At 40.8% G+C, this 61,516-nt stretch overlaps 3 protein-coding genes across 4 annotated transcripts; 2 read left to right on the top strand and 1 right to left on the bottom strand.

Moving 5' to 3' along the window:
- Positions 1 to 894: 894 nt before the first annotated feature.
- si:ch211-235m3.5 (BICD family-like cargo adapter 1) lies at positions 895 to 16,089 on the bottom strand. Its single transcript, XM_063493586.1, has 10 exons — positions 15,700 to 16,089; positions 14,144 to 14,359; positions 8,316 to 8,435; positions 7,400 to 7,546; positions 6,689 to 6,871; positions 4,362 to 4,526; positions 3,599 to 3,676; positions 3,260 to 3,372; positions 2,962 to 3,082; positions 895 to 1,806 (listed from the first exon to the last, which is right to left on the bottom strand). The coding sequence occupies exons 1-10, from the start codon at positions 15,946 to 15,948 to the stop codon at positions 1,567 to 1,569; spliced, it is 1,632 nt and encodes a 543-aa protein (XP_063349656.1). The 5' UTR covers positions 15,949 to 16,089; the 3' UTR covers positions 895 to 1,566.
- Positions 16,090 to 19,132: 3,043 nt separating this feature from the next.
- Positions 19,133 to 24,203, top strand: im:7138535 (uncharacterized protein LOC797998 homolog). 2 transcript variants are annotated; one of them, XM_063494069.1, is made up of 8 exons: positions 19,133 to 19,247; positions 19,411 to 19,517; positions 20,165 to 20,290; positions 20,381 to 20,637; positions 20,735 to 20,815; positions 20,904 to 21,020; positions 23,498 to 23,644; positions 23,749 to 24,203. In XM_063494069.1, the coding sequence occupies exons 1-8, from the start codon at positions 19,204 to 19,206 to the stop codon at positions 23,902 to 23,904; spliced, it is 1,035 nt and encodes a 344-aa protein (XP_063350139.1). In that variant the 5' UTR covers positions 19,133 to 19,203; the 3' UTR covers positions 23,905 to 24,203. The 2 variants fall into 2 exon arrangements, with proteins under 2 accessions (XP_063350139.1, XP_063350140.1); XM_063494070.1 differs by lacking the exon at positions 20,165 to 20,290 and having other exon boundaries at positions 20,396 to 20,637.
- Positions 24,204 to 32,633: 8,430 nt separating this feature from the next.
- LOC134640564 (coiled-coil-helix-coiled-coil-helix domain-containing protein 2-like) lies at positions 32,634 to 37,217 on the top strand. Its single transcript, XM_065471907.1, has 3 exons — positions 32,634 to 32,848; positions 35,342 to 35,408; positions 37,041 to 37,217. The coding sequence occupies exons 1-3, from the start codon at positions 32,634 to 32,636 to the stop codon at positions 37,215 to 37,217; spliced, it is 459 nt and encodes a 152-aa protein (XP_065327979.1).
- The last annotated feature ends 24,299 nt before the right edge of the window (positions 37,218 to 61,516 follow it).

The following is a 61,516-nucleotide window of genomic DNA, read 5'->3' as shown; positions in this document are numbered from 1 at the left end:
AGATCCTGTCAGCTATGATACATCTGCCTTTCACTAAAGCCTGGAGTGTTTGCTGGCCACCAGCAGAGGGCAGCAGCAGACGTATTGTTAGAAGCTCATTTCAGATTATCACACTGCTCAAAAAATTAAACACTTTCATCAGAGTATTAATCAAGTCAGTTAAACTTCTGGGATATTAATTTGATCAGTGAAGTAGCGTGGGGGTGGGGGGTGGGTTGTTAATCAGTTTCAGCGGCTTTTGTGTTAACGAAATGACCAATATATGCACTAGAGAAGCAACAGTGAGACAACCCCTAACACAGGAATGGTTTTACTGGCTAGGTTTGTTGTCTCTACTGGAAGCATGAAGCGATACCTGGTTCCTCACCTGCTAGTGAGCCCTGTGCTCACTGCCTGGCACTGTGGAGAACAATTAGCATTTGCAATAGAATGCCAGAATTGGCAGGTCCATCACCGGTGTCCTGTGCTTTTCACAGATGAGAGCAGGTTCACCCTGAGCACATGTGGCAGACATGAAAAGTGAAGAAACCATGACCGGTTTGGTGGTGGGTCAGTGATTATCTGGGGAGGCATATCCATGGAGGGACACACAGAACTCTATAGGCTAAGCAACAGTACCCTAATTGCCATTAGGTATCAGGATGAAATCCTTGGACATACTGTAAGCTGCTACATTTGACTTCAGCCCTCTGTAGGTTGATCATTTTCATTTCTTTCAATGTAGCCTCCTTTCATTCCTGACAGATTAACCCGTCCCCATATTTGTGTATTGTCTTCAATCTTGCATCTTTTCCCCTATTAAAGCCAGAATATCTTCAGTAAATAACTTTTAAACTCATCATGGAGAGTTCTGAAGACAAACAGTGGCGAAAAATGAGACCTGACTGAGGATCATTTAATGTTTTATGAAACTTTCTGTCAGTCCTTCCAGACTTGGTCAGTTTGTACAAAGCAGCTTCAATACTGAACAGTGCCTCACATAAAATAGAGTTTCTGCTGTCCACAGACGCATACCATGTCCATGTTCAGACAACATGTTTGATTTTTAACTGAAACTATGAGAACAAAATTATAAAAATAACAGATTTCTTCATGTACAAGAAAACGTACATCGTTTCTCAAACACATTTAGCAACATTGACAATAAAAAACCCCAAAAACAAACATAAGTTCTTACATCCAACATGATAAGGACAAATTTAGTACAACGAAAAATGTAGTGTTTAATCACTTACTTCTCTTTGATGTGTTAAATCTTAAATTACATGAACAAATACTTTCCATTGAGCTACTTATTCACCATTTTACAAAATAGGGCGCGATATTTACAGTTAAACCTTCAATTGTAATTCTGTAACAATGTTGTCACAGTCTTCGTCTTGAGAAGCCTCAGCCTCTCAGTGAAATGTGTTTCAGTCTTTGTTTGCAGTGGCTCCTTTTGTCTTCATGGCTTTTTTTCTCCTTCACATGATGTACAAGAAGCTCCACTAGTGAGTTCCCTTTGACCTTTTCTCTTGGTGCATCTGCTCCACAGTAGTCCAGTAGTGTTCTAGCACTTAGTGTTCACTATTTGCTGTACTGCACCCCTTTGCCCCGTCTTAACCAGTCCCTCCACGGGGATTGGTTTTTGTCCTGATCGCAGTCTGAATTCCAGGAGGAGGCCGACGACTGGCGTGACCAAGTGGAAGCCGTTCTGCTGGGTCTGCGAAAGAATGACATGCTGTTGTTGGAGGCGGGCTTCTTCTGAGGCTGCTCCAACTGCTGCTGGGACTTGAGCTGCTGGTTGATGAAGATCTGGATGTCATCCTGGGGAAAGGTGGGGAGGAAGAGGAAATGAGCAGCGAGACTTAGGAGCCGGGACTCAGTCTGGTATCCCATGATTGGCAAAGACAGCATGTTAGTACTAGAGTCGTAGTATTAAAGAGGCAAACTAGTTATCATTAAGTCCCACGAGAAAACCAACAAAGTACTGACTCTTAAAAAAAAATGGAGATGCCAGGCAGGAGGAAAAGAGGAAGACCTCAGAGAAGATTCATTGATGTGGTAAAGCAGGGGCCGGTGTCCTGCAGGTTTTAGATATCACCCTGGGTCAGCATACCTGAATCAAATGATTAGTTCATTACTAGGCCTCTGCAGAACTTCAAGACATGTTGAGGACATAATTCAGCCGGAGGAGGAGGAAAAAGAAAAACTATACTGGTTTAAAGCTATTGATCACAGTCTTGAAATCAAACCATTGGGAGATGGATTGAGACAATGTGCTTCTAGGCATATTTGTTCATAATAGTAAAAAGAGGTTATAAAACACCTTCCTTGTCAGCGTTCAGATTCATTAAATCTATGAAGTTCTGAAGGCAAAACTGGTCCAATAAATTGACCGGTCACTTTTATTTACTCAAACGGTCTGACTTCCGTTTGAGTAAATAACCTTTTCTTTGCATGACTTTTGTATTAAATAATCATTTATATTAATCTTACATTATTTTTTAATAAGAATTTATATGTTTTTACAGAAGAACATCTTGTGGTTGCTCAGAAACACAGTATTTAAAGAAGTGAATCAGTGGTTTGCTCTAAATATTATCTGCATTATCTTCACCAGAGCGTGAAGGCTCAGACACTGAGGCAGATGGCTCAGCTTGGCATAATTACTCAGCAGCAGAAGGGCTCAAAGACACATGCCGCTCTTATCCCTCCAAACTGTCAGGACATGGAGATTTATGATGGCGCTTGTCTCTGACTTTCTACTCTAGAATCTCAGACCAATACATCAATCTCAAACACAGGCAGTGCCTCTGAAAATGTGGCCTTCCCATCAGCGATGCAGGTGATTAAACGTAATAAGAATGTGCTGAAGCAGAAGGCCCTGCAAACAGGCTACGAGATGATAGGACAGTGTGACAAAGTGATGCAAGAAAGATCATTAGACTGGAGGTCTACAGAGAAAAGTGAGTGGTTTACCTGCCAGGCCTCCAGCTCCTGTGATAGCTCCAGTTTGCGTTGGATGGCTTCCAGTAACTGGTTGTTGAGAGACATCATATCGTTTTTACTTCTCACCAGCTCTTCTTCCATTCGGTTTTTCCTGCAAAGAAGTCACACAAAGATCTTTAAAGTAAGGATTTTAACACCCATAACAAGTTAAAACTTAGAGCTGAGCCATGCTCGGGAACTAGGAATTAGTGTTTTTCAGTTTTAAAAATATAACACATGTAATCTTGAACTTTCTCACTTGAATTGGATAAATAAACTCATTACTTACTTCGCAATGGCTTCATCTCGGTCTTTGATGGCCTGTTGGACAACTTCAGTTTGATCTTGAACGCTCTGCAGCTTCTGCATCAGTTCAGCATTTTCTTGCTGCAGCTGCACATTCTGCAGGAAGACAATAAGAGCTCTTTAGACCACAGTATAAAATACTACATAATGAATGTTTATATGCTTGTCAAATGCAATTCTGAGGCACACAAATATCTCTGAATTTAGATATCGCATCAAGATCAGCAGGGTCAGCACTGGTGCAACCTTTTTGTCATATAATGGTTTGCTGCCACAGGTGCTGTCCCTCCTTGACGGACGGGTCTGTTCATCCCTTGGTTACCTGATCTCTCAGCTCCTGTGTCATGCTCAGATTCCCACTCTCATCACCCGTCGTTTCGACAAAACCCTGATTCAGCTCCTGGGACAGAGGCATTAACAGAGAGATCAGGTGTCAGCGGTGTGTGCATCAGAAGGACTTTCTGTGGCGTTGGCCTACTTGTGGAGGTGTACTTGTGGAGGAAGGGGTGAGGCTGGCCCCTTTAGTTACACTGACAGACTCATGTTACTGCTCTGAATGTAAGATAAATGCCACAAGACACAACTGGACTATTGTAAATGCTCGCGCAAAGCAATCTGTCCTGTGTGTGAACACCCTGTGGTGTCTCAAACAGCCACTAGGGGGTAGATAGGTTGGATTGTTATAGTATGTGAGCAGGCTGCTTTCTGGATCTATGATTTATGCTTTTCCTGCATCTGCGTCCGACTTCTAGCAAAGAAAAAACTAAGTAAGGAAATAACAGTACAATTGTCTCTCATTGTACAACAGAAAGAGATGCACTGTTTGAGTGTTAAGCGTTGCATCTCTCACCTGTAAGTTGTGTGTTTGAAAAGCAATAAATGTGCTCTGACGTGTTGGTACAGCCCTGCGTTTCTTAGACGTCAGACCTTCAGATTGTTTTGTGTAAATTTCTTTATGATTCGAGGACATGACAAAACCTACAGTGTACTATTCCCGTCCTTCTCATGTTTCAAACAACAAGGTCAGCCTTTTGTTCGCATTTCCTCTCCCTGCCCCATTTGCTGTTCGTGTGTGCGCAGCTCACCTGTGGCCTGGATGCCTGTGAAAGAGTTTGAGTCACGCCCTTCAGCCGATGCAACATGGCCTTCAGGTCTTCCTGCTGATCAGCGACCTCTGACTGCTCTGAGCCGTTCAGCTCCTGGGTCAGCGGGAGGAGTAACTGAAGGATGGACCCCATTTCTTGCGTTAACTAAGAAAAACAGAAGAAACGTGTTGATATGTGCTTGCTGTGACTTTCAAAATAGTGTCAGCCGCATAAACACATGAACCAAAATATTAAACATGCAACAAAATTTACAGTGGCTTGGAGGATGCTGCTCGAATTCTGACCTCCATACACTCTTTCCCTTACCACACCATCACAATGGGTTTTAAATTAAGCAATCAAGATGTGATTGAAGAGCAAACTTTCAATTAACTGAATTAACTGCTTAGGAATTACAGACTTTTTCATAAAATCCTTTGCAGTCAGTGAAGTCTGACTGCAAAGGATTTTAGTCAGGCGACTGACTTGGCCATTGAAGTATATCCCATTTCTTTGCCTTGAGAAACTCTTCATTTCACATTCACCCTACTGCTTTGGACCTAACAGCATATTAAAAGGAATTTCTGTGTGTTATACAAGTTATTTCTTCTTCTCTGTTCCTGCGAGCATTCCCCATCTTCTTCTCGCATGTCTTGAATGACATGTATTTATACGACTGGAGGAGTCAGCATTACCTCATGGGCATATTTAACTTACCCGAGTCATGTGTATCACGTGACAGTGCTTATCTGATCATAACAAAAATAACTAAACAGGAACAGTTTCAGGTGATAAATAGTCACAGTTGTTTGCATAAGTTTTAACACCCCTGACTCTGAGAAAGTTCTATATAATAAAATAAAATCAGTCTGAGTAAAAAAAAATGCTTAAAAATTGAACAGTAATTGTGGCTTCCACAAAAATAATGAGCTTTATGTTTTAGTGAGGTATTGCCATCATCATATACCCCACATGTGACAACAATGTGGAAAGTCTCCGACAATGTGGTAATGACAAACAGGAAATGTGACTCACGAGTGCAGCAACACATTACTTTTTCCTGCTGCAACACAACAATAACAGCAGACACACGGACGGTGAGAAGACGTTTTCTGCTCTCTCCCAGACACAACTCCAACATGTGACTTCTGCACAAGTCCTCGTCCAGGACTTCACTCTGTACAATGAGGAGCTTCGCGCCTTCTCCTCACAAAATGTGTCCTGACAGCAAACACGCTGTCACACTGTCACCAAGAACTCGCACAACATGTTCCTGCATGGCGTCCCTCTCTGTAGAGACAGCTACCGTGCTTTTGCTACAACATTTTCAAACGCTTTCCAAAATTCAGAGTATAAATGATGTATCTCTGGTGCTATAAATGTGCGATCTCATTCTCAAGAAAGACGACTTGATAATTTCATTTCCAGTCATCACAGGAACACAGTTTCCCCTCAAAACGCACGTGGCCTGTGAATCATTGCGGGCCCACTGCAGCACCAAAAGCCAACCACAGTATGGAGATAGTGTGCAGCTGTTCCTACACAGAGCTGTTTGGGTGTTTTTCCAATTTTGTCTTGCAGTGACTCCACAGCATTCACATCAGTGCTATAAGAGGAATTTTACATTTTTTTCTAATACTTTTTTGTGTGTTTGTGCTTTACAGTACGTATAATTTTAGATCGTAACACTGATACAGGATAACACATCACGATGTTGCAAAAAATCAACATTGAAGAAAAGTCATGCTTATTGCACCCAGAGATACTAAAATACCAACAATACAAATACAGAAGAATAAATTATAAATTATTCTTGCTGCTTCGGGGGCCGGGCACAAATTAGTAAACTTGAGAACAGTTTGGGACTGCAGTTTCTACCAACTACTACTGCAGTTTTCTACCAATCATCATTCAAAGAGAATGAGAAAGAGAAAATTTAAGACGTTAACTCTTCAAAACTGTGGACTGATAGATAATCGATGCTCAAATAAGTATTAAAGGAGCAGGATTGTTTATGTGAGGCTAACACAGACAGTAAAATTGTCATGTCTCTCTCCTAGTTTTAAGATCACCTGCACTTGATTACAATGATGTTGTGCATCTACATGTGCCCCCCTGCATTCCTTTCTCCCTCATCACTCTGTCTTCTAAGTGGAGTGATGTTTATGTATAAGGTCACGAGACATCTTACCATTAGCTTTACTCTTATTCACAGTGAACTTTATATTTTTAAATTAAATTGAAATACTTCAATCAGCCACATGAGGCATGTTTTGGATGTTTTTTATAAAACAATATGCTTTGACTGTATTAACCAGTAAACCTACCTCTTCTTTGCTGACTCCAAGGCCTGTTATCTCCAGGCTACTTTCCAGCTCAGACAACAGGGAAGTGTCGCCGTAGCTCCTGGCTTCCTGCAGGGACACCTCCTCCTGAAGCTCCTCCACCTGGGCCTGAAGCTGCTGTGAATGACCCCGTGCAGCCTCCACCTCTTGCCACGCCTCGGCAAGCTGAAAAGCACAGAGAAGGAGAGGCACATGCACACATGAACGAAAACAGAAATGTGACAAGGATAATACGTCCGACAGATGAAGAAGCTACGATAAAAATCAGATTATGAATTCTGCTAGATTACACAGATCCCCGCTTTTAGCCTAAGAGTCAAATGAGCTCTGGAAGGACCTGTAATATGAGACTCGTGTAAACAGACTGTACCAACAAGAGAAAGAAATCCTGACATGCCAGATTCCAGCCTAAAGCCAAACATGAAACTAAAAGAACACGAGTGGAATCCAGAGTTGCGGGTGAGAGATACAGTGACGGGAGTGAGGTGATTGTTTAGCGGTACTTTCCACAATCCTACCGAAACCCAGGCTGGCAGAGAGGGAGCAGAAAATCTTTGTCATTGTGGTTCTTTTAGTCACGCACTAACCACATGATGCGGTTTTGCTGCCACAATGAGCTCTAATCAGATCGCTTATGTACTACAGAGATCGAATGACAGTCTTCCCTGCGCTGTACTGTATTCATGTTTGTACCTGCTGGCTGTGCTGCTCGTTGAGTTGGTCGTGCAGCGCCAAGCGTGCGTCCAAAGAGGCCAAACTCGCCCTCAGTTCTTCGTTTTCTTGACAAACGCTCTCCAATCGTTGCTCCAGCACCTGTTCCTTCTGTGAGAGACGCAACACCTGGAAAAACAAGCAGAAACACAGATAACAAAGTTATTTTTTTCCCCTCAGGGAGGAAAATTCTCACTAACTCACACCACTCCCTTGCATCACAACAAAACAATCCACTAACAGGAGGAATGAAGCTGATATTTGAACCTTTCTACTTTTACTTGGAAGGCTATCTTTCTTCTCATTTTCGGAAATGAACAATTTATCGAGAAAAGGATGATTTACCGAGAATCTCTCTGACTGTATTTATCCTATTCAGGAGTACATCCAAAAAAGAAGGTGAACTTGCTCATCACAATTTCAAAAGTCATTTCAAAACATATATTCCTTTTTAAAAACCTTTAATCAAACCATTATTACAAAATAAAGTGTTGTTTTAGTACTTTTTTTCCCAGTTTCTGCTGCTGGTTCTCCAGGACTTTTTTGTTTTATATAACCACATCCATTGCATGAAATAAAACGCATTATGTATTAGAAAAGATCAATTTTTAGACAGACTGTTTATTTGCCATTTGACTTTGTGTAAAACATTACTTAGAAGATGTTATTTTAAGAACCATGTAAACATGACCAGCAGGTATGGGCCAGACATGAAGAGATAGAAGTTCATTTACTACAAGCTTCACTGATGCCAAGTAATTATTAGAAAGGCATTTGAGAAAAAATTGATACAAAAATATGATATGCTACAAGAAGAAGACCATATTTTAGCATAAATATGAAGCTACACCTCTGTAAAGTCACAGTAACAGCCGCACATGTGCATTAGAGTACTTGCCTGCTCTCTCATGGCACTCATCAGCTCCTCGTCCTGCTGCCTGTTGTGACTTCCTTTTTGTTGCAGCTCCTGTTTCAGAGCCTGCAGCTCAGTGGACATGGCTCTCTCCACCTCCATCGCCTACACGTGCACAGAAGAAAGAGAACACGAACACAGGAGAGTCACAAAGGGAGCAAATGAAATGAGAAATATGGAGAGGGTTAAAAAGATCTCAGCCAGAGACTGGCGTCACACACGCGGATCAGTTAAAGTGAAAATCCAAAATGAAGCCTGCCTGTAGCCTGAGCTTTAAGAAAATAAAAGTCTTGGCTAAAGCCCTGCAGTGTGCAGCAAGATGAGAAGAAGCTGGGGATTAGTTGACTAAATTTAAATGTGGTTGGTTATTGGTTTTCCTGATAGCCTGCAGTGCTTCCAAAACTGGGGTCAAAAACAGGATAGATGTAAAAACTAACAGCATGAGTGATTCATTCATTTTTCCCCATTTTCAGCTTTAGCCATAAAACACTGAATATTGGAAAACTTGAAAGCTGATTCAAACACAAATTCGGCAACATTAAAAATTTGGGAAGCTGCTGTGCCTACAGGCCCTGTGAAGGCCCCCCCTTCTGCCCTCCCTTGTCCTGGACTGGGACCCTTATTTCCCCTTACTCAGCAGTTCGGTGGGGCCCTGTCAGGTCCAATCAATGCCACATAATACAAGATGAAAGGCGGGCCTCTACGGCAGATGGAGCAGAGGGCATCTTGATCTTGGGGGTGATATCATCATGCCACATTAAACAACAATGGTGAACTCGGACATCACCAGAGTAAAAGCTGGAGGGAAGAGCTTGAAAGTATGGAGGATGTGAGGCAGGTTTGTGGGACATAAGTAGAGGGAAGCGTGTGTCTGTGTGAGTGAATAAAGGACAAAAACAAAAAGCAAGCAGAGAGAAGAGAAGAAGTCTGGGTTTAAAAATGAACATTTCAGTATGGGCCTCTTCCACAATAGAGGCACCGACCCACTGAGATCCACCAAAACGAGGACGGGACGGAGGACACTCCACGCCCCCCCTCCTCCAAGCCTTCATGAGTCCACACGCTGAAGTATCCAACAGCTGGCTTCCACAGCTATAACCAAGCCCCTTGGGGGGCACAGAGAAAAGATGGCTTTCCCCTGGGATAAAGGAACATTGGTGCAACATCAAAGAACAAAATGAAAGATTTATATCTCTCTGTAATGTATATTGTGTTTTCCTTTTTTGTCTGTGAGCTTGGCGATGCTGACCGAGGTCACGGTGGCTTGTCTTAAACAATGTACACAGTGAGGGATTTGTCACAGCTGCCCAATAAAACGCTACCGGTGTGAGTGATATGTGACCCTGAGTAGGAAGCAGGAAGTGAAAAGGTAATGTGATCTGCATCGGTTAACCTGACAGAAAACAAGATATAAACAGAGTGACCAAAAAATTAGAAACACTTGTCTGCAATGGTCTTAACTCTTTTTGGATACAAGTTATTCAATATTCTGCATGTATGCACACACAGTACGTTTGAATTATATCTAAAAGGTTATATTATATTGAAACTTAAGTGAAACCAAACAATAAAAACTAAAGTGAAATGAACAGAAACCCTCTTTAAATAATAATATGTTAAAAAGTATTTTAAAAAATGTATAGCCATAACAAGTATAGATATAAATACACAAACACTTATCGCTGGCATCAGTAAGTCATCCTATTTGCCTTGGGCTATTACCAGTCATGAGGCAAATACATCCCTAACCAGTACAATCTGTCTATTATTGGCCAGTGTCTGCTCATAATATCCCCGACAGTAAGTCAGGTCTACCTGAAATAAGCTCATAGCAAAGTCCTAAACTTTCATTTGTGGATACCGAGTTTTGTTGTTTGCTTTTTTAAAAAATTGAAACAAATGACGCATGAAAACATGCAGGAAACTATCAGCGTTTCCAGCTCATCATCCAGTAATCATACTCCCATTCCAGTCTGGTATTTCTTATCCAGTAGATGTGTTTATATTCAGTTTTCTAATGCACTAAAAATGTTGCACAAGACTTCAGCCAAAATCTGCAAAACACTAAAATGTTTTTACTTTCACTATATGCAGTTATCTCGTTTCCTTACAGTCACACTTAATGTTTTTCTTCAGACGGTAAACTGTGGTTTTGATTGTAAGAGACTGCCAGGAAACTCCAGTGACAAATTAACAAACGAACATAGAGAAAGTGATTCATGTTTGACCAAAGTCTTTTCAGCCTGGTTTACAGCTGCAGCAATGATTTGTAAGAAAAACACCCTGACATCAGTCACCTCTCCCTGAGATTTTCAACACTTTGCTCCAGAGCTCCTGTTTTAACAGTCTGCACTGTGTGACAATTTGGCACGCATCAGTATTGTTTTTTAATGCAGCTGCTTCCTCATGTGCACCAGGACAGAGGTTCACAGCAAATCTTTTCATGTTGTTGGAAAATTCTTTTTCTCTCTGGTTTCAGTTTATATCCTCCTACAGATTCCTGTCATGGTCTACTTACCGTTTCATAATTACCAGATTATCTGTGAGAAACTTTCACTTCATCTTACCATTTATCAGTTATGGTTAGTGAAGCACCTAAACTGGTTATCCAGGTATTAGCTTTTAGTCGACAACTCGCTTTATGATGGCTGCTAGCCATACAGCTAATGATTTTAGCTATTTATATACATTTTTAGGTTTTATCTAACAATTTAGCAAAATCGTTTTTTCATCACATTTTAATTTTCTGAGAACTGATAACTCCAATTGCAACTTTTTATCTATATTTTTACGTTTTAGCTAGTTTTAACGGCTAGCTTTTAGCTTATACTTTCAGCTAGATTTTTATTCATGAATGCATCTGTCTTTTAAACATCATTTTTTTTTCACTTAATTTTTAACTGTTTATATAAAGTTTTAGCTAAGAGTTTATATTTTTTATCTATATTTTTCAATGACTGCCAACAATATGGCTAACAATTTTAATTCTTTATACTTTTAGCTAATAATTATTAAAAAAAAAAAAACTACACTCTTAACTAATCAGTTAACTGTGTATCTACTCTTTTAGCTACCCACTTCAAATGCTTACCCATGCTTTTGATAACAATTTTATTTATCTATACTTTGAGAAATGCTAGCCACATGGCTAACAATTTTTAACATCAACATTTTTTCATTTATAGCTAACAATTTAATTCATTTCAGGGGCTTTTTAGCTTATAGTTTCATCTAAAAATTTACATTTCTTTCTCTACACTCCCAAGTTACCATTTTAAATGTTTATCTACAATTAGAACAAACCATTTTAATTGTATAAATATGCTTTAGATTAACAACTTAAATAATTTATCTTAACTTCCAGCTAAGTTGGCCATTCTGGATGTGTGACAATCATGGTGACTGTGAATGAGACTGCTCTGCAAATATGGTGACCACCAGTCATTAGGGAAAAATTAGTATTCCCCAATCAGTTGCAAATGGTTGCTAGAAGTTGATGGTAGTCAACCGCCCCAGGTCAGCACAGGTCTCCCGACCAATTAGTGAACCTCTGGCAAGCACCTGTCACTAGACAAACATGTATTCCCCAGTTGGTTGGCAAAAAACCTCCTCGTGATTACTTTGATTGCAAGCATATTGCTGTGGAAATTTCAATACAAGTGATGGACTTGTCTGCAAACAGTTGCCAGCCATTTTCTGAGTTACACTGACACTGAAAAGCGCTTTTTGTAACATGTTGGCTGCAGTACTGCAGTACCACAACTTTTACTTTAAATGTGAATCTCCTCCATCTATGGTTTGCATCACACTTTTTCAGGTTATACAAACACTTGCCTACTTAACGAGTACTTGGAGACAAGCATAAAAACAAAAAAATAAAAACAACAGGCACTTGTGTTAATCTGCTAGCAAACAAAGCCAAAGAGGTTCTGGTGCAACACTTGCTTTGCAACAGTTTCACCCAGTGAGGACCGAGAATCTCCAAGAACCACTTTCAACCAGTCAGGGAATACATATTTTCCCTAGTGACTGGTGGTTGTACTTTTTCCCCCCTATTTCTTATCAATTTATAACATTTACTATCTATTTCTACTCAATGTTAATGGTTAACTTTTCTTCTCAAACCAGCTCAGGTCCATTCGGCTTTTAAATTAAAATGTAATTTCTGTTTTTTGCAGATTAGTTCAGCTAATCTACCCATGTACCACAGGGCTTCTTGTACTCCAACTTGGGGATTGATTAATTTAATGCAATTCTGTCTATCACACATTAAGTATATAAACTGAATACAGCAGCTACAATTGATTAGCTCAATGACATATTCAAGTTTCCTAATATCCTTGAGTTTTGTTGTTTGTTTTAAGTTAAAAGAAGAAACCTACTGTATAGCTTACTGAAGCCTGAACATGACACCATGAATAAACAGAGCTCTTCCAGTCAAAACTGTGAGAAACAAAAACTCAATGAATTACAGCCACAACTCACCCCACCAGACAGCTGTCCGACAGAAGCAGCAGTATCTTTCACCACATCAGGCAAAGACTTGTCAGACATGGAGCGTCTTAAGATTCAGTCTCTTCTCTCAGCTTTACAACTACACAGACTAGAGTTACATTTGGCTAACACTGGGCAGCCCAATAAAGTATTTCCTCCACCTCCCTCTCCCCTAAAACAGCTCAAACAGAGAGATACAAGCTTTTATCTAAATTGGCGTTTTCCTGAACTTCTAGGGAGTCTGATTTCCACACACCAAGTCCTTCAGTATAGCCACAGAGGGGGAAGGAAGCTCACAGTTCCTTATTTTGTGGACCTTGACTCCTTACAAGCTCGTGTCTGCCGTTCATTCTGCATGAGCAGCGGTTTGTCGTGTGGAACGCAGCACGTCACAACAGCAACGCTGAGCAAAACAATCCTCACTTTCTCGAAAAATACTCGAGTTTGCTCCAGCTGTGTGATCCAGTCAGCTCCACTGATAAGAAGCTGTCACCAGCCTGCTTTGCGTATAGTGTACTGCATTTCTGATCAGATAGTAAGATCATAAATAATTTACTTCAAAACTCATGAACTCCTGAAGACGTGAGTCAGCGGCATGTTGTCAGCGTCCTTATGATGTCAAGCTAGTTAAAGGTTAACTCTGTGTTATTGAATAAACCAACTTAACAGATTATAATGTTCTGATAAAAGCTTCTATAATAAGTTTAATAGATTATTTAGGGCATTTTTCTATTACATTTCACAGGTACAATGACATAAAAAAGTGGCTAAAATAATTATATGGCAATGAGTTGAATTCATTTGCCTGAACTAGAATTTGAATAAAGCTTCTTCCAGGTATTTTCCAAGCTTTCCTGCCTCTCTCTTGGATTTAAAATTAAGTCATGCTTGAAGTTTCCCTCCCCCTCTTGTTTACATGTCGTTTCCCTCCTGCTCTGCACTTGACATTGCTGATTTGCCTGAGGGAAACTGCTCAGGTTTTGATATGCAGCTCCCAGCTGACTCTAGCTCTATCGCTCTCTTTCTCGTTTATCAAAACACTTATTTGTAGTAGAAGTATTTTAGCTGTGACCTTGCTATGAGCCTTCAAATATCCTCAGAGTGTGGCATTGCTTTAGATCAAATACAGTCAGGCTGATACCGGAGTAGTTCACACGGGAACACCGAGTTTCAGTGAGTGGATTGAGTGACTTTCTAGTTTTACTCAGACGGCCTGAAGCTTTGAACCTACTGCCGGTGTTTGTTTCACTGAGGCTCGGTTACTTTTTGAGGAACAAAGATGAAAAACATGAATCTACCCATCCAGGTGTGGGACTCACAGCTTTGAGCTCCTCCTGGAGCCGCTGAGTGTTCTCGTTGTGCTCTAGCTGAGTTCGACTCTTGTCCCTCTCAGCCTCGCCGAGCGCCCGGGTAAGCTGCTCCACCTGGGCGCTCAGCTCCCTCGCATCCCGCTCCAGGTCTCCCATCTGGCTCTCCCACTGGGACTGGTGGCGCTCCAGCTTCAGTCGCACCTCATGTTTTCCCTGCTCCAGCTCCTATAGGAGGTGGAAAAGATAAATGCCTTAACAGGTGATTTTTAGGGTGGGTGTGGCAAAACAAAGATTTTAAAATGTAAAGCAGTAAATACGGTTCAGTTGTCTAGCTACGACTGCAGCAAGTGAAGCTGTTTGGCATCGTGAGAGTGTTGTTGGAAGGCATTTGAGTGAGCACAAGCACCTGTCAACCTCATTTAGTGCTCTGACGGATAACAGGAAATGTCCAACAGCTGTAATTTGAATCCATAACAATAGGGTAGCTGATATCATTAAAGCTAGAAGAGGAAAACATCCACTCTGCTTTCATCCATTCCTTTAGAGCTTAAAAGATCAGTCAGTTTGTCAGTCGACAGAAAACTCATCCAAGCATTAACTTGCCATGAAAACTGATTGATCCAGCACTATTTTAGCTCAATGAGTTGTGCAGGTGACCCATAAGGCGTAAGGTAAATAAAGAGGACTGGGTCTGAATCTTCCCCTATTCTCTCTCTTTCAAACTTTCCTGCCTTCTCTCAACTTTCTTAAGACAATAAGGGCTAAAAAATCCCCCCCAAAAAAATGACTGTTCCAGACATTTACCACACCTCTCTGGCAAATTCAATCAGAAAAGTTCACGCAGCACGTTTACATCAATTTAGACACATTAGCGCACCGTTGTCTTGTCCTTGGTGTGATTTAAGTGACTGCCATACCTGACTGGATTTAAATGCGAGCATCTGATAGAGACATCAGCATCACCCGGGGAAAGCAATGAGGTCATTATTTTCATATCACAGCCTCTCAACGTGATTTGGTGCTGGTGTAGGAAAGTTCGCACTAGTTTCCGATTTGGAACCAGCATTTCTGCCTGCTTACATTAGTCCTTTATACAGTTACAGCTTATTTAACGTAGAATATATTGCATTCATTATTTTGTAAACCAACCAGTTTATTAGGAACACCTTAGCAGTGCCTTTTTTATGCTGCTTTTTCCATTTACAATTGTAAATGTCTTTTCATGGGATGGCCAAAATATTGAGAACACGTTAATATAGTGCGGTCGGAGGTCCCAATAAATGACTCAGGTGACTCTATGTCATTAATGTTGACTATTTAAGTTGGTCACCTTAACTTAAATAGAGTTAGAAACATTTTAACGCGTTTTCGTGCGTAAAGCTGGGAGAGAAACAACAGCATACAATCTTTGGACATCAGGAAAACGTTTTACCCGCCCACTTCAAACAGCAACAACCATGACGTAATTCTAAACACTTCAACCCGAACATTTCACAGAATGTTTTAGATTATTACAAAACCTACTAGATTAATAGTTCACCTGTAGGGAATCGGATTCTCCTTACCTCCAGCTTCTCTGCGTATTGCTCATGAAGTTTTTCGCTCTGCTCCTTAAGCTGGCGGTTTTCTAGGAGCAATGCGTTTCCCAGCTGGGCTGCCAAAATAACCTCTTCCTCCTTTTGTTTTAAAGCAGCCAGAAGTTCACTGGGGTCCTGATAATCTGTCATTTCCTCCGCTCCATAGTGGAAAAAGAAATCCTCCTCTAGGTCCATTATTTTCTTGGACTTGAAGCTCCAATCATCGAGTCGATCCATAGCTAATCCAATAACACCTTATTATAGCTTCTTATATAAAGAAAACACGCGGGAACGGTGCCATAAACGCGCATCTGTGGATGCCCACTCATGACACCTGCGTGTAGCTGCTGAGTTGAGCAGAGTGTAAATGTAAGTGAAGTCGAGCCGAAGGCTGGAGCTGTCTGGTGAAAGCAGGCTGCTCCCTCCCTCTATCACCCGCAGATGGCGGTTTGTCTCCGTGGGGTGTTGGTTTCAGTCACCTGAGCAACTGTCACCACCCAGCTCGGCAACCACATCGATACCTGTCCTGCCGCAGGGCTCAGAGTGCGGTGGTAAAATGGAAAGGTACACACAAGCACCTGCATGGTGCTGTGAAACAGTGGGAACTGTTTTTCTTGAAGTTTTACCGGACTGCAGCATATTGTTTATTATAATCATTCACTGTGGAGGACATTAGTCAAACAACAGATGACGTCCCATTGCAGCATCACGAAATGCGCACACGTTATACCAACTTCAAAGACCAGTGTTTATGCTTTTTTATATATATGTTTTCGTACTTTGATAAAAGTATTTATTATTCTTATTTGATGTAATTTTATGGTACTTACAGGCTGTTTTAAATGTAATTTATTTGTTATGGTTTCATTTCATTCAATTTGGGTTTTTTATTATTATCAGTTCATCACTTTTGAAGCACTTTGAACTGGAATAAAGTGTTAAATTGTAAATAGACTGGTTCTTATATCCTGTTTTTCTATTTTACTCAAAGCTACATGTCTCTCCCTCTCTCTCTCTCTCTCTAGATAGATAGATTGATATAGATATATATGTCTCATTTATCCATTTACACAAGTCATACCTTTTTCTCTACATGCTGAATATGTTTATTAAGGTTTTGCTTTTCTTTTTTGGGGAAAATGAGCTTCTACATGCTCCTGTTTGGGTGTAGTATGCATACAGCTTGTAAAATGTAAGATTATACATCTGCATGTTTATTTTGCACTTGTTCACATGAACAGGACTGCATTGTTTTTCCATGCATCCACGTTAAGTACACATATTTACACATGGAGATTTTTTTTTATTTTATTACTACCAATTTCTTTTAGTTTAATCTTCTCAGTTATTTATAATTTGTTAGTGTAAAGTTTTGGAAATGGGTTATATCTTCATTTTTTTAAGTATGCACGTCAGTATTTCGTGGAATCAGGTGGAACTCTGTTTTTAATCAGGCAGCAAGTGGTTAACAAGTTAGCCTTATAAACAAAGGGCGTTTCTGCCTGCATTGTCTAGACGCTTTCCAGGGGTCAAGGGTCAGCCTCCACAAGGTTTCATGGAGCACGGGGCAGTGTCAGGGGAATAAAAGACAAAGCATCCTGACGCATGGCAAGGCTTTTGTAGTCAGGGAAGCCGCAGCTTCTGTACATATGGCGGCAAAAGCAGACGCACTGTACATCAGGGCCCAACACGCCTCGCTGCCATTGTTTCCATTGTTCCTGTTCAGTTTAGGGACAGCAGATGTGGTGTAAGTGTGACGAGGAGGCTCACATACCTCCTGCAGTGAAGTCCAACGAGGGACACGTGTGCTGAACAGCACACTCAGACCTTGAAGCACCTATGTTTAAGAGTGTGTGCACAGAGTCAAACATGAGAAGAGGAAACCCTGTTAAGCATTCGTTCAATGAAAGCCGAACTTGCTTATAAAATCTATTACTGAAAAGATGACTCAGGCCACAGAGGAGCATCACCCTTTACTTCAAGATTTTCTGATCTAACATTTGCTGCCTATTGAGTTCAAGCTACACTAGCAGAACCATCCACCATAAAACTCTCACTGATGTTTTAAATCAAAAAAATCCCTGACAACAGGGATACTGCATATAACACTGCAGCAAACATCAGCAAGACGCAGGATAGTGCTGAGAGCAGTAAATAGTGTTCAGCGTAAATGGTGTATTAAACAGCTGAACAGGAGACATGACTGTGATTTTTTTAGTTGAGTTCATGTTCAGCCATTGTACTTAATGATAATTTTACAAGATAACAGACATTAATTAATTAATTAAATTAGTTCATTTGCTCATAATATTCACCTCAGAGCAGAGGGAAGCTGATGTTAATGCGTCCTAATGAATGGAGCTGTGTTACGTTTCAAACATCTCTATTCTAACATGACAACTGAGATCTGATTTAAAGTTAAATTTGAGTAGCAGAAAATAATTAAAACTACACTAATTTAGACAATCAAAAGTAAAACGTCTGAACATCTTTTAAATACAGTGAATTGTTGATTTTCACTGCTGATGCTTTACTGTGTAAGGAGCCTTATAGTTTTAACAATGCTACGCAGCCCTTGTTTTATGTTTTGCATGTAAAATCTCAAAATGAAGAAAGAAAAACCCAAATGGTAAACACACGGGGAAAGGCCTTATGAATGAATGAAGCCTTTATTTGTCACTTGCAGTTGCCTGCAGTGAAAAATTAACCCCTTCCGACCATACATATATTACACAAACATCACATATCACTTATCTAATATCTGTTTAGTTGCATCCCACCTTTCAAGGTACTTAATGCCAGCAGATTTATCTTTGGTTAACACAGCAGGCTATACTAGACCTCTGGTGACCCCTAACGGGCAAACAAACACGTATTCCAATTTGTTCCCCTCAAGAAGTGAGAAAGGTGTGATGTGTGGGGGCAGAGTGAAACTTTTTTCATTATATCACGGGAGAAAGTTTGAAAAAGATGCTGTCAAACAGAGATGCATAAAGTGGGAAGTTGAGGGAGAGTAAATATTACACGAATAGTTTGAAACCTTTGAAAAGCTAAATGTACTACTTTATTCACTAATTCTGCAACAGAAAAATAACCTAAACTTATTCATACAAAATGTAATGTTTTTCTGTTCTGCTTTGCTTTTAATATTTTTTTTTTAATAATTATGTTGTTGTTGTTTAAAAAAACACGATTACTTATTTTCTTTTTTAAAATTGGGGCAAAAAAATACTGTTAACTTTTATAATTTTTCATACACTTGCTCCACAATCTTGTACTTTTGTGTTCATATTTTGTAAAATCGTTAGACATTCTGTAATTTATCCTTTATTTATTAATTCCCTCACTAGTGAATGACTTGGTTATTTATGTTGTTGTGCGCACTCCGGCCAGCAGGGGGGGTGAGCGTCCTGGATGTTAAAGGAGGAAGCACCCCTTATAAACACACTTGAACTTCGCAGAGTAAAGAATAAGCCGTGCACGCCTGTCTTCATGGAGAGGAGCGCGGGGACAGTTTCAGCCATTAAAGCTCTGGGGTGATTAACATGTTTGATTTTCGTCGTTACGAAACTTTAATTTGAGAAGAGAAACCTTATTCTCTGCCTGCTTTCTGGGCTTTTGATTTATAATGACACTTGCCAATACGCCTGACGAGTGAATAGGTAATCTCACTGTCGCCTCCACTTACTTCCTGGTCAGGTACCCGGGCAGCCGCTGCCTCTCCCGGTGCAGATGTGACGAGCTTCCCTGTCCGCTGCTCAGCTGGCTGTGCGCAGAGCTCAGGACTCTCTGCCCGGAGCTACGAGGTGAGGCTCAGGCCTGAGATTTTCATTCATAAATCTTTGAGAGAGCCTTTTTTTATGTTTAACCATTGCCTTTAATACAGAACATATTCTCTCAAGGAAGGAGGAAACCATCTCAGGATTGTGGATTTTTTACTGTCTCGCGCAGAGGGGTCACTGTGGCCTCAAGTGGGCCGACCCAGCAAAGCAACCGCTTAAGAATTGACCTTACTTTTTATGTAATGTCAAAGAAAAAAAAATGCAAGTCCTTTCTGAAAACATCCACATTAATTCACCAAACCAGTTACAGAACAGCCGATTTAGATGCCTTTAATGAATAAAAATAACAGGATATTTTTACACGTATATCGTAGTTGACAGATGTGAAGCAAAACATCTTCACATGTAGAGTAGAATTGGATTTGGAAACATTTGGATAGTGACACCATTTTGATAATTTTACCCGCAGTTAATTTAATATGAAACTACTGAGATGCACTTCACATTAGCTGTAATTTATATGCATTATATAACTACAACCAAAATATGCTTTGGTAAACAAACTGATGGTTACTATGTTACAAATATAAGCCATGAAAAAAAATCAGATCTTTCTGACTCAACTTGCAGTGAAATGTGTTAAATAAACTGGCTTAATTGTCCTTTTTTAGACTCAGGAGGGTCAGGTGATGTGCTGCTGGCGGGAGAGCTGAAAAATGTACTATCAAACATATCCTCTCCCCTCGCTGTGCTGACCTCCGAGGTGTTGGACCCATCCACTCTCAACAAAGTCGCTGGTGAGAAACAGGACTGTGGTGGATACTGTTGTAGTAAGAACAGATAATTGCAGTGCTCGTGGATTTAGTGCTCTTTTGCACATCTTGCAGAGTTCCTTGTATCAGAATTGCAAGCAGCTCGTATTATCAAGTACAAAGAGTCACATCCTGACGAGCGGGCGACAGAAGCGGACTCTGAAAAAGAGCAGCGAGTTCAAGATCTGAGCCGTGACTTTTGTGAGGAGAACGAAGGCGATGACGGTTCAGGTGAAAACAGGAGGAAGGCAGAGATGCAAGCAGAATGGATTTTACTTCTGCGTGCTCTCAACATGGACGCCTCCTCTCGGTTTGAGGACGTTTTGAACGAGGTAAGGTTGAAATAACAGAGATTGAGCCATGAATAAATTGCGAATACAGACTGAGAAGCACTGAAAGAGGAGTTTACAAACATTTGCTTTAATGCAGGTGAATGAGAGGCTTTCTCGCCTACCAAGTGGAGACATGACCAAACCTCTTCTCAGCACCAGCCTCAGCTCAGAGCAGTGGGTAAGCTGCCAGGCCTGTTTTCAGCTCACAAGACTTTAGACGTGACTCTAATGTGGCATTTACATCTTTGCCTCTTCCTGTTTCTCAGCTTCAAGTGAAAAAAATGAATGAAATTCTGTCCGAGGACTATCGGCGTCGGCGACAAATGATGGTCACGCGCTTTCAGGTTACGCTTGAATCATTTGCATGGGGAGAAAAACAAAAGGTAGGAATGTTAAATAACTCTGTTTATAAACTCCTACCGAAGGGGATCATTTGCCTGTTAGCTGGGTTATTTTCTCTGAGCCTTGGTTCATCTCTTCAGTCTATTCCCTTTTAATGAGAAAATCTTAGTTCAGCAGTGGTAGTGCATGAGGAAGCTTTGGACTGCCTATCTACCTGCAGAGGGCGTCTCCTGTCAGATGTGGGCACAATAAAAATTGTGCTCTTGTGGCTCTTGCCTGTGCTATTGTCAGTCTGTCAGCCAGCTGCAGACAAGAGAGAAGTTCTAACATGCAAAGAGCTGAAGTGAAACAGAGTGTTAAAAACAATGAAAAGTGTGCACTGTAGCCCCTTCCTCAGCTTTTCATAATGTATTTTTTCCACTTCTGGTGAACTCTGCTGTTCCTTATTCCGGCCCACTTTTCAACCAATCAGCATTTAACTGATGCACAGTGTCGTCCACATCGGGCACTGCACAGTTGAGATTTTGTTCGATTGCAATGGTGATTTAAAAACCCGTCTCCAGAGGCAAATACTGACACAACCTCGGTAGCATAAATTAAGCATAAGGCAGATTTCTTCTACTTGGGTGCCCCTCGCAAACAGAAGCTTTGAACAGGAGGTGGAGTTTTTACATCGGAAGTCAGATTTTGGAGCTGCGAGTGATTTCGTACCCAAGTAAACCCCATGGCAGGCTTCCAGGCAGTGTGTGGAGTATAACATAATGATTATTCATTTATTTACTGTGCTTAAAAATGGCACCTCAGCACAGAGAGCCTGGTCAGTACCACATGTATGGTTTATTTAGCAGTCACAAATACAGAACAGTGGTTGTACAAATTACAAGTTCTCACCGCTGCCACCTCGGATTACAAAGGTAGGGTTGGTGTGATGTCTCTGACTTTTTACGTGGGAAGTCCAACTTGATTTAGGGTTTTAGCTGAAAATTCCAGCTGCAAACTTGAAATTTCCAAATGCTCACTGAAAATGGAATACAGCACGTATCCACGAGATGACCATTTTAAGGGTGTCTTTACCGTCTGATATCAGTTGAATGCAAGAGTAGTAAAGAAGTGTTTGAAACTGAGCGTTTAGTGAAGTCTGAAGCTGTCAAGAGATTTATTCTAAAGACACTTCTTCAGCTGAGAGTCTGATAGTAGAAACACACACACACTGCGGTTTTTTACTTGCAAGCAAGCGCAGCCACAGAGCACTCGCACGAGAGTGAGGGCTCAGAGACTCGCGCTCTGCCACTGCCCTGGTCTTTATTTATACAAAGGTAATACAATAGTGAATACGTCTGTTCGTAGACAGAGGAATGTTGGTGTGTATGTAGATGTATGTGTGTGCGTGTGAGATTCTGAAGGAAGCGGCCCCTCTTCTTGTTAGGGATGGAGATAAGAGTGTTCAGCTCTCCTCTTCCTGGTAGGGAGTGAAACTGCTTCTCAGCTCTTATTATCGCTGTGGGAAGAAACTTATAAAAGAGAACAGAACAAGTCTTGTAGTGAACAACAGTCTAAGTCATCAAAAGGTCATCATGCAGTATTCTATCTTATGCAAACTTATATCATTAAAAGCTTATACTGACTACTAAGTACAATTTTCCATTGACAGAAGCCTAAATGTTTAGTTTACAGGGATTACTTGTTCATATGCTTACCTCATTTGAAACTTTGACTGTTGAAATATGAGAATTAATACAACAGAAAATATGGCACGGAATAGGTCCACTTTAATGTGACTGACAATGAAGAAAACCAGGTTAGAGTAACATTTGTGAAGACACTTAGCAGCACTCTGAAGTTTATTTAATGCACAAAATGAGTTGCGGTTCTTCATTTGCATCTGCATCAAATATCTCCAAAATGCATGAGAACCCTGCCTTCTCTAACACCTGTAACAAGTAGAGTGTATGTAATAAAGAAGGAGATGAGCAGCACATCTGAAGCCTCAATCTGAAATTTTGACTGTCATCATTTTCATCTTCAAACTGAAGGAGGGTGGATGTGTGTTCATGCAGGAGTGATTGCAAGTTAGGCATTCCCTGATTCATCATCTTTTTCTTTTTTTTAAGTCCTACTTGGTGCCGTAATTGATCAAATCAACGCCATGCTGCAGTAAATAGGATGTAAAACTGCTGACTGAGATGATAAATTCATTAGGAAGGCTCATAAATTTAGTGAGAACCCATTTGTCTAACGTCATCTTGCAAACAGAGGATTTCCCATTAGGAGAAAAAAAAATGTAGTTTTACTTCACTCTTTAGACCTATAGGCTATGTTGAATCTTTATACACAGTATATGTCTGTTACTGTCTGTAAGATCACGGTGTTATTAGGACAACACTGACATCGTGTGGTCTGACTGAACTGCAACAGACTACTTTTATGTCAGTCAGCTTTAGGCCATCGTCAGAGCATGTGCTGGTGACGCAGAAGATGAATATCAGACGTCTCCATTCAGTCCATCCTTTATTTACAGGAGCGCAGTGCTGCGCTGGCTTCGGCGCCTAATCTTGCGTCCCTCATCGGCTCTTCCCAAGTGTCTCCATCTCTGCTGCTCGCTGCCAGAGAGGATCAGTCCTTCATTGACCCGGTCAAAGCTGGAACAAGCACCTCTGTTTACAAGGTACAATCATGAACGTGTCTGTGATCCTTAATGAAGATGCCTCTGACTCCAGCTAAGTAAGCATTTTCTTTTTGTTGTTGTTGTTTTTTTTCTGGTGTCACTAGACGTTGATGGGCAGTGTGCCAGACAGAGGAGGACGACCTGGGGAAATTGAGCCTCCTATGCCAGCATGGACAGGGAGAAGCTCGAAAGGCAACAGAGGGGGACGAGGAGGCGGACAATCTCATAAACATAAGAAGAAGAAAGGGAAAAAAGATTAACTTGTCCATCTTTTTGGCCTTGCTTATCAATTTAAGAAATAAGCGATCATTTTGCTTTATTGAAATCCTTGTTGCGAGGTAAACTACGATTGGGAAGTGCTATATATAATTTTGTAGTTATAAATCTGTGTATAATTTATAGTTATAAGTCATGCACATACCAGATTGTGTACATTTCTATAAAAGCAATGAAGTACTGGTACATGACCAGATATTTTGGTAAAAGAGCAGAAAATGGAAAAAATGTTGGCTTTCCACATTTATCAGTAGGTTTTTTAAGAATAAACCTCTGAAACACACATCTATTGGTATTTTGTGCAATTTACACAAAGCATTGTTTAAGGATTATTGCATGAATATTTTATGCTCACTTCACATTTTGGAGACAAGAGTCCCCCTTGCCTTTTTTAGGTGATTTCATAAGATAGCAAACATGTTTATGTGGAATGAAAAAGCCTCACTTACATCTTGTTACGGGCTCAAATATTGAGGGTGAGCCCAAAAAACAACAATGGTCCAGAAGAGTCGGTCAAACAATGATTTTTAATGAACACACGCGTGGGGAGATGAACACTGCACACAGACAGCATTGATCTCCACCCAATAACACACAAGCAGTTGTTTTTATAACATCAGGGTTGGACGCCCACTCATGCGTCAAAGCAGATACAATACATGCATAAGTTTCAAAACAACAAATGTTCTGTTAGCAACTTTTAACACAATTAGGAAGGACATTTCTCCGTCTCGAGGCCAGGTCCTTCCTGGTAATCTTCTAACTCTCGCTTATCTCCTAGAACAAACTGTCCCTTATGCAAACATGATCTTACAGTTACGAGGTTTTGCAAACTCATTATTTGAACTTTTACCTAAACATGAGTCTAACTACTGTTTGTGTGTGCGTGTGTCTCAACCTCAAAATGCACTCGGCCTCACCCCGCCCATTGACGCTTCTGACCTTTTACCAGACAGAAGCTCTCTGTAATATGTGTAATAATCTTAACTAAGAACATATGTAATCTATTGAATAAATGCTTTACCAAAATGCCACTACTCAAAGCTTAACAAGAAGGAAATAAATGAATAAAGAAATACTAATGGATAACCTGATATGTGATTTGTAAGCGTGTTCTTTCCATAGCTCAAAGTCCCTAACACAATAGATTGTCTGGACGTAGCGCCAAACAAAGCTTATGACCCTCCACTAGTTGACTGAGCTCCCCTCTTTAGCAAGCACAAAAATGCAAAGTGTATATATAAAAGGGTTATCACTGCACCTGTAATAAAAATGTTAATGTGAGGTCCACATGTTCAATAGTCATCTTGATGCAAAATCAGTGCTGTAGATTATATTATTAATGCAAGGTTAATGCTGCAGAATATATTGTAGCTGCAAAATAAACTCTTTAATCCCACAATCTTAAAAAACTAAAAGGACCAGTTGGTGAAGGGTGACTTTGAATATCTAAGAATGTTGTTTTATTGTTACACATTAACCAAGACTCACTTCCCCCCCTGAGAGAGCTCCTTGTTACAGCATTGAGTCATCTCTCTAGTGCCAGTGTTTCCACTTCAAAGTCTAAATTGCCTAAAGAAGGAAAAGATCATCCAAATATTAATTATCTTAAATATATTTGGAATAAACTGGTTTCAATGTTTAATTTTGATCTTGCCAAACCCAAAGTTGTGCTAAGGTAAAGCTCATTTTGACCAGAAGTTCTAGTAGTCCACAGTGATGTATTGAAATAATTTCAAGATCTTGTACACCAGTTTAATAAACAACAGTTTCAATTGTTTTATTATCTGAAACTCCACCCTCAACCATCTGAAATCTGCAGATAGTTATGGATTAGATTAAGTACCTGTGAACTTTAGGAAATGTTATTTTAACATCTTCTCTGTTGATTCAGAGCCTGGACAAAAAGGCCTCTTGAGTTTTCAAACAAAAAACAAAACCCAAACAAACCATGAGAAAGTGGTTTAAGTCTGAAATTGGATGAGAAAGGACTTGTAGGAATACTGAAGTAACGGCTGATGCAAAGAACATCTTGATCAATTTAAGATTATGAATTGCTTTTAACAAGCTGGGACCACATCCTTATTTAAGTTTGATAACAGCAGATTGAGAAAGCACAAATTGAAGCTGCGGTTTGGGAACGGCCTCAGAGGGGACTGGCAGCAGATCCCAGGCCAGGCTTCTACATGCTCCTGTTTGGGTGTAGTATGCATACAGCTTGTAAAATGTAAGATTATACATCTGCATGTTTATTTTGCACTTGTTCACATGAACAGGACTGCATTGTTTTTCCATGCATCCATGTTAAGTACACATATTTACACATGGAGATTTTTTTTTTATTACTACCAATTTCTTTTAGTTTAATCTTCTCAGTTATTTATAATTTGTTAGTGTAAAGTTTTGGAAATGGGTTATATCTTCATTTTTTTAAGTATGCAAGTCAGTATTTCGTGGAATCAGGTGGAACTCTGTTTTTAATCAGGCAGCAAGTGGTTAACAAGTTAGCCTTATAAACAAAGGGAGTTTCTATGTGAATAAATAAGACACAGATATGTAATGTGAGAATGATATTGTGAAATAATGGAACACATTTTGAAAAAAAAGCTCATTATTGTGAAATATATTGCATTCTGCTATATAAATTTACTTGTGAAATATTATTTCATGGTCATTATTTTTCACAATAACAGAGATTATTCCTGAGGCATTTTATTTATTTCCAGCCGTTTTTAAATCCAAAATGTCCTTTTTTTCAAAGTCAGTCTTTATTTCAAAATCCCGTTTTTCACAATGGTCATTAGAAGAGATGCTATCTGCAGAATGAGTCATCTCTCTAGTCCCAGTGTTTCCACTTCAAAATCTAAAGCTCTAAAGGTAAAGCTCATTTTGACCAGAAGTTCTAGTAGTCCACAGTGATGTGGACTACTAAACTTGCATACATTTTTTTAAGTATGCAAGTCAGTATTTCGTGAAATCAGGTGGAACTCTGTTTTTAATCAGGCAGCAAGTGATCTAACATTTGCTGCCTATTGAGTTCAAGCTACACAAGCAGAACCATCCACCATAAAACCCTCACTGATGTTTTAAATCAAAAAAATCCCTGACAACAGGGATACTGCATATAACACTGCAGCAAACATCAGCAAGACCCAGGATAGTGCTGAGAGCAGTAAATAGTGTTCGGCGTAAATGGTGTATTAAACAGCTGAACAGGAGACATGACTGTGATTTTCTTAGTTGAGTTCAAGTTCAAATTTTATTCGCCACATGCAGTGGCAGGTTGCCCTGCAGTGGAATGATCCCGCCCCCCGACCTTACACACACAACACAGACATCACATGGGGATACAAGTCAGAGAACGGTTGCATTACAGAAAAACACTGAAATATACACTACAATGGGAAAGTGCAAGAGGAAAAAAAGAGACCTCTACTCATGCTGGGCTATAGGAGGACAGCATGAGAACAGGAAACAAAAACACTCCTCTGCACAGAAAGCACATAAATGTCCACAGTACAACATTATGGAGCACGTGACCAGCAACAGGGGTGGGTAGGGGATAAGGAGTAATCCTAGGCAAACACATCAGCCATCTTGCCACTGCGCCATCTCTCCAGCGCGGGCCCAGACCCGCCCATGTTTCCCAGGAGGATACAAGCATCGAAGCCGTTGGAAGGGGAGGGGGGATGAGTGTGTGCATATCAGTGTATGTGTATGTGTGTGCGTGTCCAGAGTTCAGCTGAGACAGTGTCCTTCGCCCTGCCAGGCTAAGTAAACAGTCTTCCAGCCAACCCAGGTGGCCTGAGTTCATTCTCAGCCACTGTACTTAATGATAATTTGACAAGATAACAGACATTAATTAATTGATTTAGTTAATTTGCTCATAATATCCACCTCAGATCAGAGGATGGAAGCTGATGTTAATGTGTCCTAATAAATGGAGCTGTGTTACGTTTCAAACATCTGTATTCTAGCATGACAACTGAGACCTGATTTAAAGTTAAATTTGAGTAGCAGAAAATAATTAAAACTACACTAATTTAGACAATCAAAAGTAAAACGTCTGAACATCTTTTAAATACAGTGAATTGTTGATTTTCACTGCTGATGCTTTACTGTGTAAGCAGCCTTATCGTTTTAACAATGCTACGCAGCCCTTGTTTTATGTTTTGCATGTAAAATCTCCAAATGAAGAAAGAAAAACTCAAATGGTAAACACACGAGGAAAGGCCTTATGAATGAATGAATGAAGCCTTTATTTGTCACTCGCAGTTGCCTGCAGTGAAAAATTGACCCCTTCCGACACAATTATATACTATATTACACAAACATCACATATCACTTATCTAATATCTGTTTAGTTGCATCCCACCTTTCAAGGTACTTAATGCCAGCAGATTTATCTTTGGTTAACACAGGAGGCTATACTAGACCTCTGGTGACCCCTAACGGGCAAACAACCACGTATTCCGTCCTCATAGGACAATTTGTTCCCCTCAAGAAGTGAGAAAGGTGTGATGTGTGGGAGCAGAGTGAAACTTTTTTCATTATATCACGGGAGAAAGTTTTAAAAAGATGCTGTCAAACAGAGACGCATAAAGTGGGAAGTTGAGGGAGAGTAAATATTACACGAATAGTTTGAAACCTTTGAAAAGCTAAATGTACTACTTTATTCACTAATCTAATTCTGCAACAGAAAAATAACCTAAACTTATTCATACAAACTGTAATGTTTTTCTGTTCTGCTTTGCTTTTAATTTTTTTAAATAATTATGTTGTTGTTGTTTAAAAAAAAAACACGATTACTTATTTTCTTTTTCAAAATTGGGGCAAATAATAACTTTTATAACTGTTAACTTTTATAATTTTTCATACACTTGCTCCACAATCTTGTACTTTTGTGTTCATATTTTGTAAAATCGTTGGACTTTCTGTACTTTATCCTTTATTTATTAATTCCCTCTCTAGTGAATGACTTGGTTATTTATGAAGTTGTTGTGCGCACTCCGGCCAGCAGGGGGCGGTGAGCGTCCTGGGTGTTAAATAGGGCTGGGTATCGTCACTGATTTCTAGAATCGATTCGTTTCCGATTCACAAGGTCCCGAATCGATTCGATCCACGATTCGATTCAATTCGATTCGATTCAATTAAATTCGATTTGAATCTGGGAAATTTTGACAGTCAGAAATATTATAATTCAGATCAGTACATTTACATATTTTTGTATCTATAAAAAGGAAGCTGACACACGCAAGACTTTATCAAAGGTGTAAGCGTCACAGCAGACGCCTTTGTGTCAAAGTAGCTGAAGATAAAACACAGAAAAACATGAAGGTGATTTTCCTGGCCTGGGATTTTATAAAAATATTCTGCAGTACATCAAAAACGAAAGAAAATCATTAATCAACATATGAACATTACCTCTGACGTTACAGCGGTTTTATTAGACACACGGCTAAGCGTTTTGCATTTTGCATAATTTTAAAAAGTTTAAATTTGTTCAGTATTGAATGGCAGAAATTAGGTTTTCTTTTCGGAAGTATGTATAACGAAAAAAAAAAACAGCGGCCGACAGCGCTGTAAACAACAGTAGACTTGTGTGTAACAAGCAAGCGAATAATGCAGAAAACAGATTTTTAGACGGGAAACTGTTCTTGAAGTACAGAGAGAGAGAGAGAGAGCTGTGCATGACGTGTGATTTTATCGTGGGTGAAGCAAAACAGTAAAAGTCAGAGTGATTTCATGACGATGTTTATGTGAAGCGTAGTTTGGATCTTCTTTTGTTGCTGGTTCGGTCAATATTGTTTGGAGAGAGATCAAACTAACAGCTTTAGAATCAGCGCAAAAAGGGCGTGAACACAAAGCGCGGACCCGCCGAAACATCAGAATCAGCGAGCTGTCGGCTTTCAGCCCCGACCGTGTCCGTGCTGCTGTTGTGCCAGAAAGTGATTGCCGTCCGCGGGAGCGCGCGCAGCCGCTTAAAGCTGCAGCGCCCGTCGGGTGAGAAAGGCGACATCTCACTGATTCTGATCCACGGGTCCGCGCTGTGTGTTTACGTCCTTGTGCAGAATCCGTGTACCTGCTCTCATTTTCTGTCTTAGCTGTTTGGTGGTTGTTGAAATTTTGTGAGGTTTCACCTGAGATTCTGGCGTTTCGGGCAAAATAAATTTATATTAAAAAATCGATTCAGGATTTTAATGAATCGATTTCACGTTATCCAAGCCAGAATCGATTTTAATCGATGAATCGATTATTAAAACCCACCCCTAGTGTTAAAGGAGGAAGCACCCCTTGTAAACACACGTGAACTTCGCAGAGTAAAGAATAAGCAGTGCACGTCTGTCTTCATGGAGAGGAGTGCCAGTGGCGTCTCTAGAAAACTTTTGTTGGGGGGGGGGGGCAGGTAGGGGCACAGATTTGGAGAAGGGTGGCAGATGTAATTGGCAGATAATGTTAAAAAAAATTCTACCAACCGTTAACCATAATTCAATAACCCTATAAACCTAATAACCGAATGCCCTTTTAACTCTTATTAGAATGACATTTTAACCACTACGGTGCAAAGTTTTTAGATACTGCGTTGATAATGTACAAGAGATACAATCAGTGCTTTGTCAGTGTTTATTCAGCATTCCAGGACAGCAATATTTGCATAGTATTTTTACTGACATATAGTGCACATATGTTTTGGGCAAAAACATTTTTGAATATTAAAATATGAACATTTTTAACATACAACTGGCAAATTAGCCAATGCCAATGCAAAACTTTATCTGCCTATTAAAAAACGAAGATAATCTTCTCACAAACTGGTGTTTGATTTTGAAACAGGAAAAAAGTGGGGAAACAAATGAAAAGACTAACATTTGAATAAAACCTGAAAGCAACCTATGCTGCCTTATGGTAAACTTTGGTAATACTGATGTATAAAGAACAACACTGACTGATGATGAAATACAGTCAGCTGGCATGGTGACACTGCCAGTATTAACCTGCAGGGCTGGACTGGGACAAAAAATCGGGCATTTTGACTAGAGACCGGCCCACCAGGTATTAAAGCCATAAAGCCTTTGAATGAAAACAAACGCTGTTGTGACAGTGATGTACACTGTCTTATTGGTATATGTATGATTTCTATACAATTTACGTCAGATAAAACTTTGTTCGCAAGATTCAGATAATTATTTAATAAAAGCTAGATATTTTAAATGAGAATAAGAAAGAAAAGTATTTCTTTGTGTCCCCCTTTCTCTGTTAATGCCCTACATGGCCCCCCTAGCAAAACTTTGCTAGACCCACCCCTGCACAGTTACCAGCTGTCAGCTACTTAGAAAAGGATCCTGGTGTTATTTGTCTCTCAGAAACAGTTCATAACTTCCCTTCAACTCATTCATGTCACCTAAAAGGTAAACCTGTTTCTCCATCACCTGTGCAGCTCTGATGATTCAGTAAGGACATCTCCTGGTTTCATCTTCATGTTTCCCTCTCACCAGATAACCAAACTGATATCATGACCAGCAGCTTTACAGCTGTGGCTCCAGCAAACATCAGCTGATACTAGAAATTAATATTAAATAAATTCTAACAACAGCTGATCAAGCTTAAACGTGCTGCTGTTGTTTAGCGCGACATCCGCTGGTTTCCTCTTTCTGGCGCAAAGTGGGCGATAAACAAACAAGAGAGAAAGGCCGATCAGCTGATCATTGATCAGTTTCATGATTGAAGTAGAAACAGGAGAGGGAGGGGAGAGAATGAGAGAAGAGGCAGCTGTGCAACAAAGACACAGAATAACTCCAGCTTTGTGTCTTTTTTTCATTATAGCTAAAGTACGGGACAAACTGCGTCTCTTCTCATCTCAATACGAAACGTGTAATATTTCTCTGAATGCGGGACGATTCCGTTTTTTACAGGACGGTTGGCAACTCTACTAACTAACCTTATGAATAAAATAAAGTTCACTATCAGTAATATCATAGCACCGACCCAGCTGTATAGAAACTCTGTCATGCTAGCTAGCACGCAGTACGAGTTATTGTAACTGACTGTAAAAAATCAGCACAACAAAAATAAACTCCACCTAAACTTGGTTTATATCTGACCCAGATAGACTGCAGGTCATAACTTCTTACCTGAAGTTTAGTTCACCTGACACTCGGACTGGCGGCTGCCTCGGGTCTCTCCTCCTGCCTCCCCTTACCTCATCCACCTGCTGGCCTCTGTGGAAGCTCCGCGATAGTCACCACCAAACTGAGTTATTTTTACACATCGGCCAGCATCTGGCCAATCCACCACCTCTCATTGTTCATGCCATTACAAAAAAAAAGAAAAGAAAAAGTCATCAGCCCACCGGGCAAATGCCCGGTATGCCCGGTGGCCAGTCCAGCTATGTTAACCTGTTAATCTTTCACCGAAAAATTGTTTTCTGCGGTGCTGTCTTTCGTGCTTGGCTCTCCTACCTTTGCTAACATGATGCTCATAGTGCAGAAGCCAATGCTGCATTCACTTACACTCGGATATCAGCGCTTCACTGTGAAAACATAATCATACATTTGATATTTCATTGAATTTTATTGTTTTAGCTTCGGGGTGGCACCTGGGGTGGCCAGTCTGGTTGGAGGGGTGGCCTGTGCCCCCCCCAGGCCACCCCACTGGACACGCCACTGAGGAGCGCGGGGACAGTTTCAGCCATTAAAGCTCTGGGGTGATTAACATGTTTGATTTTCGTCGTTACGAAACGCAGGCGCCTCCGTCCGCTGTCGGCACGCTAGCCGCAGCGCCCAGGCAGCCGGGTATGTTTGTCCAGATGGCGTCTACAGCCGCTGGGGTGGCAGTAGGCTCGGCGGTAGGCCACACAATCACCCAAGCCATGACTGGAGGTTTCAGCGGAGGACACTCAGAGCCTGCCAGGCCTGACGTCACATATAGGTAAGCCCAGGTTTAGCCAGCCACAGGACTGGAACAGTTTCAAGGAAGATTAGAGTGTATGAGACACAGTATGCAGGGACTCTGCAACATGGAGCAGGTAAAAAACAAACACCACATATTATGTAACGCATGGATGCAGTTACATGCACTGTGGTAGCTCAGTATAATAACAGCCAGATGGAAACAATATGATGAAAATTGAGACTTTTAACTAAAAGCAGTCAAGAAATCATCTTGCTTTCATTAAGACTCTTGAGTGCAATCAGTGCTGGTCGATTAGAGATGAATTACTCCCTCTGCTCAATCTGGGTTTATTTTTTTTTCTGTTTACACATGTGATAAGTTTATTTGAAAATACAGACACAGCTGCGGCTGAAGGAAAACATCAGTTATGAAAAATATTTAATTTATTTATTTAGGACAGTGCATATTAATGAACATAAATGGAAAAAACTTACATGAATGTAAATATGCCAGATTATAGCCAAGGGCTAATTTCCATCTGTTGTCCTTAAACATAAAAAATAGACATAATAATTCATACAAATTCATAATTCATTCATAATAAAAACTCCATCACCAAACTTACACATACACACCATTCTGTTCCCAAATAAAACATTAAAACTATACAATTTATACATGATCACACACTTGATTTGTCCATAACCAGTTTTTCACCTTTGCCTTAAACAAATTGAATGTGGAGCATTCTCTAATGGATTGAGGAAGACTGTTCCACAGATGGCCACCCTAGACAGAAAGGACGTTCTGCCCAAATGCTGTCCGTCTGTGGGGTATAAACAAGTCTCCTCGGATTATAGCTCGAGTGGTCCTGTCTGAGCTTTCTTTATGCCTAATGAACTGCTTTAGTTGTGGTGGAGCAAGGAAGTGTAAGACTTTATATATTAAACACACTCTTTTAAGTTTCACTAAGTTATTGAAGTTCAGTAATTTGTTTTTTTAACACATGACAGTGGTGGTGGGAAGTCGGTTTTTTGTCAAGTAGTTTTAAACTTCTTTTATAAATGTTTTCAATAGTTTTAAGTGTTGTTGGACAAGCAAGTGACCAGGACGTCAAACAATAGTCCATATGAGACATGATCATTGAGTAAAAATAAGTTTTTGCAACATTCATATTTAAATTATTACGTATATGATTAAACTTTCGATGATTAAAGTACCTGGGACACTGTATTTATGTGACTCTTAAAGGATAATGTTGGGTCTAGAATGACCCCAAGATATTTAAATTCTGGAGCTAATTCAAGCTCTACTCCATCCAAGAATATGTTTGACTCCTTCAAGTTTAAGGGGCGTTTTGAAAAATACATACAGACAGTTTTTGAGGTGTTCAACATTAGGCATGAGTCCTCCAGCCAGCTATGCATTAATGCTAAAGCAGCTGTAAGATCTTTTGCCACCTGCTGGACACTATTTGCTTGCGTATATACAGGTCCTTCTCAAAAAATTAGCATATTGTGATAAAGTTCATTATTTCCTGTAATGTACTGATAAACATTAGACTTTCATATATTTTAGATTCATGACACACAACTGAAGTAGTTCAAGCCTTTCATTGTTTTAATATTGATGATTTTGGCATACATAACTCATGAAAACCCAAAATTCCTGTCTCAAAAAATTAGCATATTTCATCCGACCAATAAAAGAAAAGTGTTTTTAATACAAAAAAAGTCAACCTTCAAATAATTATGTTCAGTTATGCACAAATTACTTGGTCGGGAATCCTTTTGCAGAAATGACTGCTTCAATGCGGCGTGGCATGGAGGCAATCAGCCTGTGGCACTGCTGAGGTGTCATGGAGGCCCAGGATGCTTCGATAGCGGCCTTAAGCTCATCCAGAGTGTTGGGTCTTGCGTCTCTCAACTTTCTCTTCACAATATCCCACAGATTCTCTATGGGGTTCAGGTCAGGAGAGTTGGCAGGCCAATTGAGCACAGTAATACCATGGTCAGTAAACCATTTATCAGTGGTTTTGGCACTGTGAGCAGGTGCCAGGTTGTGCTGAAAAATGAAATCTTCATCTCCATAAAGCTTTTCAGCAGATGGAAGCATGAAGTGCTCCAAAATCTCCTGATAGCTAGCTGCATTGACCCTGCCCTTGATAAAACACAGTGGACCAACACCGGCAGCTGACATGGCACCCCAGACCATCACTGACTGTGGGTACTTGACACTGGACTTCAGGCATTTTGGCATTTCCCTCTCCCCAGTCTTCCTCCAGACTCTGGCACCTTGATTTCTGAATGACATGCAAAAGTTGCTTTCATCCGAAAAAAGTACTTTGGACCATTGAGCAACAGTCCAGTGCTGCTTCTCTGTAGCCCAGGTCAGGCGCTTCTGCCGCTGTTTCTGGTTCAAAAGTGGCTTGACCTGGGGAATGCGGCACCTGTAGCCCATTTCCTGCACACGCCTGTACACGGTGGCTCTGGATGTTTCTACTCCAGACTCAGTCCACTTCTTCCGCAGGTCCTCCAAGATCTGGAATCGGTTCTTCTCCACAATCTTCCTCAGGGTCCGGTCACCTCTTCTCGTTGTGCGTTTTCTGCCCCACTTTTTCCTTCCCACTGAGGTGCCTTGATACAGCACTCTGGGAACAGCCTATTCGTTCAGAAATTTCTTTCTGTGTCTTACCCTCTTGCTTGAGGGTGTCAATGATGGCCTTCTGGACAGCAGTCAGGTCGGCAGTCTTACCCATGATTGCGGTTTTGAGTAATGAACCAGGCTGGGAGTTTTTAAAAGCCTCAGTAATCTTTTGCAGGTGTTTAGAGTTAATTCGTTGATTCAGATGGTTAGGTTAATAGCTCGTTTAGAGAACCTTTTCATGATATGCTAATTTTTTGAGATAGGAATTTTGGGTTTTCATGAGTTATGTATGCCAAAATCATCAATATTAAAACAATGAAAGGCTTGAACTACTTCAGTTGTGTGTAATGAATCTAAAATATATGAAAGTCTAATGTTTATCAGTACATTACAGGAAATAATGAACTTTATCACAATATGCTAATTTTTTGAGAAGGACCTGTATAACTGCATCATCCGCATACATTTGAGCAAATATATTTGGACAGACTTCAGGTAAGTTATTGATAAAAAGAGAGAACAAAAAGGGCTCAAGAACAGATCCTTGAGGAACCCCTGTATCACAGTCTAAATATGGAGATTTAACCCCATCCAACACCTCACACTGTTTCCTGTGTGAGAGATATGAGGCAAACCACTGAAGAGCCTGACTGGAGATATTAAACTGAGTCAATCTGGACAACAATATCTGATGGTTTACAGAGTCGAAAGCCTTCTTCAGATCTAAAAATACAGCTCCAACACAAGGACTCTTGTCCAGCAAGCTCTTCAAGTTCTCCACAAACATACACAGGGCAGTATCTGTGGAGTGATGTGCCCGATTTGGGGCGTTTATAACCAAAACAAAAGTCCAAAAGTCAAACGTGGTTTATTTACATTCACACAAGTGCAGGGAAATATGCATAATGATGTTTGTCTCATTAACCCTGAACCCAGTACATCACTATTATCTTTATGCAGTTACATTCATAGTAGATTTTAAGATATGAGTGATGACCAATCATTTACTCTAGCGGTCCCCAACCTTTTTTGCGCCACGGACCGGTTTATGCCCGACAATATTTTCACGGACCGGCCTTTAAGGTGTCGCGGATAAATACAACAAAATAAAACTAGTACCGGTACCGAAAAAAAAGAAGATTTATTCATAACACACGTGAAAAGACCCAGGAAAACCGAGTTAACGATAAAAACGATAACAAAATAACGCTGAAAACCGATAAAAACCCCGAAAACCATACATTTCACACCTGAGCCTCAACTCTCGCGGCCCGGTACCAAACGACTCATGGACCGGTACCGGTCCGAGGCCCGGGGGTTGGGGACCGCCGATTTACTCTGCTTTTCTTTATGACAAAAAGGACTGGGAAACCACACGCACTTGAGCAGTTTGAGGATTGCAGTTTTAGATATTTCAGCATTTTTATCGATAGATGTGTAAATATATTTACTTTGTGTCATTAATGGAAGATATTCCATCTTTGTGATACAAAACTGAAGCTCGTTCTGACATGTTAAACTCTGTTTTGATCTTTATCACACACACATGATAAAGATCAATCCTCTGTCTTGTGTGTATTAGGAGCCATACCAGGCCCAGCCTGTGTACCAGCAGGGGGCCCCTCAGCAGCAGCAGCAGCAGGCCTGCTCCTACGAGCTCAGGCAGTTTGTGGCCTGTGCCCAAAAGGAAAGCGACCTCAAGCTGTGCGAGGGCTTCAATGAGGCGCTCAAAAAGTGCATGTCTGCTAATGGTGAGTGAAACACGTCCAGGCTTTGTATAAATGGAGACTGCTGTCTTTCTGTCTTATAGTCGTTGCTTTTCATCATTATTAGTCATTTGATATATTTAAAGTGAGTGTAGTTACGAAATGCTGTAGTTACGAAATGCTATACTTTCTGTTGCATTTGCGGCTAGCTAAACATTTACTACGTAAAGTTCTTAACAAAACGTTTTTTGTTACAGCCGGGCTCCACCATCCCCATGCATCAACATCTCCGTGTTGGCCCGAGAGAGAATAGGGCGGACTCTGGCTATATTTTTTAGTAGCTAGTATCATGTCCAGAGCTACTCGATGTTGCATCACTGCAATTCGTAATCCATTGATTTCCTGATTCTGCTGTTCGTTAATCTTGCACAAGGCATTCAGGAAAAGTCCAAAACGGTAGTCCTGAGTTTCAATCCTCAGCATGTTTTTCCGGTTCCCACCCAGGGGGAAAATGTATGGAGTACTTTTTGTCCGATAGTCCATAATTTGAATTTCAGGGGACGTTGATCTTCTGTTCCGGCGTACTGTAGAAGTGGTGTTTACTGCGGTCATCCTGAAAGTGTGGTCTGGCAGGAATATGGGAGCACATGTTCCTGTCCAGCCTGGGGGCAGTATGAAATATGCCCGTTGTCCACATAGCCAGGCCATTCCTTGCACCCAGTATGTGCCATTAGATGGTCCAGTCGTGTTCACAGGGGCACCTTCTCCTTCTCCAGCGGTCCGGTTGCAGTTAGTGGTGTTTCCAAGCAGCCTGTTACCTTTGTTTTGCTTATAGCACATGGAGTGGTTCTTCCCTGGGTTTGGTCCAAGAACACTGGGAAATAGTTGGATGTACTCTGGTTTGTCACATTGAAGTTGATCCAGAAGGGTTTATCACATGTACCTTTATCAAGTACAACGTCTTCAATGGTGATTTTCTTGTGTTGTAACCCTCCTTGAAGGTTGACGTGAAGAGTGTAAAAGGTAGATGGGTTGATCTCGTCGATGGTGATTTGGCTGTGTTGGAATCCAATGCCAGCGAAGCTAGCGGCACACTTGGCTTGAGTGTTGTTCATGTATTTCCCATATAGTGTAGGGTGTGTCGACGTGCTGGGCATATAAGAACAGACATAACAGTCTGTATCTTCTGATTCTGCCCTGGTCCTGTCGTGGATATAGCGGTACCAGGCATTCTTCATCCAAGGGTGTATGTGGTCTTGTCTCATGTCTCTTAGGCGGGAGTTGTCGTGCGTCCATCGTTTCTGTCTGCCTCGTGGTTCAGCTGTTGTTGGCATCAGCTGGGGTCCTGTAAGAGTGAGCATCGTAGTCAAGGTAACCAAGAGGGTCCACCTTCCCATGGTTGCACACAGGTCCGTCACACCCTACTACTTGGTTACTCTAGAGTTGGCCAATGGCTGGAGGTTGAAGTGCGAGCAATGCTCAATCAGCACTTCCCCCTCACCACTGAAGAAACCACGCGAGGGTGAAACTTTCCTAGTTGATTTCTGTGGAGGAAGTGGAATCCTCTGGGAACAACCTTCTTGCAGTGGCTTTGGTGTATCCAGGAAAGACGCGGCCCCTCTTCTTCTCAGGGAGTGCAGATAAGAGTCCAGCTCTCCTCTTCCTGGTAGGGAGTGAAACTGCTTGTTCAGCTCTTATTATCGCTGTGGGAACAAACTTACAAAACAGAATAAGTCTTGTAGTGAACAACAGTCTAAGTCATCAAAAGATCAACATGCAGTATTCTATCTTATGCAAACTTATATCATTAAAAGCTTATACTGACTACTAAGTACAATTCGCCATTGACAGGGAGCATATACAAATTAAAAAGTACAGGGCCTAAAACTGACCCTTGGGGCACACCACATGTCATTTTATGGATCTTAGAGGAGCATGTATCCATACTCACTATAAAAGTTCTGTCTGAAAGATAGGAAGTGAACCAGTTGTGTACAGCACCAGAGAGGCCCACCATGTGTTTCAGTCTGTTTAAAAGAATAGCGTGGTCTACTGTATCAAAGGCTGCGCTTAGATCCAGTAGCACCAGGACTGAGAGCTTTTGGGAGTCCCAGTTATATCTAAGATCATTTAAAACCTTTAGGAGAGCAGTCTCTGTGCTGTGGTTCACCCTAAATCCAGACGGAAATATCTCCAGGATCTGTTTATCATTCAAAAAAATCATTAATCTGGGTAAAAATAGTTAGTTGGATACAGGTCTGTAGTTATTAAAATTATTACAATCCAAATTGCTCTTCTTCAGAAGCAGCCTCACCACCGCCGTTTTAAAGGCAGCAGGGAAGACACCCAACTGAAGAGAGCAATTCATCATGTATAAAAGCTCAGCTTCAAAAAATCCATAAAGTGTTTTTAGAAGTGATAAGAGGGGATTGGATCTAAAAGACATGTGGTGGGTCTCACTGTGGAGAAAACTTTCTTAAGGTTAACAGCATTAACCAGGACAAAACTGTCCGGTGTCTCCTCCGGTACAATCGAGCCCTCAGATGTGTTTAAAATCATATCACGAGAAAATAAAATATCACATCTGATGGTGCTGATTTTTCCCCTGAAGTGGTCTGCAAACTGATCACAGAGTGAGTCTGTGGAGGTTCTTTGGGAGCTGTTAAAATCAGGGTTAATTAAATGATCTATGGTGGAAAAGAGGACCTTGGGATTATTTTTTTTATTACTGATTATTTTGGCAAAGTATGAATTTCTTGAATTCCTTAGAGTATTATTGTACATTTTAAGTTGCTCGCAAAGTATTTGACGGTTGATTGCATTTTTATTTTACATGTTTTTTTTATTATACATGTTTTACGTTAATCTTTTTGGTGGTGAGCGGAGCAACGGAGTCGAGGCTTTTCTTCAGTTTGCTGTTAAAATGATTAAAAATAAAATTACAGGGTGCAGGTAAAATCACAGAGGGGCATTCATCTAAAACCCTGGTAAAATTTGCAGCCACTTCAGAGGTTAGATAGCGCCTCCTCACAGTTCACACCGAGGTCTCCCGCTGAATAAAAGCGGTGATGTTAAAAAACAAAAAAACAAAAAAAACAACACACAGTAGTGGTCAGAGACAGCCAAGTCAACAACAGAGGACATACTGGTGGACAGCCCATGGGTGATGACCAGGTCCAGAGTGTGTCCTCTGTTGTGAGTCGGCTGCGTGACGTGCTGGGTAAAATCCATACAGTGAAGAATGTTTAAAAATTCTTTTGATGTAGAGTCAGAAGGATTATCTATGTGGGGGTTAAAATCACCGGTTAAAATTATCATGTTATATTTTGAGTGTATGTTTGTTAAAAATTCTGAAAATTCCTTGATAAAAGCAGCACTGTCTTTAGGTGGTCTATAAATTGTGACAGATAAAACTGGAGGGCTGCTAAAAACAATAGCATGGAATTCAAAAGTGGTAAAATGGTCAAATAAAATTTGTTTGGTGGTGAGTGTGTTGTTGGTTAAAGATGCGGTCCCACCACCTCTCTTACCACTTCTAATAGAAAAAGAGAAATTAAAATTTGGTGGGGAGGCCTCAGTGAGAACAACTGGTGCATCCGAACCCAGCCATGTTTCAGTTAAAAATAAACAGTCAAGTTTATTATCTAAAATTAAATCATTAATAATAAAAGACTTGTTCAACAGAGAGCGGACATTTGAAAGTGCCATACTGATCGAGACTGGTGGATTTTTGACATTAGAGTTCAATGGATGTTGACATTTTTGAAGAGGCCGGAGGTTATTAATGTTTTTGGAGTTACTGGATTTATGATCATTCTGTTGCTCTCTGTTTGTGATTATTGTGTGAGTATTGTGTTGTCTGTGGGAGAGAGAGGTCCAAGTCCAGAGTTTTGTGTATTACTGTTAAAAGTGGAACAAATATAGGAGCTGGGACCAGGGGGACATCAGTCAGTGGCGGACAGATCAGCAGGTAATGTTGGTTTGGGGTAATGACAGGGCCGTGTGCAGGAGTGCTGTATGCCAAATTGGCGGACAGCAGACGGCGTCCACAGGCGTTGAGGTGGAGCCCGTCTGCCCCAAAGAGATGCCTCCTCTCCCAGAAGGCATCAAAATTGTTAATAAAACCCACACCGTGGGAGACACAGGCGGAGGAAAGCCAGGTGTTAAGGCTGAGCAGCCGGCTTAAACGGCCTATCCTTCTGCCGCAGGTGGGGGTGGGCCTGAACATAAAAGCACTCACCTGCAGCTGACCAAGGAGGCTGAAGAGCTGGAGGAAGTCCAGCTTCAGCAGCTCGGATTGCTGTTTGGGGATGTCATTGGTGCCCATGTGGATGATGAGCCGCTTGGCCTGTGGGTGGGACGCCAGGATGTTAGGAATTCTGTCCACTATGTCGACAACGGTGGCTCCTGGGAACGACAGCGTGAGCGCCCCCCTCATCCGCACGTTCCTGACGATGGAATCCCCGAGGACCAGCGTGGAGACAGGAGGTGCCACCAGGGGCTGCTGGCCATCTGAGACGCCCACGCCACGACACCGGGGGTGTTCAAATGGAGATGCACCAGCTATCTTGTGTGTATTAGGAGCCGTACCAGCAGGGAGCCCCTCAGCAGCAGCAGCAGCAGGCCTGCTCCTTCGAGCTCAGGCAGTTTGTGGCCTGTGCCCAAAAGGAAAGCGACCTCAAGCTGAGCGAGGGCTTCAATGAGGCGCTCAAAAAGTGCATGTCTGCTAATGGTGAGTGAATCACCTCCAGACTTTGTATAAATGGAGACTGCTGTCTTTCTGTTGTTGCTGTTGCACATTTTCAGCATGCTCCTTTCATCCCACATAAAATTCTAAAGTACTGGATCTTCCTCATGCACATCAAATAGATCGACATCAGGCTGTTGCTTTTTCAGTCTCATTTTTCTCTTTTCAAACTGAGTTTAACCCAGCAAGCATCGAGGCTTGGAATGAGCCCTTTGTCGCTCACATATCAAAGCCAAATGACTTTGCACTATTCTAAACTCCTGTAATACCCAGTGTGGCCATAAGGGGGAGCCTTAACCTAAGTATGTTAAGTCTGTTTAAAAGAATTAAAGTATTAACTGTCCTTTTTTTTTTTTTTTTTAATCTCTTTCTACAGGTCTGTCATTAGAAGACATGCTCTCTACAGAATGAGTCTTCTCTAGTCCCAGTGTTTGTGTTATTATTCTTATTTGATGTAATTTTATGTTAATTACAGGCTGTTTTTAAATGTAATTTATTTGTTATGGTTTCATTTCATTCAATTTGTTTTTTTTATTATTATCTTGAATAATGAATAACTAATAACTAATTAACTTGAATAAAGTGTTAAATTGTAAATAGACTGGTTCTTATATCCTGTTTTTCTATTTTACTCAAAGCTACATGTATATCTCTCTCTCCCTATGTCTCATTTATCCATTTACACAAGTCACACCTTTTTCTCTACATGCTGAATATGTTTATTAAGGTTTTTCTTTTCTTTTTTGGGGAAAAATGAGCTTCTACATGCTCCTGTTTGGGTGTAGTATGTATACAGCTTGTAAAATGTAAGATTATACATCTGCATGTTTATTTTGCACTGCATTGTTTTTCCATGCATCCACGTTAAGTACACATATTTACACATGGAGATTTTTTTTTTTTATTACTACCAATTTCTTTTAGTTTAATCTTCTCAGTTATTCATAATTTGTTAGTGTAAAGTTTTGGAAATGGGTTATATCTTCATTTTTTTAAGTATGCAAGTCAGTATTTCGTGAAATCAGGTGGAACTCTGTTTTTAATCAGGCAGCAAGTGGTTAACAAGTTAGCCTTATAAACAAAGGGAGTTTCTATGTGAATAAATAAGACACAGATATGTAATGTGAGAATGATATTGTGAAATAATGGAACACATTTTGAAAAAACAAGCTCATTATTGTGAAATATATTGCATTCTGCTATATAAATTTACTTATTTTTGTGAAATATTATTTCATGGTCATTATTTTTCACAATAACAGAGATTATTCCTGAGGCATTTTATTTATTTCCAGCCGTTTTTAAATCCAAAATGTCCTTTTTTTCAAAGTCAGTCTTTATTTCAAAATCCCGTTTTTCACAATGGTCATTAGAAGAGATGCTATCTGCAGAATGAGTCATCTCTCTAGTCCCAGTGTTTCCACTTCAAAATCTAAATTGCCTAAAGAAGGCAAAGATCATCCAAATATTAATTATCTTAAATATATTTGGAATAAACTGGTTTCAATGTTTAATTTTGATCTTGCCAAACCCAAAGTTGTGCTAAGGTAAAGCTCATTTTGACCAGAAGTTCTAGTAGTCCACAGTGATGTATTGAAATAATTTCAAGATCTTGTACACCAGTTTAATAAACAACAGTTTCAATTATTTTATTATCTGAAACTCCACCCTCAACCATCTGAAATCTGCAGATAGTTATGGATTAGATTAAGTACCTGAGAGCCTTAACCTAAGTATGTTAAGTCAGTTTAAACGATTTAAAGTATTAACTGTCCTGGTTTCTCCCTTTCTACAGGTCTGTCATTAGAAGAGATGCTATCTGCAGAATGAAGATCACACCGGAAGTTACTCGGGAGATAAATGATGTAACACGCGGAAGAAGAGCTGCTATCTAGAGTATGAGTGATCTCTCTAGTCTTCCTCCCTTTTGTTGAAGGACTGCAGCATATTGTTTTAATATAATCATTCATTTCATTTTATGCTACTTACAGGCTGTTTTAAATGTAATTTATTTGTTCTTGTTTCATTTCGGTGTTTTTTTTTTTTTTAATTATTATCAGTTCATCACTTTTGAACCACATACATACACACACACACACACACACACACACACACACACACATACATACATACATACAAACAAATAAAAGAAAGCATCCTGACGCATGGCAAGGCTTTTGTAGTCAGGGAAGCCGCAGCTTCTGTACATATGGCGGCAAAAGCAGACGCACTGTACATCAGGGCCTAGCACGCCTCGCTGCCTCGGTTTCCATTGTTGATGTAACACGCGGAAAGTTCCGGACTGTCCAACGGTCGTTGAATGTAAAGCGTTTTATCAGTGTTTTTTTTTTTTAAGCAAGTGATAAATATGCCAATAATCGTCCTTGTTGTGTATCCTGCACACCGGAAGTTACTCGGGAGACAAATTCTTAAATGTTAGTGGCGGTTGGCAAACTTCCAACGGTATATAGAAGTATTCTAAGGAGCTTGGAAAGAAAAGCGTCTGGACTTCTTAAAGTTGCTTGAAGACGTTTCACCTCTCATCCGAGAAGCTTCTTCAGTTCTAAGGTCAAATGGCCGAGAGTCCCAGATTTAAACCCAGTGGGAGTATCCCCCCAAAGAGGGACAAAGGACCCCCTGGTGATCCTCTAATCACATGAGCCAAGGTGTGAAAGCGGGTGTGGGACCTAATCAGCCAGGGTTTCGGGTGAGCTCATTGTTAAACCTGGCCCCACCCTATCATGTGAATTCCTGAGGTCAGATGGCCCAGAATGTGAGTGGGCGTTAAGGCGTCTGGGAAGGGATCTCAAAACTGGATTATAGATGGCAGACAATTGGTGTCGTAAACCACCGCCTCTGTTCAAAGATGGTCGCTCACAGTGGACATAGATGGCCTCTTTCACTCCTCTTTCAAACCATCTGTCCTCTCTGTCCAAAATGTGAACATTGGCATCCTCGAAAGAATGACCTTTATCCTTAAGATGCAGATGGACTGCTGAGTCTTGTCCTGTGGAGGTGGCTCTTCTATGTTGTGCCATGCGCTTGTGAAGTGGCTGTTTGGTCTCTCCAATGTAGAGGTCTGGGCATTCCTCGCTGCACTGTACAGCATACACCACGTTGTTAAGTCTGTGTTTTGGAGTTTTGTCTTTCGGGTGAACCAGTTTCTGTCTGAGTGTGCTGCTGGGTCTGAAGTACACTGGGATGTCGTGCTTGGAGAAAACTCTCCTGAGTTTCTCTGATACACCGGCTACATAGGGGATGACAACGTTGTTGCGTCTGTCTTTCTTATCCTCCCTCGCTGGTGTCTGATCTTCTTTTCTGTGCATCTTTGCTGACTTCATGAACGCCCAGTTGGGATAACCGCATGTTTTGAGTGCTTCCTTTACATGTGTGTGTTCCTTCTTTTTCCCTTCAGGCTTAGAGGGAACATGTTCTGCCCGGTGGTGTAGGGTCCTGATTACTCCAAGTTTGTGTTCCAGAGGGTGATGGGAGTCAAAGAGGAGGTACTGGTCCGTGTGTGTGGGCTTCCGGTAAACTTCAATGTTGAGGTTGCCGTTTTCTTCAATGTGCACAGCGCAGTCCAGGAAGGGCAAGCAGTTGTCCTTTGTGTCTTCCCTGGTGAACTTGATGTTTTTATCCACGGCGTTAATGTGCGCAGTGAAGGATTCCACTTCTTGTGTTTTGATTTTGACCCAGGTGTCGTCTACATATCTGTACCAGTGGCTGGGTACTCTCCCTTTAAAAGAGCCAAGAGCCTTTCTTTCCACTTCCTCCATGTAAAGGTTGGCTACAATAGGTGACACGGGGGAGCCCATGGCACAGCCATGTTTTTGTCTGTAGAAACCCTCGTTGTACTTGAAATATGTAGTGGTGAGGCAGAGGTCTAACAGTGTGCAGATCTGATCGGGTGTGAAGTTGGTCCTGTCCTCCAAGGAGTTGTCTTCTTGTAGTCGTTTTCTGACAGTCTCCACAGCCTCCGTGGTGGGTATGCAAGTGAAGAGAGAGACTACATCAAAGGACACCATGGTTTCATCTGGATCCAGGGTAAGTTTCTCGACCTTGTCGGTGAAGTCGGTGGAGTTCTTGATGTGGTGTGGGGTGTTCCCCACCAGAGGTGCAAGGATGGTAGCAAGGTGTTTTGCAATGTTATAAGTGGCTGAGTTTATGCTACTGACTATGGGTCTGAGAGGGACACCTTCCTTGTGGATCTTAGGAAGTCCATAAATGCAGGGTATGGCATCCCCTGGATAAAGGCGGTGATATGTGAGGCGGTCGATGATTTTGTCCCTTTCAAGGTCTTGAAGGCAAGCTATAACTTTCTTTTTGTAGCTGCTTGTGGGGTCTCGCTTTAAGGCTTCGTAGGTATTGTTGTCACTGAGGAGAGTAGTGATCTTTGTGTGGTAATCCGTTGTGTTTAGGACTACGGTGCACCTTCCCTTATCCGCTGGTAATATAGTGATGTTGTGGTCTTTGCTCAGGGAAGCGACGGCCTTCTTTTCTTGTAATGTGAGGTTAGACGGAGGGAATTTGGCACTGGAGAGGGTGGCTGAGACTTTCATCCTGATTTGCTCTGCTTCTGTCTGTGATAATTTGTTGATCCGTATGGCAGTTTCTGTGGCTGTGATGAGGTCCACTATGGGCAACTGTTGCGGAGCAATGGCAAAATTGAGTCCTTTGGCTAATACGTTCTTTTCAGGTTCAGTGAGCTTCCGGTCTGAAAAGTTCTTCACCCATTTTTCCTGACTGTCCTCAGGTGTATGTTCTTCTCTGAGTTGTGTAGATTCAGACTGAGGAGTGAGTGTTTTTGAAAGCAAGGTGTGGAATTTCCTGCATTGTCTTTCTTTTCCTTTAGAGTGTTGGGCCCGCTGAGCCTTGTCCACAAATTTGTAAACCTCTTCTAGGATTGGAGAGGGTGGAAGGGTTTCCAGTTCCTGCAGAGTCTGGCTGATCTTGATCTGGAGGGCATCTATAGTGAAATGGACCTGTCTTATCCTTTCACTTAGAAGGTGATTTTGTGCTCTCTGTAGAATCAAGTCTGCTCTGTGTCCCCTGACAGTGGATCCAAGGCGCAGGCTCTTAGGAACAACTCTGCTTTGTCTGCATCTCAGGTTGAAACGGAGATGGTTCCTATAATCCGCTAGTTTTCTTGATTCCCTTTCATACTCCCGCACCAGTTGAAGGGTGTTCCTCCCAAAATGTATGGCAATATGTCTGTGAAGGTTCTCAGTCATCCAGGTCATCGTAGTCTAAGGAGCTTGGAAAGAAAAGCGTCTGGACTTCTTAAAGTTGCTTGACTTCTTAAAGTTGCTCTTTTAAAGGGAGAGTACCCAGCCACTGGTACAGATATGTAGACGACACCTGGGTCAAAATCAAAACACAAGAAGTGGAATCCTTCACTGCGCACATTAACGCCGTGGATAAAAACATCAAGTTCACCAGGGAAGACACAAAGGACAACTGCTTGCCCTTCCTGGACTGCGCTGTGCACATTGAAGAAAACGGCAACCTCAACATTGAAGTTTACCGGAAGCCCACACACACGGACCAGTACCTCCTCTTTGACTCCCATCACCCTCTGGAACACAAACTTGGAGTAATCAGGACCCTACACCACCGGGCAGAACATGTTCCCTCTAAGCCTGAAGGGAAAAAGAAGGAACACACACATGTAAAGGAAGCACTCAAAACATGCGGTTATCCCAACTGGGCGTTCATGAAGTCAGCAAAGATGCACAGAAAAGAAGATCAGACACCAGCGAGGGAGGATAAGAAAGACAGACGCAACAACGTTGTCATCCCCTATGTAGCCGGTGTATCAGAGAAACTCAGGAGAGTTTTCTCCAAGCACGACATCCCAGTGTACTTCAGACCCAGCAGCACACTCAGACAGAAACTGGTTCACCCGAAAGACAAAACTCCAAAACACAGACTTAACAACGTGGTGTATGCTGTACAGTGCAGCGAGGAATGCCCAGACCTCTACATTGGAGAGACCAAACAGCCACTTCACAAGCGCATGGCACAACATAGAAGAGCCACCTCCACAGGACAAGACTCAGCAGTCCATCTGCATCTTAAGGATAAAGGTCATTCTTTCGAGGATGCCAATGTTCACATTTTGGACAGAGAGGACAGATGGTTTGAAAGAGGAGTGAAAGAGGCCATCTATGTCCACTGTGAGCGACCATCTTTGAACAGAGGCGGTGGTTTACGACACCAATTGTCTGCCATCTATAATCCAGTTTTGAGATCCCTTCCCAGACGCCTTAACGCCCACTCACATTCTGGGCCATCTGACCTCAGGAATTCACATGATAGGGTGGGGCCAGGTTTAACAATGAGCTCACCCGAAACCCTGGCTGATTAGGTCCCACACCCGCTTTCACACCTTGGCTCATGTGATTAGAGGATCACCAGGGGGTCCTTTGTCCCTCTTTGGGGGGATACTCCCACTGGGTTTAAATCTGGGACTCTCGGCCATTTGACCTTAGAACTGAAGAAGCTTCTCGGATGAGAGGTGAAACGACTTCAAGCAACTTTAAGAAGTCCAGACGCTTTTCTTTCCAAGCTCCTTAGACTACGATGACCTGGATGACTGAGAACCTTCACAGACATATATAGAAGTATATTAATCGTTTTTACTTAAGTGATGCCAATAGGAAGCAGAAGCCGGGCGTCCAGGATGCCCCCTCCAGCCAGGTAACACTTAGGGTTTAATTCCCTTTTGTTAAAGAAAGGTAGAGTAGATATTTTTAGTTAGCACAAATGCTAACGTTTAGGTAATGTCATAGTGCCGTATGTTAGCTAGGAAAGTGCAGGTCTTGCTTAATTGCCGGTTAATCTGGGAATTGTTCAGAAAGTTACTGTGTTATGAAAATGATGAAGGTCATTGTCTTTATAGCGGTTTGATTCAGACTAATAAAGCACTTGAATTAAAAAGAGACTGTGATTTTTTGTTTGTTTGTTTGTTTCACGTCGCCTCCTCCTCATATGCGCTCTGTATTATTATACTGAAGCATTTCTGTTTTCACCTGCACTTTCTTTAATTAGACTTCAGCAGCTACAAAGGGGTGTCCCGCACCCGTCCTGTCACTCTGCTCTCAGCGCAAAATTTACAAGCTGCAACTTGCGCGTGAAGTAATGTTTTGACTCTAAAAGCGTCGTGGCGAGAGCACAAGCCGCAGGGTATTATTTCATGGATAGGGTTTTTGTGAGGACTCATTCAGGGTGTCCTTCTGCGAGGACTCATTCAGGGTGTCCTTCTGCATCTGCCAAAGCAAATAGTTATTTTTGGCATAGTATTCCTGGCATAGTTTCTGGATGCTTGCCCCTTTGTTGATGTCTTTACGCTGCGTGTAATAGGTGCACTTGACTAGTTCTTTCACAACATCTGTATTGTAGTTATTCTTTTTAAACAGCTTCTTCATTTCTTCTTTTTTTTTTCAAGCTGACTCTCCACAGTCTCAGAGAGTAGCAAATGCTTTGGCTCCCAGCTAATACAGCCATATGTGTCTTGAACCCTTGCTTTTTGTTCAGCTGGTATTTCGTCTGTGTCGTTGTCGTCATCTGATATTGCTTTGCGTTTTTTACCTTTGGTGTGTCAGGTCGCTTGACGTTTTCAACTCTTGCCTGAAGTTGCTTTAGCAGGGAATGATATCCAGGTCCAATAACATCACCATCAATCACATCTTGAAGAGACTTGGGATACTTGGCCACCATCCTTTTTGCTATCTCTGTAGTATTGTGTTTGGTTGGATTCTTACAAATCTTCATCATTTCAGAAACCACAATCGTTACCATTTCTCGTCTTTGTCTTGCGTTTGGTCTTTTCTGTCTTTCCAAGTTCTGTGCCAACTCCTCAGGGAGCCTCTGCCATGGTATCTCAAATCTCTCTACCCAGTTTGGTAGTAATGGTGTACAGATTCCTGAAGGTGATGAAGTAGTCGTGGATGATGTTGGTGAAGAAGAAATTGAGGGTGGAGAAAGAAGGACATCCACTGGAGAGGAATGTACAGCGATTGGTGTCGAAGTGCCAGAGACTTTAAAAGTACATAAAAAAAGAGATGAAAGCATTAAATCATGTTTTCTGTTATGTTAAATTCTGCACTGCATAGATACATCTTGAGATATTAAGGTTACACAGTGTGGTCAAAATTTAATAATGCAATTTGTCTGATAGATTGCATTTCAAAACTCAAAATGTATTAAACTGCCCCACAAAGCATCCAAGTTTTATTTACACAGAAAGCATGGTTAAATAATGATGGTCACATCATCAGACTCAGGAACACTCATATTCTAATTATTTCCAACTTCAACAGCCCTCTGTGCGTTTGGTGTGGTGACAATGTTTTACACTTACCATTTTGGGTCCAGGCAGCCACTAGTCTTCTGGCTTGTATGGGCTTGAGCACTGGCAGCAGGTCATTTTCTGTAATGTACTTTAAACCATCTGTGGTTTCTGCACCAAGTGTTTTCAAAGTATCTTCTACTGACTTGAGAAGTTGATCAGGAAGGTCCGGAAGCACTCCTGCAATTGCATCCCCTATGTTCTTTAAGATAAGCACCTGCGATTCAGCCATATCTGTTAAGACACAAATACAAAGAGTTTGGCTCTGGCCCAATGACATCAAGGCATTCAGTCTGACAAGACGCTGTGCTTCAGTGGTGTCCCGAATTCAAAAAATATTGAGGGGAACAAAACAAGAATGGTCCAGAAGTGTTAGATCAAACGATGATTTTATTGAACACACGCGCGGGGAGATAAAGACTGCACACAATCAGCATAGATCTCCACCCAAAAATACACAAACAATTGCTTTTATAATGTCAGGGTTGACGCCCCTTCACGCGTTACAAGAACATTATTTGCATCTTTCACAGTAAATGATCAATTTTAAGAGCTAAATGCGGACACATCTTCTGTCACCTGTTACTAAGCAAACTCAAACGCAACAAGAAGCTGAATACATTCAGGCCTTTACTCAGGCCTGTTTCTCGATTATATGTATTATATGTGTTTTGTAAGCGTGTATGCCGTTTTAACCTTCCATAGCTCCAAGTCACTTACACAATAGATCGTCCGGACATCGCGCCGAACGAGGCTTACGACCTTTAATTAATTGACTGAGCTTCAACTCTTTAATAAGCACGAAATGCAATGTGTGTATACAATGATTATGGCTGCACCTGTAATAAAAGGGTTAATGTGAGGCCAGCAGGTTTTAATAAACATCTTAATGCAGTATCAATGCTGTAGATTATATTGTTAATGCAATGTTAATGATGCAGGTTATATTGCAGCTGTAAAATAATTTCTTCAATTCTACAGTGGAACAATCTGGTGTCCGTTTTTCACGTAAGATGATAACGGCCACAAGTCAATCAGTTCACTGATGAGTCTGCACTCTAATCTCCCAGTGTCATTTTTTACAGAGTACATGTGGTAGCAAGAAAGAAATTTTGCATCATAAACTCTCATGAGAAAATGAAGAGCAGACTCATCTTTAATAAGAATGAGGAGAAGTTCACCAAACTCCATTGACTGATCAAACTTAGTGACAATAAACTGACCCTTCCTGTAAGTAAGGCCATTATACTGAACAGCAACTGGAATCTTTGTATTGCTTTCAGTAAAGCCAAAATGTAGGACTGCATCTTTAACTTGCTCACTGTAAAGCTCTGAGTAAAATGGTGAGCAATCTTTTATTTGACTCCGCAGAAAGGAAGGCCTGAAACATCTGATGTCTCTCTAAAAGAGTCAAGCACAGATTTTTTACATTTTTCAGATGCCTTGCACATCTTTTGAAGTAGCTGTGTTTGCTCTCAAAGCGCATTGTCCACAGCCTGATGAGAGGGCCAGATTTTAGGATCAGCCCTGGATAATGTCGTAAGTAATGGTGTTTAGGTCTTAAGTTGATATTAGGAAACAGCACCTTTCTGGTTTCCAAATACTCTTGGATGAGAGCATCCAGATAAGTAACCTGAGCCTTGGAAATTTGCTGAGCACAAATTAGGTCAACAATGTCCTTAAGCTGCAACGTTAACTGCCACACATTATCTTGAGAGTTCTGCACTCTGTCTCCAATTATGAGAGGTAAAAGTCTCAAGGAGTTCCAATTTTGAACAGCTTGTCCACCAAGTTTCATTCATTCATTTCATTGCTTGATGCGCCTGTTCAGAATTGGGTAAGTGAACCATTTATTTGTGTTGATGAAGTACTTGAGGTAAAGAGCAAGATCGTATGAGAGGACACCCTCAAAGATGTCATGACCGAGACACGGGGGCATGCCAGGTGTGCAAACATCAAAGCTTTGTAAAGAATTAAATACAGACCTGAACTTTATCCCCTGAACTTCTGACACGTCTTCTCTTTCCAGCTGTTCAGTGGCAGATCTATACGTTTCTGGGGTCCGCTGAGGTCCACACACTGCTGGATCAGCACCCTGAAATTCAGTTCGAGTTAACAGACAATATCTGCATAAGTACACTGATGAACTGAAATTTTCTGTAAAACCCCCAATACAATGAGAGCCCAGGTTGTCTCCAGCAATGCAGTAGAGCGCTCCTTTCACAACAGGTTTGTCTGCCATTGTTATCCCATTCTCCTCTAGTACCTTCAAATAGTGCTGGGCGATATGGAAAAAATATTTATCACGATATGAATTATTTTATATCACGATAACGATATATATCACGATATACCACCTGACCTGTGGTCATCTGGAAAGCATGCAGTCTGTAAACAACGAGTGGAGAGGGTGCAGTCTTTGTTTTGAGTTACCGTAAAGCATGTTGCAAATCCAGGTGCACGTAAAGCAGCACCATGTCGCAAAACCACAAGACGGAGTTTCTTTGTGAAAAAAATCATTTTTTTATACTTTATTTTCTCTTGCATAAAGTTAAGAGTATGTATAGTGAGAAGACAACACTAATATATTTGCCACAGGCTATTTAACCCTTTAAGACGTACCATAGAACCAAGACCGCCAGAGCTTATCTTTACATTTTACATGCTGTAGTGCCATTTGTGGAGGCATTTCAAGTTGCTATACATCAATACAACCGTTATAGCCCAAATTTAATAATATGTATGCATTAAGTCCATAGTAACTACATAAATTGCAAAAAAGTGCAATAAACTACAAAAAAATTGAAAATCGTTTTTGTTTTTTTACATATATTTCTAGTTAGAAAAATTTAACAGGCCTATCCCTCAAAACTGTAAATACAAAAAAGTTGGACAAAATAGTTTCCAACCACGAGAAATTTATTTTGAGTGTCTTCATAGTTTTATTTTTGAGATACACTAATATTTATATACTGCAGGAAAAATGAAAATAAATATTATAATGCAGATTTGCAAAAACACAGCATGTGCATCAAAATAAACTATTTCCAACAGTGTAATTTGACTTCGAAGCATCCCAGAAACGATACAGAAAAGCATAAAGTCAAACATGACTTTTAAAAACACCAACATAGGCTTTGAAAGTAAAAAACTACATTTTCCGCGAAAATGACATCACTTCCGGTTTCGGACAGGTAATGGCGGACATGCGATAGTTGCGCTGACTTATATTCCAACGTAGGAAGTGTTATGAACAGCCGATCGGATTAAAGCCTGTTTCTGGAGTATTATGTTTTTGTTGCTGGAAGTGCTTTTTATGCAATTTTTGCAAAGCTATATGTGGAAGGAAACCGTGACCTAGGGCAAGCTAATGGAATAAGATGTAAGTACAACTCCTACGGTTTCATATGCAAAAAAAATTATTGCGCTACCTTACGTGGTAGCCAGTTCTACAGGGATTTAAAAATAGTTAGGCAAAACGGAGTGTGCCTGCTCCGACCGGTTGTAAAGGGTTAATGATATATTTTATGTAATAATTTATAAAATTAGGCTTAGAAACGATAGAAGACAAATGGCACGATAGAAACTTTTCTATCGTCCACACGATATATATCGTCATATCGCCCAGCACTACCTTCAAATCAGTCAGGAGTTCTGAAAAAACATTTTCATGGCCAAATTTCTTGAAATCCTTCTCCCTACACAGTAAGACTAGCTGCATATGCTAGGCATTTGACCGGGCATGGGGGGGGATGTTGAGTAGAGAGAAGTACACAGCCAAAACCTTGTGCTTCTTTTTTGCAGAACCAAGTGGGTTCACTACTTCAAATGCATCCTGGTATAGAACCAGCTTGAAGCAATGCGGATTTTCCTGAAAAAAAATTTGTTTGACACAAACACGTCACCATCACAACAGTCCCTGAGAACATCTGGTCTTGAAACATTATTAGGATCCACCGATACGAGACCTTGCCAAAAACTTGATTCCAGCATACTCTTCAAAGTATTTAGCAGAGGAACTTAGTAGGCAAATCTCTCCATCCTGTTCTCGTCCCTGCCCAAAAACACTTTTCTGGGTTCAACATACTTGAACACATCTTTAAAGCACTCAAGTCTTGAATAAGCAGTTCTCATGGGCCCTGTGTGACAAGCTGAGAACAAGTCAGATTGTTTTACTGTGTCACAGATTTTTATAATGTCTTCATCTGAAACTGACATATCTTTTAGAAGTGAGCTTAGTCTATTCAATGTATACATCTGTCCCAATTCATGTATATTTTGTATTTCTTCAACAATGGTTTGAATGGTAGATGCTGGCAGAAGATGCTGTCCCTGTAGTTTAATGTAAAACATACATACATTTCTGAGATACAGGTCACTGAAATTAGACCCATCAGGGTCTTCTGTATCTGATACGCTGGCACCTTCCTGTATGGTGGCACTTGTAGATGGACTCTCTGACTGAGTATCTTTGTTTAAACCACAAATCACATTTTCCAAACGTTTGTGTTTTCTAGACATATGGGAGGTAAATGTAGATTTTACAGAGAACACACTTTGGCATCCTCTCATTGGACGAATTACATGCCGTCCCTCTTCTATGTGTTCCTTTAAGTGAGCAATCAAAGCTTTAGTTCCCTCACATTGGCTTTCACAAAGTGAGACAGTGCAATTCAAACCCATTAAGGTAGCATTCTGAGAAACAGTTGCGGTACCAGTGTGGTGGCGGTAGAAGTGAGACTTTAAAACAGCATATCCAGAAAACTATGGAGGACCACAAGAGCCATGTGCATCGAAATAAAAAATTCTGTGCTTAATTAATGAATTGTAGAATAAAATCTGCATTTGTAAATTCACTTTTGAATTCCATATTTAATAAACTGATTTTTAAAATGCTTTTTAAGTCTTCATTTCAAGAAACATTTTCGAACTCCACTTTAATAAACTCCATTTCAAAATCCATTTCCCTTTCCTGTTCGCTCAGGGATTAACATGTGGATTAGATGTTGGATTAACAACTTCATTTTAAAAGTAAAGTAAGTAAGTAAAGTTTATTTATTAAGCGCTTTTCACAGACAAACAGTCACAAAGCGCTGTACACAAATATTAAAATAGACAATGAAATCAATAGACATTATACACAACGTAAAAGATCAAATGTAAATAGTGTAAAAAATATAAAATATGTAGATCAACAAAAGGCTTGTTTGAACAGAAAAGTTTTTAACTGTTTTTTAAAAGAATCCACGTAATTGTAGTGGTAAACTGTTCCACAGCCTTGGTGCAACAGACTGAAAGGCTCTGTCCCCTTTTGTCTTCAGTCGTGTACGGGGAACAACTAAGAGACTCTGAGTCTGTGAGCGGAGATGACGAGCAGCAGAGTATTTTATAAGAAGCTTGGATAAGTAATCTGGAGCCTGGGCATTTAGTGCTCTGTATGTTAAAACAAGAATTTTAAAGCGAATTCTAAACTCTATTGGGAGCCAATGTAAAGAATATAAGATGGGAGTGATGTGAACACGTTTGGTAGAACGAGTTAGTAGTCTGGCTGCTGCGTTTTGTATCGCCTGGAGGCGGGAGAGAGATGATTTATCCAAGCTAGTAAACAGGGCATTACAGTAATCTAAGCGTGATGACACAAATGCATGAATGAGTTTTTCCAGTTCAGCTGAAGTGACCACATGTCGCAGTTTAGATAAAAATCCTGCTGCTATTCAAATTAGCCACACCGTGGGATGTAAGGAGCTCTCTGATTGGTTGGTCAGACACAGGCCGTCTGCCAGCCTGGATGTTTCTAGCTTATTGCTTCGCCCTGCTAAGAAGCGTGTGTGCTTGTACAAAGGCCGTTCAGCCTTGGGATTTACACTCGGCTCGACACGGATATGTGAAGAATGAAGGGACCCTGCAGCGAAACGGAGAGCGCAACCTCTGACTGAGTGCCTGTTTACGCAGTCTGACCACCTGTTGAAGGTAACGTGCTAACATGGTTAACGCTAGCATCACCGCATGTAGCCCCGTTATTTTAAGGTCATCTTAGCTTATGAGAATTTTACCTCGCAGCTGTACGAGCTAGCTACGTGTTTTGTAAGCTGCTGTGCTCTTCACAAATAAAGCTGGAAGCAGCTCAGACTGTTAGAACCAGCACTGAGGCTTGTTACATTTATACAGTGTTAGAGCAATGGCTGTAACCTACAGCCTTTAAACTAGCGATTAAAATGCTGACAGTAAACTCGTCAGTCCAGATGTTACCACATTACTTTGCGATACTTAGAGTTAAAACAACTGAGACAGGCTGATTAAAATAACAGCTGTCAGTTCTCTCATTCCTTATATCAAGACTGGAGATCACACTACTGATTTCAGTTCATTTAATATGTGAGTGCACAGATTCATTCTCAACTGGACATAAATGATGATCAAAGGTTGTATATATGATGACTTCATCAAATCCCAACCTCTAACACAGTGCGCTGAATCTTAGCTTTGAATGTCCAGTATATTCTAATCAGTGCAATTTCAGCATTCACTGAACCTACAGTATCTACACCTGTGTGGTAAAGACACAGATAATGAAATTTAATTATTAATACAATATACATCATGAGAAACGAAAGCTGAAATTGATTCAGTTTAGTACTTTTCTCTCTATGCTCTGTGATTATAAAGGCCTTAAATTCTGTGATATATACTGTAAATGATTTTCACAGAGGTCTTAAAGTACTTAAATCACTGCTGATAGTCTGGTTGTTTATATTTTCACGTTTTTATGTCTGTAGGGCTGTTTGATGACGATTTGGACTCCTCTGGGAGATGAGGACACACCCACATCTGTTCCATACTGCAGCCATTGGTGGTGTTACGGCTCTGAGTCAGCTTTGGGCCATCAGACGCACACACTGGAAAACCAGCACCTGGACTTCATGCAGGAGAGACTGCCTCAGTGATTTAGGTTCATAAGCTAGTTCAAACATTTCTGGCCTCTTATCACTTAGATTCCTTAATCTTAAAAGTGAATGCATTTAAAGCAGGAACTGCACACCTAGCCATCAGAAGTTTGGCAGCATGAGTACTGTAAAGTTTTGTAGGCTTGTTTTGCTTGTTGTTAAAAATTCCACAAGCACCACACCACATTTGTCATATACAGTTCCATTTTGCACAGGACATTGTTGAAATTATAAACTATATATTCTAGTTATCCACTTGTCAGTAATTTTTGAGTAAATGGATGTCACTGATAAATCAGTGGTGATTCACCTGCAAATGTTTTTAACAAACTTTGTTTTTTATAGAATTCATCAGCAGCTGTGAAGAGATGTATTTGAATAACTTCTGGTTAACTTTTCCTTACCTGGAAGCTGAGGATGGCTGATTTCTGACAAGGACACACACCTCAGCGCTTATCATGGGTGTTACATCCTCCGTGCAGCAATTCCAGAGAAAACGAGAGAGCAACGACCACTCATTAAGACCAGTCAGAAATTGTCCCTTTCTGGCAGCTGTGGAAACTTCCAATAAGAAAGTTTGCATTCTTAGAACAATGCTGGGTCGTGTGTGATGTGTCATCATATGAGGATATTACATTTTGACTTAATTCTGCTCAATTAAGTGTTTTGATCGTTGATCCAATATGGCAGCTTTGTGTTGTGCTGCAAGTTAAAACTCATTGTCCTCATGAGTAGGGGTGGGTTTTTATAATCGATTTATCGATTAAAATCGATTCTGGCTTGGATAACGTGAAATCAATTCATTAAAATCCTGAATCAATTTTTTAATATAAATTTATTTTGCCCGAAATGCCAGAATCTCAGGTGAAACCTCACAAAATTTCAACAACCACCAAACAGCTAAGACAGTAAATGAGAGCAGCTACACGGATTCTGCACAAAGACGTAAACACACAGCGCGGAACCACGGATCAGAATCAGTGAGACGTCGCCTTTCTCACCTGACGGCACGGACACGGTCGGGGCTGAAAGCCGACAGCTCGCTGATTCTGATCTGTCGGCGGGTCCGCGCTTTGTGTTCACGCCCTTTTTGCGCTGATTCTAAAGCTGTTATTTTTATCTCTCTCCAAACAATATTGACCGAACCAGCAGCAAAAGAAGATCCAAACTACGCTTTACATAAACATCGTCATGAATTCACTCTGACTTTTACTGTTTTGCTTCCACCACGATAAAAATCACACGTCATGCACAGCTCTCACTCTCTCTGTACTTCAAGAACAGTTTCCCGTCTAAAAATCTGTTTTCTGCATTATTCGCTTGCTTGTTACGCACAAGTCTACCGTTGTTACGCACAAGTCTACCGTTGTTTACAGCGCTGTCGGCCGCTGTTTTTTTTTTTTTTTTCTCGTTTTACATACTTCCGAAAAGAAAACCTAATTTCTGTCGTTCAATACTGAACAAATTTAAACTTTTTAAAATTATGCAAAATGCAAAACACTTAGCCGTGTCTCTAATAAAACCGCTGTAACGTCAGAAGTAACGTTCATATGTTGATTAATGATTTTCTTTCGTTTTTGATGTACTGCAGAATATTTTTATAAAATCCCAGGCCAGGAAAATCACCTTCATGTTTTTCTGTGTTTTATCTTCAGCTACTTTGACACAAAGGCATCTGCTGTGACGCTTACACCTTTGATAAAGTCTTGCGTGTGTCAGCTTCCTTTTTATAGATACAAAAATATGTAAATGTACTGATCTGAATTAGAATATTTCTGACTGTCAAAATTTCCCAGATTCAAATCGAATTGAATCTAATCGAATCGTGGATCGAATCGATTCGGGACCTTGTGAATCGGAAACGAATCGATTCTAGAAATCAGTGACGATACCCAGCCCTACTCATGAGCACAGCATCTAACAACTCGAAAAGTCGATTGACTTTAACTGGACACAATGGTTTCCAGTGGGAGATGCATTCATCACTCATCCGTGACACTGGAGAAGTCACCTGAGTGAGTGATAAAACAATTTTCCATGGAAAATCCAGAGGAACTAAACTTTGTTGTTTCTTTGGGCTCAATTTCAGCTCTAGCAGCATCTCTCAGAAGAAAACTGTTTTGCCAATAATCAGATGAAAAGATTGTTGAACCAGGTGGTATTCTCTGGAGTTTAAGACCAAAACTTAACTCAAACAGTGAATTGACATTAGACTGGAATTCATAAGATGAATAGAAATACTGCTGAAGCTGAATGATTCATTCATTTTTTTTTATATATGACTTTTTTCCCCCAATTCACCAGGTCTGTAAAGTTCAGTATGACTGTGGCACATGATACAAAAGAATAAATACAGAAGAATAAAAACTTTATGTGAATAACTTTACTCTTCTTAAAAATAACTCAAACAAGTAAAAGTACAAATGTGTACAAGTTAGAGAGTTCCTCAGTAAGTTTACACTCTTTTGGAGTGATTTTAATTGTGTGTTAAAGAGAAAGAGATTAGGAGGTAAAGTAGAGGATGCAGAGTCCATCATCACTGAGGCCGTCTCTCCTGCATGAAGTCCAGGTGCTAGTTTTCCAGTGTGTGCGTCTGATGGCCTAAAGCTGACTCAGAGCCGTAACACCACCAATGGCTGCAGTATGGAACAGATGTGGGTGTGTCCTCATCTCCCAGAGGAGTCCAAATCGTCATCAAACAGCCCTACAGACATAAAAACGTGAAAATATAAACAACCAGACTATCAGCAGTGATTTAAGTACTGTAAGACCTCTGTGAAAATCATTTACAGTATATATCACAGAATTTAAGGCCTTTATAATCACAGAGCATAGAGAGAAAAGTACTAAACTGAATCAATTTCAGCTTTCGTTTCTCATGATGTATATTGTATTAATAATTAAATTTCATTATCTGTGTCTTTACCACACATTTGCCACACAGGTGTAGATACTGTAGGTTCAGTGAATGCTGAAATTGCACTGATTAGAATATACTGGACATTAAAAGCTAAGATTCAGCGCGCTGTGTTAGAGGCTGGGATTTGATGAAGTCATCATATATACAACCTTTGATCATCATTTATGTCCAGTTGAGAATGAATCTGTGCTCTCACATATTAAATGAACTGAAATCAGTAGTGTGATCTCCAGTCTTGATATAAGGAATGAGAGAACTGACAGCTGTTATTTTAATCAGCCTGTCTCAGTTGTTTTAACTCTAAGTATCGCAAAGTAATGTGGTAACATCTGGACTGACGAGTTTACTGTCAGCATTTTAATCGCTAGTTTAAAGGCTGTAGGTTACAGCCATTGCTCTAACACTGTATAAATGTAACAAGCCTCAGTGCTGGTTCTAACAGTCTGAGCTGCTTCCAGCTTTATGTGTGAAGAGCACAGCAGCTTACAAAACACGTAGCTAGCTCGTACAGCTGCGACGTAAAATTCTCATAAGCTAAGATGACCTTAAAATAACGGGGCTACGTGTGGTGATGCTAGCGTTAACCATGTTAGCACGTTACCTTCAACAGGTGGTCAGACTGCGTAAACAGGCACTCAGTCAGAGGTTGCGCTCTCCGTTTCGCTGCAGGGTCCCTTCATTCTTCACATATCCGTGTCGAGCCGAGTGTAAATCCCGAGGCTGAACGGCCTTTGTACAAGCACACACGCTTCTTAGCAGGGCGAAGCAAGAAGCTAGAAACATCCAGGCTGGCAGACAGCCTGTGTCTGACCAACCAATCAGAGAGCTCCTTACATCCCACGGTGTGGCTAATTTGAATAGCAGCAGGATTTTTAAAATGAAGTTGTTAATCCAAAATCTAATCCACATGTTAATCCCTGAGCGAACAGGAAAGGGAAATGGTTTTTGAAATGCAGTTTATTAAAGTGCAATTGAAAAAAGGTTTTTGAAATGCAGTTTATTAAAGTGTAATTCGAAAAAGGTTTTTGAAATGCAGTGCTCTTGTGGTCCTCCATAGAAAACACCTGCTTACAACTTACTTCAACGCATTTAAAAAATACACCGGGGTTCATTACGATGCAGTCTGAAATGCAAAACATAAGCTTTCACGGACTGAACCGATTCTCCACATATGCTGCAAAAATACATAGTCAATATGGCACAGCTGCGAGGCTAGCTAACTTAAAGCTTCGGCAAACCATCCTATCCGTTGTTTCTGCGCATGCGCACAACACTAAATTCAGTGGCAAACCATCCTACCTTTGTGAATATTAGCTAGAAAAATACTCTGACCGGTAAAATTCACTGCCAAACCATCCTACCTTTGTGAATGTTACCTACAAGCATACTTT

This window comes from Pelmatolapia mariae, linkage group LG14 (genome assembly GCF_036321145.2).
Source record: "Pelmatolapia mariae isolate MD_Pm_ZW linkage group LG14, Pm_UMD_F_2, whole genome shotgun sequence".
Lineage (NCBI taxonomy): Eukaryota > Metazoa > Chordata > Actinopteri > Cichliformes > Cichlidae > Pelmatolapia > Pelmatolapia mariae.
The sequence above is the reverse complement of the archived record's forward strand: the minus strand, read 5'-3'. Positions and strand labels throughout refer to the sequence as shown.

What these genes read in the sequence shown, in the direction of transcription:
- im:7138535 (XM_063494069.1), top strand. Translation starts at nt 19,204, where the DNA reads ATGGAGAGGAGCGCGGGGACAGTTTCAGCCATTAAAGCTCTGGG. An exon ending in TCAGCCATTAAAGCTCTGGG is followed by an intron (nt 19,248 to 19,410) that starts GTGATTAACATG and finishes CTTCCTGGTCAG; the next exon opens with GTACCCGGGCAGCCGCTGCC. An exon ending in GCCTCAGCTCAGAGCAGTGG is followed by an intron (nt 20,816 to 20,903) that starts GTAAGCTGCCAG and finishes CCTGTTTCTCAG; the next exon opens with CTTCAAGTGAAAAAAATGAA.
- LOC134640564 (XM_065471907.1), top strand. Translation starts at nt 32,634, where the DNA reads ATGTTTGATTTTCGTCGTTACGAAACGCAGGCGCCTCCGTCCGCTGTC. An exon ending in AGGCCTGACGTCACATATAG is followed by an intron (nt 32,849 to 35,341) that starts GTAAGCCCAGGT and finishes CTTCTTCCGCAG; the next exon opens with GTCCTCCAAGATCTGGAATC. An exon ending in TCCGGTCACCTCTTCTCGTT is followed by an intron (nt 35,409 to 37,040) that starts GTGCGTTTTCTG and finishes TGTGTGTATTAG; the next exon opens with GAGCCATACCAGGCCCAGCC.
- si:ch211-235m3.5 (XM_063493586.1), bottom strand. Translation starts at nt 15,948, where the DNA reads ATGGATCGACTCGATGATTGGAGCTTCAAGTCCAAGAAAATAATGGAC. An exon ending in CGAGATGAAGCCATTGCGAA is followed by an intron (nt 3,083 to 3,259) that starts GTAAGTAATGAG and finishes ACTTCTTTGCAG; the next exon opens with GAAAAACCGAATGGAAGAAG. An exon ending in AGGAGCTGGAGGCCTGGCAG is followed by an intron (nt 1,807 to 2,961) that starts GTAAACCACTCA and finishes ACCTTTCCCCAG; the next exon opens with GATGACATCCAGATCTTCAT.